Genomic DNA, 72,089 nt, shown 5'->3' on the forward strand with positions numbered 1-72,089 from the left:
AGACAACTGTTTAACATTAACTGAAGAGAGATGAAAAGAGAGGTAAGTATTCAGATTTTTTGCTTACATGTAGCTACATAAGGTCAGAACTATGCAGTTTACCTCAGCTACCTACAGAGCATCATCTCCCTGGGTTTGTAGAGGATAGAGACATCTGAACTGTGAAGAGGTTAGTGTAATATATGGCTAATTTATTTTGAAGTTTGTTCTTTAGGAAGAAAAATAGAAGGCCCCACTTCTATACAAAACAGAATGGGTTTTCATTTAAAGACCATAGGGAGTAGGCAAAATACCCAAATGTAAAGAGACAAGAGAGAAAGGTCTGGCTTTATCAGCTGGAGACACAGCAGGAAATACATTATTAAACATCACCATCTACTGGATGCCAGCAACTGTTCCTTTATAAAAGGGAACCATGAGCTTCTATGTTGAGTTTAGCTGTCAGACAAGCTGATGCTTTCAGAGACCTGGAGCCCTGCTTGTAAAGTTATTGGCAAGGCAAGGATTATGGGTCTTTTCCATACCAGGCTGGGAAAAGATTTTCAGCATTATGAAAGCTCAGAAAGTTCAGGGTGATACAATAAAGGCTATGAAATTACTAATAAAGCAGAATGAGAACCTACAAAAAAGAAGGTGGGAGTAGTCAGGCAGGAGGGCAGTAGCATCTTTTGGCTAATAAATTTATTTTCTTGTGGTATTTTTATCTAGATACACACACACAAACACACACACACGTGTACCTGATGGAGGTGAATGGTTCTCCTCCTGGGTAGTTTGTGCTGATTGCAGTTCCATAGTTTTGAATATTAACTTTTCACTCTGCTGGCTGCTGATACCATACTCATGTGATATTTATCATATTTATGTGATTTTACAGCATCAAGACTGGCTGTTCACAGAGCTTGCTGAGGCCAAAAGACACCAGTGCAGGTTGCACTCCCCTGCTAGAGCTGCTGAGCTGGACTAGCTGGGCAATGAAAGATCCTGCTTCCCTTCCCCACTGAGAGCAGAAGTCCCCAGCCCCACAATGAAGGATGCCACCTCCCTTGCCTGATGCCCTCCCTTCACTTTCACATCTTTCTCCACCTTCTTGTACAAGCACCAGAGAAGCCACAGCACAGAGTGGCAGCAGACAGTGATATAAGTATCCTCTGTGGTAGAAGAGAGAGCCAACAGAAAAGTGCTAAAATTTGAGGATCCTCCTCTTTCTTTCCCTTTGCTTTCTCTAAGGTTCCACTTGGTTGCATGCACGAAACTGTGACTTAAGACACCAGAAAGAAGCAAATTCTTTGGAGTAATTAGTTAGCAAAAATTGCTGATGTATAAAAAACTTGAGAAGGACTCAGTAAAAATCTGCAAAAACAAAAATTTCCCTTATCACTGAGTGATGTTCTCAAGTCATCATTACAGTTAATTTATCAAAAGGAATGATTCAATAATTATTGGAAACAATAAAGCTGAGATTTTGGAGGATGTTTCAATGTTTTGACCCATTAATTAATAGAGATACTTTAGTCAAAATAATTTTTTGTGATAAAAAATCTTGGATATATGCTTTCAAAATGTGTTGCCAGTTGACAGCGTCAAATGCAGAAGCTCTTAGCTCAGTGCACCAATTCTTTTTTAAACTTTCAAGACCAAAATACTCTCAAAAAATAAACACCAAGATGTGGAAATGACCAAAATAAATGGGAAAGCTATCTTGTTTGAATTGGTGATGATTAAAACTGTTTCTTGCAATGAGTCACAGAAAACCAGAAATGGAGTTTCAGAAAGAGCTAAATAGATTCATGCTATCAAAGCACAAAGAATCACAAACACTGACAATAATGACAAATGAATTTATTATATCCTTGTAGAATACTGGTATGTACCATACTTTACTTTTATTGTCCTATCAGCATATTTGGAAAGAAATAGGTGTTAGAATTTACCATATAGTCCTGGCATCAATGCCATATCAGGGCTTCTGTGTAGTTCATTTGTCTGGGGAGGATATGAGCTGAAACAGCTTCCAACACTTAAGTAAACATCATGCAGGATTACACAAGAACAGATCAATAACAAATTGTATTTCTATTGCTGCATTTATCTTACAAACATTTTGCAGTTCATAACACAGAACCCCTCAGGCAGATTGCTGTTAATGGCAAGAAACACTGATATGAATAAAGTTGAAAAATACTTGTTTTAATGTGCTGTGTTGGCAACAAAGAAAAGGAACACTGCAGCAAGATGAAACAGTGCAATACCTGAGGGCTGATATATAAGATATTTCACATGTAAGTTATAGAAACAAATAATTCTGTTGTCCTACAGAGCACACATATCTGATCATTTACTCCAAGCTATACAACAGACTGATGAATTTTGGTGAGATTACATAATACGAAATTCACCTAAAACCAAGCAAGTCTTCCCAGGCTCTCAGTATGGACCTAGAAAGAAAACAGATTTATGAGAAGATGATCTGTTTTACTGGGTAATGGGCCTGTTATGAATTTCCTCTGGGAGACACCTTTTCTCCTACATAACTCTAAAGAAAGACTGAGGTGAACAGATAGACTAAGAAAACTAAATCTGAGACAAAGTTAGGCAAGAGGTGTTGCATACTTTAAGTACCAACTATAGAACCATAGATTAGTTTGGGTTGGAAGGAACCTCTGAAGCTCATGTAGTGCAATCCTCCTGTTGGACATCTCCAGCTACATCAGGTTGCTGAGAGCCCCATCCCATCCAGTCTTACATTGAAGGTTCCCAGGAATGATGCATGCACTCACCTTGGCATTCATCCTTATGTGTATGTCTATATATTTGTATAGGTCTCTGTGTGTGTACAGGCTTTGAATAGAAAAATTCTAAAAAACCAAATATAAATGGATATATGTTTTAACTGTTTTACTTCATAATTAGATGTTATTCAGTAATAAGCAACATGGTTAGGACTATATTCTCAACAGACATACCCCAGAATGATACTAGAAATTTCTAGGCACAAGCAATGCTGTAATCTCCTTGGTACTTGTGGTTTCAGCTAGCCCAGTTCTATACCTGCCCCATCCTTTCTGTCTCCCAAAGGCTGAAATCATACAGTAGGGTGGACTGTTGACTCCAGCAAGAGGAAGCTTTAATGTGGGGAAGGACTGTCCACTTGCCATAGCTTTTGGTGTCTCTCCTTTGCTTCAGCAGGATTGCAAATCGTTGCTACAGGGTGGAAACTCGCTGATCTCTAGGGTGGACTCCTAACTCAGTTAATTCCTGATGATGATGATAATAGAATTCATTAGTGTCACTGAGGATATTCTGGCATCTTAAAAATCCTGCCCTTTAAGAACAAATAGCTACATTTAGCTCCATAATATCAAGCAGACATGTTCAATGTCCCGTGGGATTTTGATCAAGATTCAACCCAACAATATGCAGCTGAGAGGTTTTATTATACCATGGAAATACTGACCATGGTGAACCAGATTGTGAGCACCTGTGCCAAGTGCTCAGACCAGTCAAGTCAGAGGGTCAAATAAGATTTTACTACAACCTCAAACAAAACCATTGGAACCAGATGCTAAACTGTCCCAATGAGTTACAGTAAGAACTGACACAGGCACGTGTGGTCAAAACCATGTATAGCATCTCTTAATTAAGTAAGAAGGGAACATGGAAACAGGGAAGAAATGTTGAATGGAGTAACTGGTAATGAAAGAAATATATTTTACACAGTGTTAGGAAGAGGTGTAAGCAGAACAGCAGAACTTTCAGGCTAAATGCAATTTTTTATTCTGGGACCCTCTCACAAGTCTGCCTCAGGTCTGAAGCCCATCATTTATTCTTATGATGAGGTTTTGGGCCTTTCAGCAGATATGGGCACACCTGGGGTTTTGTTAAATATGGATTTGATAGGTGATAGCTGGTCTGACAATGCATCTGTGCAGGAGTGGAAGAGGTCATACTCTGCTGCTTTGTACTGATGGTGGGATCAGTGACTCGAGGTACAACAGAAGAGTTGAAGGAAAACAGCAGTTCACAAGCTTTGAGTTTGTGACAGGCAGCATTACCTGATGGCTCAAAGAATGCTTTACAATTCATCCAATACAGTATTTCAGGGCTGCTTGCTGTCACAAGTCATACTACAACTTCCAAGTCCTTATCTGGAACACGCAACACCTAACATTTTGCTTTAATGAGAATTTATTAAAACGGTGGATGTTGCAGTGATCAGACTAAATTTCCATCCTATTGACAATTTTGTTCTCTGGAAAAAGCAAGGACCACTTTCTGTGATTCTCTCCTGTCATTTCTCCATCAGCATGCTGAAATGGAGCACAGCAAGCAAAGACACGTCTGCCAGATGAACATACAAAACGAAGGTATTCTGTTCCAACACCCACCAAATTACACTGGGAATTAAGGAAATAGACAGTGCCCAGAAGGCTCCCACGACTGGCCCAGCGGCCGTCAGGAGGCAGCTGCGGAGCGCCCGTGAGGAGGGGAGAATAAGGAGAGCGCCTTCTGCCCTGACGGGGCGAGGGGACCCTGCGGCCGCCCTTGCCTGGGCCGCGGCGGGCAGGAGCTGCTCCCCGACACCAGCCGGAGCCACCGCCGCCGGGAGTTAATCATTAAATCCCGGCAGATCCGCTCCTGGCCGGCTCTCCCGAACCTCCTCGGCCTTCAGCCGTGCCCTGTCCCCTTCTGGCGTGAGCGAGCACGGCGGCGGGGGAAGCGGTGCAGGGCCGGAGACACCTCCCTGCGGGGCCAGCCGCCTGCGGGCCGCCGTGCGAGGCGCAGCCCCCTGGGCCGTCCCTGCCCGCAGGGGAGCCATGCCGCCTCCCCGGACGGCGCCGTAGGGCACACCTATCCCCCGCTGCCGCCCCCGCATCGCCTCTCCTCCCCTTCACGGCGGCGCTTGGCCTATACTGTCTCCGGCCGCGGTGCAGAGTCCCGGCCCCCCCCAAGCCGGCGCCCCCCGCGCCCTCAGGCCGCCGCCGCCGCGCCCGCCCCGTCCGCCCGCTCCCGTCCCCTGCCGCCGCCCATGGGCGCCGCCCGCGCCGCGCCGGGGCAGAGCCGGCGCCGCTGAGGAGCATGGCCAAGGGACCCGAGCAGGGGGACGCCTTCCTGCACCTCCCGGCCGCGCAGGCGGTGCCCGCCGAGGCGCAGGAGGAGCGCTACGCGGGGCTGCTGGGGCGAGGCTTGCTGCCCTGCGCCCGGGAGGCGCTGCCCGAGCCGCCGCTGTCCGCCGGCATCAAGGCAGGTAAAGGCGGCGGGCGGCGGCGTGCCCTGCCCGGCCCGCGGCGGGACCGGCGGCGGCAGCCGCTGCTCGGGCTCCGGCGGGGACGCGGCTGCCGGGCCCGTCCCTCAGCGGGCAGGGCGGCAGGCGGGAGGGGCGGCGTGTGGCGGGACGCTAACGATGCCCTTGGGTGTCTCTTCTTGTGCCCCGCGGCGCTCAGAAACACGCTTGGGAAGCGAAGCCCTCTCCTCGGAAGAAGAGGATGCGGATGCTCGCGACGGCGCGCTGACAGCCGCCGACCAAAGCCCGTCTTCGAAGAAGAGCATCGCGCAGATCATGAAGGACAAGAAGAAGCAGACGCAGCTCACCCTGCAATGGTAGGGCTCCGGAGAGCCCCCGCTGCCCGCCCTGGGGCTCCAGGACCGAGCCGGCAAAGTGTCCGTCACACTCCAAGGGACCTTTCTCTAACAGCTGAGCCGGCAAGCAGGGCGACATCTCACAGTCCTTGTAGAAAGAATTTGTCAGTTTTGGGGTGTTTCGTTAGCTGCTTTTTGTTTTCTGGTTTTGTTTTGAGGGTTTCTTTTGGATGAGCCTCATTTGCAAATAAGGACAGCCATCCCCAAGTTTCTGTGTTTTGAAATTATCAAAGGTTTGTCACTTAACAGCAGTCTCAGTCAAATTCTCACACTATGTGGCTATCAATGAAATGTGTCATCAAAATGTAGAAATGAAACATTATTTAAGAATTGCATTTGTGAATGGCTGTTTTAATTATACTTTAAGGCAGTGACAGTTAGAATTTCCTCTCTTATAATGCATTTCTTTTACATAATGCTCTCACACCCACTGGAGGCCCTGGCTTTGATTTATTTTATCTGGGGAAAAAAGTTAACCAAATAAGAGGTAAAATTCTGCAGACATTAATTGATAAATGTTTATGTTAAAGTACACTTGAAATTAGGGAGCAGTGCTTTTGAATTAAATGGGAATTTAATTATAAAATGTAGACTGTCAATAGAGATTATTTTTTCCCTTCTAACTGAAAAATTAGACTAATCCAAATAGTTCAGCTTCTTAGTCTAGTTTACATCTGACTTCTGAGTGTATATAGTTAAGGATTTAAGTCTGGGAAGTCACTGCAAAATTACTCAATATGCAGTGCATACTACACAGTATTTTCTTAAAAATTTGTATAATTTGAGAAATAAATTTATTGCACATCATCCCAGGAGCAGAGCGATGTAAAATTATAAAGAAAAAAAAAGCACAACAGGACAGAGAAACACCCAGCTATTACCAAGTGTTCTCTTGAAGTGAAGCAGTCAGATTTTTGCTTTTTTTCAAAATTTTAGTTTAATGACCATCAATCAGCACTTGTATTCTGTAAATACAAGTGGGAATGATTCCCAATGATTGGGAAGCTACATAGAAATTCACTTTCTTTAAAAAAAACCTGTTTTTTTTCACTGGAGTTTGAAGCATTTCCAGGTCCTGAGTGGAAATTAAAAAAGCAGAAGGAGGAAGAAAAGAGACATTAGCTCAAGTGTTAAAGATACAGTGGAACATAGCAGGTCCCTGCTCTTAAATCCTTTCAAAGGGCTGCTTTAAACCCAGGTCTTTCATAGTTAGTTAAGGCTCTTATTTTCAGACAGACGATGAATCTTAGCTGATGATAATTTATTTATTTAAAGCAAAAAGTCCAGACATTGAAAAAGACATTAAGAACAGGGATCTGGCTCCAGGTTTTACATATTCTGAACTAGCCTAAGCACCAAGTGTGGAGTCTGTCTATAGTGCCTGTCATGTTCAGGAGACACTCATCTGTGTGCTCTGATGGCATTCTTCAGTAAAATTAAAAAAAACAGAAGAACAACCGAAAAAAAGAGAGCAGTACCAAAAACTGGAAAATGCAGCTGGGAGAAGTGGCATGTTGCTCCTTACTCTGTCAGTTTCTTTCTCTGCACAGGCTGGAAGAAAACTATATTGTATGTGAAGGAGTCTGTTTACCAAGATGCATCCTTTATGCACATTATTTAGACTTCTGCAGAAAAGAGAAGCTGGAACCTGCCTGTGCTGCAACTTTTGGGAAGGTAATAAGTGAATGCCTTCATAATTTGTTAGATCTGTTGTTTGGAAGAATCACAGTTTAGTACACTCATGTAAAAATTATTCTGAAGTTCACGTTTTCTACTGCTAATGTACATGAAATCAGATAAGGTATAACTACACTGTCTCCTTAACATCACCTTTAGGAGATTGAAGCTGAAATTCCCTTTGATTTGTTGATGTTTAAAAAAAAAAAAAAGGCATTCTCTCTGAGTGCTTATTTTCTTTTCCTTTTTGTTCATGACATTAATAGGTTCTTTGCACAAAACCAGATCTGACATGGAAGACACTTGTAATTTTATTAAAGGCAGTGTAAAGTGAGATGTGATACAAGCAGTACTACAAGGAGAAAAGAAATTAATAGCACAGAGAGCTCCCAAATGAAAAATTGTTGATTCATTCTCTTTTCTACCCTCCCCTACAATTAATCCTGAAGTAATTTAATGAAAGAGAGATATGAACTCTCCAAATTAAATCCTGAGTATTTAGTGAAACAGGAAACCAAAAATGTTTCAAGGATCATCTTTTTTTAAGCACAACTGATCTAGTAATGGTTTGTACATAGCAAAATGCATTAATTAAATTAAATTACAATAATGGATTTAAAATCTGGTTCATAAAATGTTAATTTCCTATTTTATTCCTCTTGAAGTGGATATACTAAAATAGTGGATATCTAATTTTCATACACAGTTTCAGTATAAATGGGAAAGACAGTGGTTCCATTTGAATATTGTTTTGACAGTTATCTGTAAGACGTATCTAATAGATATTAGATCTACCTCTATTACTGAATTAATTTTTCAGATCACACTTTCAAATAAAAATATCGATTTCTATTTGTTTGTCTTTGAAAATGGAATAGCTAGAGGGCAGAGTTTCCCTTGGTTTTTTTTTTAGATCTCTGAAGCAAAAGATACAGTTGTACTTTAGGAACTTGAATATAAGAGGATTCTGGTGAAACAAGCTACATTTTAAAATATGGAAGTGAAAACGGAAAGGGAGAACAGGTGGGAAGACTGGAGATACACAGCAAAATGGACAAGGATGGAAGAAAGCCTACAATGTGAAACTAATCGTTTATGTTGTGCCATAAGTTATCAAAAATGTTAATCCATTAATTACTTTTCATATATTTACACTAGGATTTTTCTATAAACAGATTTCTAAGAAAGTTTGCCAGTGTTAGAAATTAATGCAGTTGTTTTCTCTTTAGACCATTCGCCAGAAATTCCCTCTCCTTACCACAAGGCGGCTTGGAACAAGGGGCCATTCAAAGTAAGTCGCAGTTACGTGTGTATCTGCTTATAGAGCACATTTTAGGAATCGTGTATTTCCATGTCTCCTTAATATGTACTAATTGCCAGGGGACTTTATTCAGCTGGTACACTGCAAGTGATAACTCCCATGTACACAGTGAAACTGATACTCAGACTCAAACATTTATGTTTGAAAACATTGCTGTGTAATTTTTAGAATTGAACTGATTAGGCTTCTAAATCTTGTCATTGCATTTATTGACCCATGCATACATTGCAAATATATTTCAAAATATTAGATATAAAAAGGATTTATAGTACATGTCTTTTCTTTAGCTGCTCATCTTTCTATAAATAGTGATTTTATTTCTCTTTTGCAAGACTAACAACTTTCATTGTGTTCTCTGTGTAACAATATGGGTTCACTTAAATACACCACCAGAAGAAACATTGTTTTAAATTGAAGTTAAGGTATATTTCTGCTCTTTGTTGTGAGTATCTTATAAAACTCTGGAAAGTACACAGTCTGTACTGCAGTCATTTAATAAATAATGTAACCTATTAATTTGTACATTTGATCTGTGAAATATCAGGTTATTTATCAGGTTATTTTAGGAGATAGTACACAGTCTGCAATGTATAGAGGAAAACTGGAACTGAAGTTAATTTCTCTTTTTGTAGGTGACCTGTAGATCACCTGAATAAAGGTGTTTTGAGGACAGAAACTATTAGAAGGTTATTTATTAAGGAAAAGAGGGATTTTGTGCATTCTCTGCTGTGGTGAACTTAAGCTGTGATTACAGGCATAAGATGATGTGGACATAGCTTTGCTGCTGGTGTTGTGTTTAAGATTTTAAGAGATCTGGCATTCACAATCTGTGCAGGAATATTTGGCAGCGTACTAATTCATCAATGTTATGGTAAATTCTGGGTCAGGTTCATAACCCAGCATATTTGGTGACCCACTTGGTGACAATGAACGAGATAATGCAAGGGAGAAATCTCCCACATACTCATTATATATTTGTTCTGAGATAACTAACAGATTGATAAACAGGATCCAACGAGGATCCAAACTTCCAAAACATATTCTGTGTCTGCATGATTTAAGCACAGTAAGTCAACCTTTATTAAGTAAACAAATATGTTTCAAATATGTACATAACTACAAAATTAATTGTGTTAGAATATGTGTGACTATAGTCCCCTTTTCTCAAAGACATTAAACGATATTAATATACAAGTAGCACATGCCCAACATGAGGCAGATTCCATATCCCTACTGACCTTGTTGGTATTATGTGCCATATTTTCGTATGGATTAACTGTTCTTGAACAATTTCCTCACAGAAATGAGGCATCATCAGGTTTTGTTTGAACATCTGGCATTTGTTTCTCTGTATTTTTTTCGTCAGTTTTCCTCAGAGGCTTTTCCTCTGCAATTCTCATTTCTGCTAAGATACATTTATCTTGATCTTGCTGTGCTACAAATGACCTCACAAAAGGCACAAATGACAGTATTACCAGTTCAGAGACTAAATATAGCAGCAGTAGTCATAGGGAAGTGTCAGTATAAATAATAGAATCATAGAGGCATAGAATGATAGAATGGTTGGGGTTGGAAGAGACCGTAAAGATCATCTAGTTTCAACCCGTGTGACATGGGCAGAGACACTTTCAACTAGACCAGGCTGCTCAAAGCCCCATCCAATCCAGCCTTGAACTTCCAGGGATGGGAGATCCACAGCTGCTCTGAGCAACTTTTGCCAATGCCCAAACACCTCACTTTAAAGAATTCTTTCATAATATCTAATCCAAATCTACCCTTTTTCAGTTCAACGATCTCTGATAATCAGTTTTTCTATCTGTGGTGGTGTGGGCCGTGTCCCCCTCAGAACTACAGATTCACTGAGGAGTAAATGAATTTATTTGCAAAAGTAATTCCATTAAATTAATAATAATGAAGTTAAAGGACTGTTCATAAGTTTCAATAAATTACTAGTTACTCTCTTTCTATGTTAGCATGGACTCTAAATGTTATAAGCAGTTTCTGAGTTACTGGGACTAGTAGGAGAGTTCTTACTAGCACTTAAAACATATTTTTTAAAGTACAGTAGTGTAGTGACATTGTATTATTTCTACTGCTGCTATCTTTATTACCATATAATGCTAGAGGATCATTATTCCTCACTATTCCTGGCAATGATGTTTTATATAGCAGTATTGTCCCAGAGCTCTGATCATTATTCAGGACACTATTGGAGTCAGATGCTGCAAAAGCATAAAAAGGAAGAAGACAAATCTTCTCAGGTAGAATAGTTGTTCTTAAATTTAGAGAAAAGTTAACACCCTGGGAAAGAAATGCCTTCCTGGACACTGCAAGCATGCACGGTAATCTATTGGTAGAGCCTGGCTGAAAAGAAAGCAAAGAAAATAATTTCCTTTTTCCATCATCTTCAAGGGGGCAGAAATTGTTTTTCTCCCACTCTGCAACACGCTCTTTCTGACATCCTCATGAGCATGAATTGGATTTGAGGAAAAGCTCTTGCACTAACATATGGAATACAGTTGCTGTTTTAAGGTGTGAGATACACAAATGTTAGTTTCTTCTCTGTTCCCAAACAGCATTTGTCATCTCTAGTTCAGGGCAAAGGACAAACTTAAAACTGAGTCTGATAATTCCTAGAATTCCAGTCAGAATCTCTCTTTCTCTGTGTTTACATCCAACAACCCATTTGTGTAAAGTGTCATTGCTAAAACTTAATTAAACATTTGGCCAAGAAGATCCAACACACTGGACACAATTTTGTTAACAAAATATATTAGTCTGTCGTGCCCTAATCACTCTACACAGCTGAAAGTAAGGAAAATTTTCTTTTTTCACTCTGCTGAATGAAAGAAGATACAAGCACCATAAATACTTCCAACTGCTCTCTTAGATTAGTATTTCATAAGCAACAGTTCTCTGTTCTGCATCCACCTTTTTGCAGTGGTAATTTTGAACATACTGGGGTCAATGCTGGAACTCAGCTGTAACTTTGAGAGTACACAAATCACATGAAGCAGCTATTTGGGAAAACATACAGACTGCTCAGTCCATATACGTGGAAGACTGTTTGAGCTTAAGTTACAATTTAATTTCTTTGTAGACTTTGATCAATGATGAATCTTAGCTTTTATCCATCATGTCTGAAAACTATTATCTTATTTATTAGGAGTGATTTAGTGGGTTAATAAAACTGATATGGCAGCTGGCCCTGTGATAAGAAGTTATTGCAAGTCCCTGAACAGCTTAAGCCTATCATTTCCTTATCAGCTATCATTTGTGTCACTGTATGCTAAAATCAGAGCTACAAGTTGTGTAGGAACATATGTTACAACAAACCACTGAAATTAAAAGAGAAAAGTAGTTTGGCTTGTTTTGTAAAATGTTTGTTTCAAAAATTGAGAGTAAATTCCTTGTAGTAACTGGTTACATTTTGTTTGTTACACAACAGAAATAATAAATAGAAAAATACAAATATATTGTACATATGCACAAAAATATGCACATAAAGAGATGGAAGGCATTTAAAGATGTAGGTTAAAGATGTTGTCAGTGTGTCTGGTATGGGTATACTACTCTCAGCAGGGAGCCCAAAATAAGCTATTGAACTAATGGCTTGTAAGAGAATAATAATCTTCATACCATAATACTCTATGGAGTATGCCACACAGAGTTTGAAAAGTAAAATTGTATTATTTTTAAAAATTTTTGTGCTTTGATTGGAAAGCTGTTTTTTTTAGCAGCAATAATTCAGCTGCACATTACTGAAGAAAAACAGAATGATACCTGCTGTGCCTTTAATACACACAAAACATGGACTGAAAATGTCTAGTCTCTACATAGCAAGATGTCTCAGTGATAAATTCTGAGGGCATTCCAGCAGGAACAAGTATGTTTCCTACCACTGGATACTTGAGAATCTGAATCATACAACAATTCCTGTTCCTAACCCAAATATATTAATATTGAATTTGATGTGGAATAATCTAGATATTGAACCATAGCTCTGTAAAGAAGTAATGCTTGTACTTGCTTCTGACCCACTCCAACTGAGGAATGCCAAATTTATGGCAAAAGTGTACAAGATTTTATTTTAGAATTCAAAAATTATACATGATTGAAGCATGGAAATTTAAACTGTTGGAATGAGATGTGGGTAACTGCTTGCTTACGTGGCTGATGACAAATGGGCAGATAGCATTGTTAAAAAAGCAGACACAACTGTATTATTTTTCATTCTGTTCAGTGGACACCCTTTGCAATGTAAAGACTAAGTAAATGCTGTTATTTCAATGAAATTAATGTAAATGAAAGTAAATGAAGTAATTTCAAATAATTCATACATGTATATTTTCAATACCTTTTGTGTCACTGTAAGGAAAGAGGGAAGACATTTTTGGCTTTCCTAGGGGTTGACACGTGCCACAGTGATCCAGCAGTGTTATGTAGATTCACCAGTTTCAGGGAAGAAGTAAAGGTGATGGTGCCACTTTCTCTTATGTTTCTTGGCTGTAAAATCCTGAATGCACACAACAGACTGTCCAGAAACAGAAAAAACTATTGCAGCTGAGATTGTCAAAGCTTCCTAGGTTAGGCAAGTATATCATCCTAATGACCATTTTCTTAGGCATAATTTGTATCTATTGCCTTTAACCAGCTTTGTTGCTATAAAGCACGTGAGGGCTTTGTTCTTGCCTGTGACAGTTCTGTACAAGAACAAACAAAATATTGTGATTTTTTTTTTTTTAATGCTCATCACCAGGAACAGCAGAGATGAGATGAGATAAACATTTTTGTTCATGTGTTCTATGAACTACTTGCCGAGACTTCGTGTTTTAAGAATGCATTTCTTCAAGCTTTTAGGGAGTTTCAGTGAAATCAGAGGAATGTGTTGCAAAGTGCTACTTTGAAGCAGCTCAGTTAAACCAGCTGCCATGGTACTTTTGAGCTAATATTAGTAAAAAACAAATTAACCTTTCTGTTCTATTCATAACATTCTTTGACAAATTTGGTTTAACACAATCAGTTTTTAAATCTGTTAAGTGGAATTTATAAGACAGGGCCTATCAACTTTGATAGATGAACTCAAGCAAACTTTGCTATGACCGGTAAGGAAAGAGCTGCCCCCAGCTTGCTCTCCTGCCCTTCTCTCAGAGGTCATTATTTTGTAGCAAAATCAGTGGAAAGGAGTAAGTAGCTACTGCACAGCCAGTTTTCTTAGCACTAACTCAACCTTTTTTGCATCTTTCATGTCTTTGGTAAAGGTGTTGAGTATGAGTACTGTGAAGCCTGAGTAATAAGCATGTTTCCTTTTTCAATCTGTATTTGGGAGCAGTAATCTCTGGTAGAGCAACAAGGGAGACAAATGTAGATGAGAAGTGCCTAAATGGCTTAATAATTTAGAGTTAGCCTATGACTTGACAGAAGAACGAATGAATGAATGAATGAATGAATGAATGAATGAATGAATGAATGAATGAATGAGATATTATCATTATTAGTCATAGGAGACTGAACACTAAGTTATAAGGTGCACTGGGTAACTATTTTCAACTGAGAAAGGCTCTGAGGGACTAAATGTAATGGTGGTGAGCGAGATAAAATGAACCTGGTAAATCAAACCCTTTCAAATAAATGAAGTAAAATGAAACAGAAGGTGTATTAGAGAAAAGAGATGTAACATGTTTCTGTAATTTGTGTTCTAGCTTCATTCTTCTAGTAATTGAGAAAGTATTTTAACCCTTGAATTTTGGATCAAATCATGACAATACTCTTTTCTATGAGACTAGATTTTGTTCCGTACCAGTGAAAGGAATTGTTAGGTCTTTTTTGAAAAGGTTTCAGAAAGCATTTAAAATTGGTCTGAGAGCTTGTTTTACTTTCAGTTTGGTTTGGCAGCTTGGTTTACTTGACATATCATTCATAAATGCTCCTTGGATTTTTTTTGTTGTTTTTTGGTTTTTTTTCCTTGCAGGTATCACTATTATGGAATTGGCATTAAAGAAAGCAGTGCATATTACCACTCTGTGTATTCTGGAAAGGGCTTAACCAGGTAAAATAACTTCTTAGACTTAATCAGTGAAGGTCTAACTATAACCTTCCCTTAGGAGGGTATATGCAGGACTCTGATTTCTGTTTCTTCAGAAGTAGAATTGCTGTTTAAAATCGTTAATTATTTCAATGGTTGATTGCTGTATTTTGTTAGTGTCTTCCAGTTTGACTCCACCTCAATCAGTTTAGACCTGTCAACTTTTAACAGCAGAACATTTGGTCAAGTTTGTATGAGGGAGCAAAATACCATTTCCAGAACACTTGTCTAATTTTGTTTGCCTGTGTGTCACCCTGTGAGTTCTTTCCCCAGGACATCTTTCCATTATGAAACTTCAGGAGAATGGTGTGAAGCTGGCACCTGTGGGGCAGGAGGGAGGGGTCAGTGTAGATTAATATTTACAGGTCCTTTGACTGGCTAATATCAGTTTAAACCTAACCCAGGAAGCTCTAATTATATTTATTTAAGGGACAGCTAGCAGGATCAATATGTTACGATAGCTGCCTGTTGGTTTGCCAAAGATTAATAGTTCGTAAAACAAATGTCTCTGTTCACATATGGCTTGAATGACGGCTTTCATTGTCTGTGGCAGTATACCTGGATAAGTGGGACTCTGAGAAAGGAAAGGAATAAATGAGTTTATAATCACACAGAGAAAATTCAGCTGGTGGCAGATTTAGGTTATATCCAAAGAGACCTTTTCCAAACAATAGGAAAAGTGTGAAAATTGAGGGTAATGGTGCCAATGATGTTTAAAAAGGGAGGGTTGTCTCTACAGCAGTACTTAGGTTGTAATAGATTAGAATATTCTATTTCTTTGTATGGTATGTATCCAGAGCTGTGGTACGCAGTGTGGTTTTTTTTTTCATATATAGAATTATCTTAAAGAAATTGTTCATTTTGTTGACTAAAAGACAGTTATTTTCATTTAAAGGAATATAATAATTCTTACTTCTCAGTTTTATGTCAGGTAGGTACAATATAGTAGCAATGAGTGCAAACAAGGTGGAGGTTCTGCAAAATTCCCCAAGGCTGTATTTCTGAAAGTATACACTCACATAAAGATCACATAAATACTCACTAAGATTTTCAGGACTACTCACTAGATTTACTAATTAGGAACCTTTTTTTGTGTTAGGACCTGTGCTATCCTGTATGAGATGTTGAATTTTAAGGTCCAGCAGTTTAACTTTCTCCCTATCTGAATTAATGCAGAAGCTCAGATACTCATTTTGCACAGTCTGGCCCATCACAGTAGCTGGAATTTTCTGTGTGGAGAGAAGGATGCAGTAGCCTGGGGTTAAGAAGAAGCTTCTGAATAATGAAAGAATGAGGAAGTGTAGGGATTCAAAACTGCCAGTTTCTGGTTGCTGCATATAGTGGTCCATAAATCTGTTCTTTACGTCTCTTCTAGTCATTGAGGCTCTGGAAGAGCAGTGCTAGCAGATGCTGCCTCACATTTTTGCTGAACACGCAGTGTACATTTTGCTGAACACGTGGAAATCCAGAGTCCAAAACAAATATAGCCTTGAAGTTAATTAGATCCACGTTGTAATCAGCTGAGTGATGCCTTCATTTGTACATAACTATCAGCACGCAAGGGAACTGTCTAGGTAACATATGCTGGATTATCATGTGGTGGGAACTGGGCAGGAGGAATTCCACAACTGCTTAGCCTCTGAATTTCTGAGAGCATCTCGAAGAGCAGGAAACAGCCAGAGAACATCTCAACAGCAGGAAACAATGATATTGCCACTAATAATTATGAGACTTCGTATTGCCCACAGTATCTTATCAGTTGGCAGCTAGTGGTACAGGAAATAACAATAATCAAACAACATTTATCATTATACTGATCCATTAGAATCACTGTTATTACACATTTTCTACTTTAGTATTTACAATTTTCTTTCTGGTTTCTGCACTGAAGGGTTCTCTGATATTCCAGTGACTGAATTGGGAATCTCTCACTTGGGCTTTTAATAGGACATTTACTATACTGCAGCAAATTTTTTGCTGGTTAAGGAATCTTTTATCTCAGAAATGTATTTAATTGCATCAAAATAGTACTGTAGTGAAAAAGAATGGGAAATCACTATGATTTCTTAATTTTTCCAAGAAATAATAATTTTATATATTTTTTTTCCTGCTCTGAATTTACTCAGCTCTATTAAAAATTGCATATATTTCCTTGAAAAGACATTATGGACTTGCAGCTATGCTACTCTTTCGCTGTTTGTGAAGTGGCAAAGATCCAAACAAAAAAGTGAAACTGGATTTTATATTTTAGTGTTTAGTCAGTGGTCTTAATCTTCATGTTTTATGAGATATCAGTAGGTTTCCTGTTATCCCCGGGTTTTTGAAAATCAGTGGAAGAAGTTAAGAAAAAAAACCAAACAAACCATTAAAAAACCCATAATAACCCATAATAACCCATAATTGCATTTGGGAAAGTGTGATTATTTTCCTGATAGATCATGCATGTATATAACCTCTATAAATGCTCTGCCTACGAAAAAAATAATTAAATGTGTTTTCTTTCTAAGGTTCTCTGGAAGCAAGCTAAAGAATGAGGTAAGTGCTGTAATGTGTTTTACTTCTGTTAGAATACAAAAATATGATCTGTGGTTTCCTTCACATTTATTTCTTTGAAAACTGCAACAATATTTGGCTGCATAACGTATTTTAACAAAGCTGAATATTTGCTCCTCAAAATAGTGAAAGAAATAACATTGGAGAACACCTTATGGTTCCCAATTATCTGTAACTGTATTTAAGCAAAGGATCAAGCTCTAGCTTTATTTTTTTTACATGTTACTTTTGCATAAGGGCTTTTTCAGAGTCTCATGTATGACTGGAAGCTGAAAAAAAAATTTCACAATAAACTGAAACTTGTGCCTTCTAACTTTCTCTATTTTTTGCTCTCAGTGACATTTTGTTGTTATGTCTCTCTACTACTTTTGCTTGCTGAATGGGGCAAACAGCACCTTTGAGTAACTACTTACCAGCCTTATAGCCTTCCACCATACTTGTGATTTCAACATCTTGATTTTCTTTAGAGTAAAATAAATCATAAAGTCTTGTAAATGGTTTCCAGTTCCTGTTGGATATATCCCTTCTGATGAACCCTAGAACTGGATCTGGTTTGTTGTTTTTTTTTTTTCTCCAGCCCCCCATAAGTAGTCTATATTTTTGCTACTGTGTACTATGGCATAGTCACTGTCATTCTGGTCATATTTATAATACAAAATTATGGATTATTGTGCATTAAAGGTTAAGGGTTGCTCACAATATTTTTATTTGGTACTTATTCCAACTGGCATGGAATATCCTGCATCCATATTATTAAACTCCTGAACCTACAAAAAGACATAGGGACATCTCTGCCACATTGCCACGAAGAAATGTCTGTAATGCGCAGTACGTGTTGAAATATGGCTGGAGGTGTTTGGGGTACTGCTAATTGGCATGGGCCAAAAGAATGCCAGAGGCCATTCTGAGTTAATACTGTTCCAGTATTGCCTGGGAATGTTTCCTGACACCATTTAATTTACTAGACTAAATATACCTTCTGTGCTCAACTGATACACAGCAAGCCTTTCACCTTTTTCATTTCCAGATAAGCAACTCCTAGCTGATAGCAGACATTTTTATTGGTCCCTGAGAGTGTAGTTTTGCTCTATCGATTTTCATCCCCCTTATTACCATTATCCAAGAGGTCATGTCTTTCTACATGACCTCTTGGTCTTCCTCTGATGATGATTTCATTAGCTTGTGTCAACCAATTTGATTTATGAAATATTCAGCCAGATCAGCCCCAAGTCTGATCTTCGGGAGTTTTCACTTCAATTCCTTTTGAACCCAGTAGTTTCCTTGTCTACACAATTTCTTAGCATTTCAGCTAGAGTCAGTTTCTTAAGTATTTTTACATTCTTTACTAATCCCCACTCTTACCAGCGTAACTGATCATTTCCCATGGTGACACCATGTCAGGTATTTTAGTGAGGTTCAGATAGATTAGATCTGGTTGCATTTTTCCTGTTCAGATAATCAGCTATCTTATCAAAGAAAGATAGTGCTATGCTGTGGGATGTCCCCAACATATTCATGAGCACTACTGAAGCATTCATTCATTCATTCATTCATTCATTCATTCATTCATTCATTCATTCATTCATTCAAATTTTTTGGGTTGGAGTATATCTGGTTCATTTAGCATAAATGGATAAATATTTTCTTCCATCTCTGATGTGGCATTCCCAGTCTGCCTTGGAATTGACAGTCCCACAAATCTCTCTTCTGACCCAGAATTCCTTTGTCCTCCCAGAAAAAACATTCACAGATAAGTCAGTGAAAATAAATGAGAAAGGGCACATCATTGTGAGTTCTTGATTGTCTACCTCAGTATTTTCTTAAATTATTTGGGCAAGATTTAAGAGAAAAAATGTCTTTCATGGTCAAAAGTGAGTTACAATAATCTCAGTGTACTGAAATTTTGGCATTATATTTTCATTAGTGTGAACAGGTGATAGATGTGTCCTTTTTCATTTGCTTGAAAGTGCATGCAATTAGATATTCCAAAAAGATTTAAAATGATTGCATAAGGTGTAATTCTCAGTAGGAACATAAAGACATTGAAAAGATGTTAGAGAGCTGATTGTCTAAATATACTGAGTAAATGGCATTTGAATGAACACTTATTGAGAGCCAGGGACACTGTTTACTTCTGGTATGTTTTATCACGTTTTCTAGTATTCTCTCTGTAGGGGGAGATATCAGCAAATTCTTTTATCTAAACCAGTTAGTGCACCATTAGAGTCTGCATGGTTAATTAGGCAGATAATATTACTGTCATTATCTTAATGTTAAATGGCCATTAGAAGCAGATGGCATTAAATTGAAAGGGCAAGTGGCAGCAGGTTAAAATATTAAGCCTGGAACCGAGGCACAGTCATATAAGTCCATTAGCAAGGTAAAAACATTGCAGATTATCTTCTCTTAAACCTCCCACCACCATCACTGCCTTTTTTAAAATGAACAAATCCCTTTTAATCAGAGCTTTTAATATATTTCATGGGTAATTGCATAATAAAATCATTAGGATTACTCCTGTTAAAAAATACCCTCCTTAGGCAATTATAACACTACAAAAGTATTGACATGAAGAAGTATGAATGTTTCTAAATTTCTTTTACTTAGAGCTTTATATGTGTTTGAATAGTAGATAGCACAGGCAAAATTAGTTTACACGATGTATGCTTTTGGTTTTTTGCTGCTTGTTTTGTCAGACACATCACCCTATAAAAATAGGACTATATATAGGTTGAATAAGTCAGGTACAGCTATGGTTTTCTAAATTCAGTATTTGAGAGAATTTCACTTGAAAATGGCCTCTAATTAAGGAGTCAATATTTACAGAAAAATAGTCTCATTTGGACACTTCTACACTATATGTTGCACTATATACCAACCCTTCCCACTTCAGTGAAATCTACCTGTTGGCAAAGGGTAGGAAAAGGTCACTTCAAGTTCCATTCAAATGCCTTATGAAAGATCATAAATTTCATCCTTAGTACAGAGGGAATCTTCACAGAAGTAATAAGGTTTTCCACAGGAATACACAGAAGGCCAGCTCATGGCTCTGCACACTGACTTGAGATAAGGACTGGTTAGGCTAAAATAAAACAAAATGTTTCAGCCAAATGGTCTTCTTTACATTTGGATGCAATACTATGAGAATAACTATAGTTCAGCCAGTAAGGGCAGAACCAGATTGTATTCTCTTGAGGATGAGGGTTTCACCTTAATCATAGCATTTGAAACCTTAGGAGTATTCAGTGAAGTTTATATGTAGACACATATTTGATAACTTTCCTGAGCTGGAGTCCAGATCTGGAAAAGCATCAATATTTTTGAAGAATTATGTAAATGCAAGTATTGTGGTACCTTGAGAGACTCTTTAAATGATATATATATGTGTTTAACATGAATTTTTGATTTCGGATCTAACAGTATTAGCCATTTTGATATTCCTGCTTTCCCCCTTCTGTTTCAGGGTGGTTTTACTCGTAAATATTCTCTGAGTTCCAAAACTGGAACACTCCTCCCAGAGTTTCCAAGTGCTCAACACCTTTTGCTTCAAGGGTGCATTTCTAAAGACAAGGTAAAAAGTGAGCTCCTTCTCTGTTTAAGAGATCAAAAATTTGCCACAGAATGTTCCTTCATATCTTAGCCTTTGAGGTATTGACATGAAAGAGCCAGAAATGTCCACAATCAAACAGAGGTGACTGATTTATAGAGGGGGCAAACCTTTACTAACACCGATTAACCGGCTTTCCAATGGAAAGGTGGTTGAATTATTTACCTATTAACTGACCCAGTATTTTACAAACTGATGGTATGTAAGACGGGGAGAGCAAAACAAACAACTGAGAGATGTACTCTTTACAAATGCCTTTGGATTTAAGGTAAATTTTGTTCTGATTAGAACAGAACAAATAATTCACAACAAATAGATTAATTTTACTCTCATTACTTAATTGTTTAAAAAGTGACTGAAAATCTGAACGTTTGGGTTTTTTTAAAATTACTTAAATCATTCCTAAAATCAATACTTAGTATTGCTTATCCTAAGGATAGCTCTTCAGTTGTAAGTATTTCTCATGTTTGATGTCTGACTCTTTGCCTGTGTGTTGTGTCTGTGTTGTTTCTTGTCACCTTACAAGCTGCTGCATTGTGCTAGGAATCCTTTGACAGACATTTTGAACTCTTGAATTTAGTCTTCAGTGCAAGTGATTATGGTGACTGGCTTGAGACACGTTGCTTTAAAACGTTTTAGTTTTGTTCTGAGAAAATAGTGAAGCCTAGGATTCCTGTGGGGAAAAGCTAAACAATAGGAGCCATCTTAGCTGGAAATATTACCATTCCTAAAGAAAGACCAAGAGCTGGTCAGCAGTGTGCACCACCTGCTGCTATAGTCTCCATTAGTGAAGTGATATCTTTCATATCGACAACATTCTTACTAAATTTCAATTTGACAAATGTTTGAGTTTCCTTGAAGATCCAACAGAGAAGTATAAACAAACTGATTTTTACTGCTGCAGCAATGAGAAAAACTTTTAATTCATTCTCTCTTCATTTTTGGCTCAGCAGCATTGTGCATGGCCGTCTGGGGACAGACTTACCAAGTTGTGAGGAGATTGTGGGAAAGATTAATTTCTGCTTTTCCTGCATTCTCTTTCTTGCTTGCTCTTTCCACCTTTCTTGGTCTCTTATATCCTGTTTTCTTTTCATACTGCCTTTTCCCTCCTTCAGCTTATCTGACCAAAGGTTATTGAAACTAAGACAATTAGGTACTCTATTGAAGACAGCCCATACATGAAGTTGACTCCTTCATTAAACTCTTAAGGAGTTGCTTGCAACTCAGATGTCTGGAGAATTCATAAATACAGCAGTCTGCACTAAAATAGATGGGTAATTCCTGCATTTAATGTTTTGAAGAGAACTTACCCAGCCTTTATATTTCCGTCAGCTCCTTTCAGAAACAATTCTTTAAAGTATTTTTGAGTCTCACACTTTGCTATTGCTTTTCAAGGACAGAGTAGCAGTTAGTAGTAGTTAGAGAAGCAACTCTGAAAATCAGAAAGGTCTTTCTCCAAAAAAATCTGCATCCTGAACCTATTGCAATAAGATGGCATCAGGATCACTCAAAATGTGATAGTGGTTTGCTGGAGAAGTTCATAAGCTGTGACAAACCTTCTGTAATTCAGGACCATAAGAATAGTTTTGCTAGCATTTTTCCTTACTTGAAATACTTTGCATATTTCTTGTCTTATAATTTACTACAATTTTTTAATTTTTTTTTTTTAATTAAGGGAACACTCCACTCAGATAAAATAGCCTGATGAGATGAAAGGGAATTCTGCTTTTAAAAAGTTCAGTTCATGTGAGGCAGTGATTAAACTTTGACCAAATGACTGGCAGCTATTTTCTCATTTGTCCAACTAGATGATGTTTCAGAGCACTCATAGACGCCTATAGTAGCCTAATGATTAACTTGCACCACTCTTTGGGATTAATCTTAGCTTCAGAAAGGTGAATTTACTTTACCAACTAACCGACTAATCTAGCTATTGCCTTACTTTATTATCCATATTTTCACAGTGTATACAGGTTCAGATGCTACATGTCTGACCACAGCATCAGTGCTTGACTTAAATAATGCTTGAATAATAATGACATAAAGCTGTTGATAAAACTGGAGATGAGTGACATACTTATCACTTCTGAATATACAGGCTGCCTATTTGTAAATATGCACTGCAGTACAGTTCATATCATAAACAAAGCAGAAACTTAGATCACTGGAGAAGTAAAGAGTTAAGAAACTCTATTTAACATTGCTTTCTTCCAAAACAGGTAGATACTCTTATCATGATGTACAAAACACACTGTCAGTGTGTCCTTGACAATGCAATTAATGGGAACTTTGAAGAGGTAAGGTTGTTTAAACACACACTCTTGGTGCATATGCATGGGAAGTCAAGAAAGCATGATTTATGTCTATGAATCTGACTCCTATTCCTTTAGATCCAGCATTTCCTATTACATTTTTGGCAAGGAATGCCTGACCATCTTCTTCCCCTGCTTGAAAATCCCATCATCATTGACATTTTCTGTGTCTGTGACTCAATACTGTATAAGGTAAGTGAAGCTTTTAGCTATGTGAATAATCTCACCCACAGTACACCTTCTGCATCTGTAAAAAGACAGAAAGACAGGATGCCATGACTTCTTTCTGCTGTAAGTCAGCAAGGAAGTCATTGAAATTAAGAAATAAAATGGGCACCTGTAAGAGCTGAACTCCAGTCTCAGCTCAGCTGAGCACCTGATAATGTGACCACAGGCAGCACACTTACAGTGAAACCCTGACCTACCTGTGTGAATGTAGCTAAAATAAATGCTCATGTGCTCAGTGACAAGACTGACTAAGGTAATCCTGGATGAAAACTGAAGCCTTGTTTTCACTGAAAAGATTATTTAAATTTCTACCAGAAAGCAGTCTGTGTGGCACATTGGTAAGGTGATTCCACACACCAGTCTGCTACTCACAGGTTATGTCAGGCCATGGTTTCATGTTACCAAGCTGGAACAATACTGGGTTAAGACATTCTTGCCCCTCCTGCTGGCTGCCTTTCATTTCTGTTCCCATGATGCTAGATGTACCAGCAAAACTGCTATGCTCTAAATTGGTCCGGGTTTAAAAAAAAATTAAGATATACTTGTTTTGTAGAGCTTCTGTATCATATGAGTTCTTTGATTTAAGTCATGGAATGACTACATAAGTAGTTAAAACTAAGACCCTTAAGAGTGCTGCAAGGTTCAGGAATAAGTGCTCTATAGCTTAAAATACAATAATATAATAAAATAATGCCACCAAACTTGCCTAAGTTTTCATTTGGAAAGTCAGATCAGATGATTATTTAGTAGATGCAAAGTACTTTAAGTTGCTCTGATAGGATGTGCCATAGAAACAGAAAAGGATTCTCATATAAGTGTCTCTCTGACAGATTTCACATGACATATTGATGAGAAGAAATCACTATTGGCTCAATAATAAGCACCAACCAGTCAAAGAAAAAGACTTAAACCTTTTTAGCTCTGATGCCTTATTGCAATCTGTATTTCTTTACTTTACAAAAATATGGGGGAGGAAATCCAGAAAAGATGAAAATACGTATTTCATAGAAGCATATAAAGCTGTGAAGTAAGAGTGTTTTAGTTAGCATAGTAAAGCAAAGGTAATTAGCATCAAGAATCATAATTACTACCCAGGAGATGGGTCATTAAGCCTCATTTACTTGTAGAGGTTATAATGTACCTTGAGTTTATGAGGTTTTTCCTGCTCTAAATGTGTTGTCTCAATAGATTCAATATTAACTTTATTTATGATAGATTTAATGTGACAGAAGAAGTACTAGAGGAAAATTAAATTATAAATTTAATAAGACTGAATTTCTCAAAAGTTTATAAATTTTCTACTGTGCCTCTTATTTGTCTCTCACTATTTCTTATCTATAATCATGTTGGATATTGTTGACATCACAGCTGACAGGAAGACGAAGGAATTACACTGGATTGTTATTAATGGAGAAAGGAGAATTCTGGAGTATTGTCTAACAACTTTGTCCTCCACAGTAACATTCCCTAGGGACCATGCCAGATGGTACAGTTTTTTGCCAAAACTGTTCTACACCACATTAGTTAGAGAGAACTTTATGGTTAGACTCTTAATGTCTGCAGTGCCATGTCCAGTTTGGTAGAAAGAAGAGTCAGCAGCATTCAAGGACTTGGGAGATGCTTGAGTATCTGCTTTACAGACACTTGGTGATGCTAGAAAATACAAAGTGTTTATGCATCTCACTCTGACTGATTTTCCTGCTCTAAGACGTGAGGAGTAATAGCGTGTCTTGTTTGGCTTTTTCCTCATTTTACTACTATGAAGATATACAATAAGATACACAATGGATACTTGCTAAGTATATCACTATCTCATATGTTTCTGTCTAATAGTGATTGGAAAAATCCAGGTATATAAATATCTGGACAGTAAGATGAATGGCTTTGTTCTGTGTAAATTTTCTGTACTTAACACTCTTTGCAATGACAAGACATGAATGAATGAATGAATGAGTGAAGCATGATGTCATTTTCTGTTAACTTTTTGAAGGTTCTTACAGATGTACTCATCCCTGCAACAATGCAAGAAATGCCAGAAAGGTAGGTATTTGTAAATAATAATGGTACATTCTGATTTTTAGGCATATTCCAGATAAATACCAGTAATTCTATATCCTAGAGAAATTTCCTCACAGCATTTATCTTAATTTTTAGAACAGTAGAGTATGTATGGCAAAATAGTGTCAGCTATATAGGACAGCCTTAAAGCATTAGATAGCATTTTAGTGTCCCACTTGGCCCACAATTCTTCCCAGAGGAGATATGTATCAATATGTAGTCAATATTGATCAATGGTCATTTCCTGTTTCTTTTGGTAACACCTGAGGAGGAATTTCCAGATATGTTCAAAACTCTGTTAGTCGTAGATTGAAACCCAGTTATTTAAACTAATGCCAGACAATTTTATTGGCAATTCTCTAAATGACTTTTTGTTTCCCTTATAGTTTACTGGCAGATATAAGAAGTTTTGCAAAAAACTGGGAACAGTGGGTTGCTTCCTCTTTGGAAAATCTGCCAGAAAGCCTGATAGATAAGAAATTGCCTATTGCACGAAGATTTGTTTCCTCCCTGAAACGACAGACGTCATTCCTACACCTAGCACAGGTAAACAGAATAAGATTATACATTCAGAAATGTGTCAGTTGTATTAAGTGTACCTTTCTGACTGTGAGATACAATGCATTATTTTTTCAAGGTTGACCTTCAGCTGTAGAAGACTTAAATCTTGTAGTTTTAACCATGAAATTGGAAAGGACCATAAGTAGATCTGACCAGAACTTCAAACTTTTGTACCAGAAAAAAGAGCAAAGACCATAGTTGTAATAAACTGCCATCACAGGAACTTTTTCAATAACAATCAAGTGGAATATATGTGCATTCTGCTTAGTACCAAATTGGAAAATACCAGATGATCCTTCATGCCTAGCAAAGATTCACTGACTTGTCCATATTGTTCTATTTCTATTTGAGTTTTGAGTGAAAAAAAAAAAAAAGGGAATGACAGGTAGTTGGAGACTCCAAGGCTGTGTTGTCAGGATGCAGGTATCTGCAGTTAGAAGTCACCTCCATGTGATGGTTTTGTAGATTATCCAAAAGAATAAAATTCCTTTTGAGAAACTTCCTTCTGGGCTAGCATCTTGCGCTTTGTAGTCCTCATGAATAACTGTAGACACACCACAGATTCATCTTGACTTGATTTTCTCTTTCATAAATGCAAAAGCAGCATATGGGTGATTTTGTGAAGATAATCTGATAGGATGGCACATTAGAAGAGTATCAGGAATCTAATGAAAAGGAAACATTATCTCATTTGATCTGTGGTAAACCGAGCCATGACAGTAAAATTAAACATAACAAGATTCTTCTCTGAGCAGTTTTTTGGGTAATCCCCAGGTGTGGGCCTGTACTGTTTTCGCTGGGATAGAGTTAATTTCGTTCATCATAGTGTGGGTCTATATTTTGGATTTGTACTGGCAACTGTTGATAATTCAAGGCTATTTTAGTTACTGCTGAGCAGTGTGCACACACAGCCTAAGTCTTTACTGCTTCTTAAACCACACTGCCAGCAAGTAAGTTAGAGGTGCACAAAAATTTGGCAGGAGACATAACTGACCCCAGCTGACCACAGGGATATTCCATACTGCAGACCAAAAGTAAAACTGGGGGGAAGTTTGGCAGGGAACCATGCTCAGGGACCTGGCTGGGCATTGGTCAGTTAGTGGTGAGCAGTTGTTTTAATTTCCATTGCTGGTCCTTGTTGGACTGTATTTTTCTCTGGTTGTTTTTTTTTTTGTTTTTTTTTTCTGGTTTATCTTTTAAACTTTTAAGTTATTATTGTTGTTTTCATTATTTTTATTATTTCTTTTTTAAAACTGTTAAACTGTTTTTAACCTAACTAACAAGTATTCTTATTTTTACTCTTAATTCTCTCCCCCATCCCTTTGCAGGGTAAGGAGTGAGTGACTGGCTGTGTGGTGCTTAGCTGCCAGCTGGGGCAAAACCACAACAGGGTCTCAGCATTTTACCTTGCTTTCTTTCTTGCAGATTGCTCGGCCAGCTCTTTTTGATCAGCACGTGGTGAATTCCATGGTGTCAGATATTGAGAAAGTGGATTTGAATAGTATTGGTTCTCAGGCCCTCCTTGCAGTTTCAGGGAGCACAGACTCTGATGGGGAAGTCTACAGTGAATGTAAGTCCATGGTGATACATTCATACCATCAAAAGGAATTCATTCTTTCATTCCATGTCACACCAGTCTATCTGGACTGGCTGAGACAGGGCACTCTGCATTCTCTGATCTAGGTCACCATAAACTTCCATAGGTTAAGAAAACCAATTGTTTGCCCTAATATGTCCTACAAGAACATAAGCTTGTGCTGGAAAGTCATCCCAGCTAGATGACTTTAAATGGTTGCTGAAAAATTCATTTACATGTCAGTTGCAAACCTCTTGTGAAACTTGGTCCTAATTATGTGGGGGTATTGCACACATAAGTTCTTGAAAGATTTGTCCAATATTCCATTTCATTATGGCTTAAGGTAATGGATATTTGAACTAGTTTGCTTTTTTAAAATTAATTATATTTTCTTCTGAAAGTTGAGCTTTAAAATATATGGAATTTTCTATTTAGTGTAGCAGCTATTTTCATACACAGAATAGACTGAAGTAGAAATTTTAAGGTAGTTAATTTTCATATATATAGCTGAAAAATAGATATAGCCATTTTCTCTACTAAAAAGAGAACTTTGACATAGTGGTCATGTTGGTCAGAATTTCAAGAGCTGAAAGGGATAACAATATGTTCTCCTGTAAATCTTAGTACTTTGATTATGAAAGTTCATTCTCTTTAATGATTCATAGCCCTATTCACATTTTCACTTGAGTTGCCCCTTTCTTTTTGTGTAGTTATTTTTTTATTTTATTCTTTGTCTTCTTTCACACTGGTTAAAAAAGAAAAGAAGAAGAGAAATAATTGGTCATTCAGGCACTTTTTTTAAAATGGAAATTTAAATAAACTTTATGTCCTGTTGTGAGAAAGTTGTAAAATATGAAGGAAGCATAGGATACTGCAAATCTGCCATATTACAAAGAAAGCTTTACTAGTAAATGTAGTATTAGAAGGATTTTCAGAATTGAGTCTACAAAGGAATAGAAAATGCAGTAATCTTATTTGGCTTTTATTTTCTTAAAAAATGTCATTGTTTTACAACCTATATCATTGTAATGCTTAAGTAATTAAAATACATGTGTGTGATGGGTATGTGTGCTTGCTTTGCTGGGGAATTACTTATTTCTTCACTGCTCTAATTCTTCGTTTTTCCTTTCCATGCTACAATATTGTCATATGGCTGGTGAGTGGCTTTTTCTCACGTTCAGAATAGAGTGCAATGATATGTTCTCCTTTTTACATGGTAGATGACTCTATTACAGTGTTCCAAGAACTGAAGGACCTTCTAAAGAAGAATGCCACTGTGGAATCATTTATTGAATGGTTGGATACTGTGGTTGAGCAAAGGGTTATCAAGGTACCTTTCAAATGTTCTGCCTGGCTCCAGACCAAATCCTACTCCCCTTACTTCTTACGCTGTCCCATTGATTTTCCACAAGGAATTTTCATCTCTGCTCCTATCTCCTTACTGTGGCAGGGAAGTTTGTCATTTGGTGTCAAAGATTCCAGTGATATTAGTTCAGATTTATCATGTTGAGTGGTCTTATGTGTGTGACAAACTAAAAAGTATTGTAGCTAAAACACTAAAGTCAGCACTTTCACAAACTGTACATAACAGAAACCCTCCCACCTCTTGTGTGCCTGCAGAATCACAGTGAGATTCTGAGTAAGGTGAGCAAAAGTTTCTATTTAGAGAAACAATTCTCTCTTGCACAGTGTTTGGGTAGTACTGTGTGTATGGTAGAAGTTACTGCAATAGGTGGATTCAGAAGTAGTTAGCCTCCTGAAGGATTTCTACATTTCAGGATGGAAGGCACAGTTTTGTAGCTTGTAAGGTGCTTAACACAGTAATTGATGGTTTTGATGGGATGTGCCTGCCCACCTCCAATTACCAAGATGCATTTTCATCACAAGTATTTTATATGCATGTAGTTATATAGAGATTAGCAAATTACGGCTTTAAAAGCAAAACAAACTATTTTTATTTACAGTTAAGTAAAAGATATTTACTCTATCTGTGACTCTAATTACTGCAAACTAGTAGAATAATATGTTACATATTGTTGGCAAAAAGCTGAACACTGGTCTTCTCATCAGACTTTTCTTATCTGAAAGTGCAATGTCTTAATCATCGTTTTTAGATAGGAACTTGATATTAATGGATGCAAAATGATGAGACAGTACAGTTAGCATCAACTGGCTGAGAGAAAGTGCCACTTACAGGAAAACCATAGCCATGCCCTTTTTTCTTTCTTCACTTGTTTTTTCAAATTTCAGTGGGGCAGTGGTAATTTCTTCCTTTTTAAAATACTAGGTTTCCAAACAATTGCTGGCATGTAGCAGCACAGTGACGAGCTTTGGATGACTCAGGGCAGCAGAGCCAAAGCAAGTCCTCACATACACAGAAATCTCCCTGGGCAAAAAAATCCCATCAATGTCAAGTAATCTCAATTTATTTTAGACTGGAGTGGTTGTGATCTAAATTTCTTTCCACAATTTCAGAAGACCATTCTTGATAAGCAAGTCAGGCAGAAAAGATGAAGCAATTTTCCATTCAGCATCTACTACGTGATACCATATTATTAAAGCTAACAAATGTGGTTCCTAGCATTATTTTCCTGTACTTAAGGGAAGAAGTACCAACAGGTTTTAGTACAAAGCTAGGTCGACTTGAGCAGAAGCTAATAATTTACAGAGCACGTAATCCTTCCACTGCTGTTGGCCTTCTGTTCATGCTAAAGTGTGGCTACTGTCAAACTCACACAACAGCTTCTTTCTGCCTGCTGTTTGAGAAAGTAAGAGAGCATATGTTGCCACGTGAACCAATCACTGCCAGAGCAAAGTGACTGTATGAAATGATCAGTATTTAAAGCATCACTTTGATCATCGTGATAGTAGCACACCATTCTGTAAGAGAAATTCTGACCAGTATTATACAGATTAAATTAAATTACAAGCACTAATTTCTATTCCCTGTTTTTATGGAAATAACAGTGCCAGAGGTTGGGATGGGACCTTCCTTCCTTCCTTCCTTCCTTCCTGCCTTCCTTCCTTCCTTCCTTCCTTCCTGCCTTCCTCCCCTGTACCATCAGGGCCCAAGCAGTAAGCAGTTTGCTTCATCCAGCATTGACAGACACCATTCTATGACTGCACTGGAAAGAGTGAAGGCTGCCCTGTTTTGCCAGGTTAGGTCACACAGCAAAGAGATAGTTTGAATCAGGCAGCTTGATTCACTCTGCCACATCAGCCTGACTTAAGGACTCCTTGAACTCTCAAGGATATTCAGTTCTTTTCTCCTGTTGGCAGAAAGCAGGTGAGCATACTTAACAGTATTTTACTGTTCTCTTTCAGGCAAGCAAGCAAAATGGGAGATCTTTAAAGAAGAGAGCTCAGGACTTCCTTCTGAAATGGAGCTTTTTCGGTGCTCGAGTGATGCATAACCTAACTCTAAACAACGCATCAAGTTTTGGTACCTGAGCTTTATAAAAATACTCATATATGTTAAGCACTTACCAGTTTTCCACTATTTCCTATGCTGAGGAACCCATCCTAATCTAAAAATTATTTGATCAAAGCCACAAATACTGTGTGGTGTATTTTTCAAACTAATATTTCACACTAAATGCTAGCAATATTTTGCTGGTGACCTGTTTTTAAAAGGTATTTTTCTTTTGAATTGCTGTTTTGATACTGCTGACATTTAAGTGCTAGAAGCTTTGTTTGTTTGAATATGGCAATGACTGCATATCTCAGTATAAGAGACAAAAGATTTAAATTACTGATTTAGCCTATGGATCAGGTTTGGTAAAAACTACTGTTGTATGTAAGTTCTTGTGCATGGTATGTTTTAATAAAAGCAAAAGGAATTTGACAGTCACTGCACATTTAATTCTGGGATCAGCAGATGATGAGTTTAACAGTGTTTATGGCTTTTAAAAATTCAGGCTCAAACATGCATCTTCAGGAATGTTTACATTTTTGGCAACGCTCAGAAAGAACCTTATTTAAGAGAAAAGATGGCAGAACAAGTGTAACAAACTCTAGTATGTAATTTCATATGTTTAGCAATAGATACATTGTTATCTAAAATTCAGGGGGTATTTGAAATTCCTGTAGGGACACATACATTTTTTAATGTGATACATCCTTGAAATAAGGTCTAAGACTTTACCAGTTATTGTCTGGTTAATTTAGCACAAGGCAAACAGAAATAGAGCAGAGGCATTCTAGCAGACTTCAGCCTTATCTAGTTCCACTGTGTGCTCTCTTCAAGTATAAAGCATGTCTCACTTTCATCACTATTTTTCTTTGATGTAATTAGTGGTCAAATAGCCTACAGGACAGTAAACAATTGAGCTAGGTGGGCCAGGTCAAAGAGAGATTAGAGCTAGAAGTTAGGCACTATTCCTTGTTGGTCTTGCCAGGTCATTTAAAGTCCACAATTATTTGTTTGTTTCACTGGCTTCTTGTGGAGTGGTGAGAGATGGTCACAAAGATAACTCAGCTACTCTCTCTGTTTCTCCTCCAAAAGGTTCTTTTCATTTGATCCGAATGTTACTAGATGAGTACATCCTGCTTGCCATGGAGACACAGTTCAACAATGACAAAGAACAAGAACTCCAGAATCTATTGGATAAATACATGAAGAATTTAGGTAACTAGAGCTTGGTTCTTTTGCATGTACTCCAGTATGTTTAGAAATTGGTGTGTTTTTTTAAGCAGAAGCAAGTTAATTGTGTTCTTCTTAAGGTGTGGTTATGTGCAACATTGTCAAATTCACCTGAGAAGTTTGTGACCATTCACTCAGCAATTCATTCCCCCTTCCTACTACAGTTCATTTCATAACATTCTGTTGGAATGTCAATACTAAAGATCACTGAAATTATCTTGGATGCAGCAAAGACATGTAGACATCTGAAGAGCCATGAATTTAAGTGTGAAAAGAGATATAAGTGGCAGAAAGGGCAGGAATTCATAATCTGGTTTTTCCCCAAAATTAGATATGTAATTACACCTTGAACAAGGAATCTATTAAATGTTACCCAAATGCAAATATCCCTTCAACATTGGAATGCACATTTGGAGCCCTATTAAACATGTGGTTGAAGTATTACTATATGGAAGAGAAATAAAATTATTGGAAAACTGTATCCTTAGCATTTTACATCTACTGGACTTCTTCAAAGTTAGACAGTTTGAAATTGCATGTTCCAGGTCCTTTGCTATAAAAAAAATGAAGATTGATTTGGATCAAGCTTTGATCCAAGTTAATCCTTAAAAATCCAGTGAAACTTCAGAAACTTGCTGAATTATTTTTTATTAGCATTAGTACTGGCAGTCAGTCCTTAACTTTTTGTTGTTGTTTCTCTAAATCTGCACTTTGCTGCAGGAAGCGTTCATAGAATTTGTCTGACAGTAGATGCTGCACTTTTTTCAATTCCTTCCTTTCAGCCTCCAGGAGAAAAACTTGGCCTGTGTGACAGTTGCTTTATCCTTGTGTGTTTAGGTGAAGTACTTGAAGAACAGCAAAACTTACTTTATCAATAGTCTGCAAAAAGCTGAAGAACTCTTGAATATAACAAATGCTTTTCTCTAGGTATCAGTATGAGGAGAGAATTGAAGCATTCTAAAGTTGCCATTGTTAATTCTTTAGGGTGAAATGTTGATCTTGATTCACTCCTAATGCAATTTACTTGATTTCATTGTTGACATTTATTTCAAGGAAATAAATCTGATTCATACCTTCACTGTGACAGCTTCAGTAAGGAGTTGATACTGTGTAGTGTAGATCTGTGGTCAGGGAAAACAATACAAACAGAATTTATGTGCAGTGGGGATACGTAAGAGCCAACAAGGGTGTTCATTTACCCTTCCAGATGCCAGCAAAGCCACCTTCACTGCATCACCAAGCTCCTGCTTCCTAGCAAATCGCAACAAAGCTGCTCCTCTGCCCAGTGACACTTCAGTCAAAAACGAGTGCCTAGGAGAGCAAACCTATGTGTCCTTGTCAGCTGGCCAGCCCAGCAGTGCACCTTCTGGTCTGACCCCCTTCACCACAGGAGATGGGGAGAGTATGCAGCTGACAGGTGTGTATCAACTCCTCCAGCTTCTCCTTCCCTAATTTGCCTGTTAGTCTTTCTGTTTGTGGTAACACATTGCTGTAGGAGGAGCGATGACCACATGCATTTATGAAGACCTCTAGTAAACAATATTTCATGAGCTGTGGTGATTTACGGAACTCAGCAATTGTAATTATTCTGCCAGTAATAGTTCCTCTTGGAAAACAGGTAAAACTGTCTTAGAACTGTTGGCTTGGTGAAGTTCTTGTGAGAAAAGAATGAGTAGTAAACCTGGAGCACATAAAGATTGTAACTGTTGGAAATTCCCACTGAATGTGGCACCTCGAAGCTGAAGATTGAAAGGGGGGAGTTTTATAGCCTGAAGCCATGAAATAAAAGCTGTGAATTATATAGGTGGCAACCAATGCATATCTTATGTAAAGGTTTCAAATGGTTGTCTGCATCTCATTGCAGAGTTTGTGTCTTAACCACAGCACTGAGGTATGGACACTAATCATGGTTAATACCTGTTTTTTCCAGATCAAATGGAGCTGTCTCAAAGCACTGGTCACCTCATGACTCCACCCATTTCACCAGCCATGGTCAGCCGAGGAAGTGTTATCAACCAGGGGCCGATGGCTGTGAGACCTCCCAGTGCAGGTCCCATGTTATCAACACATTCACAGTGCTCTTCCTACTCTGAGCCACTTTATCAGACTTTGTCACAGACTAATCAGAATTACTATGGAAACAATTCCAATTACCAGGCTATGTTCAGAACGCAGGCCCATTCCACTTCAGGAGTTTACGACCACAGAGCAGAGCCTGGCCGATTCAGTGCCTTGAGTGATCAGCAGTTCTCCAGAGATTACTTCAGCAACAGCTGTGCTGTGTCTCCTTACAATGCCAGATCTCCTTCCAGCTATGGTCCCTCCAGCATGTCTCAGGACACACACAACATGCAGTTTCTGAATACCGGGAGTTTCAATTTCTTGAACAACTCAGTATCTACATGTCCCGGAGCAGCTTATCCTGCTAATGCTTCCAATGGTATTAATACATATTTTCTTTTTCCCTTTGTTTCTCTTTCATTGCTGGAGTAAAACACTTTATCTCTGCCTTTTTTCTATGGAAGACATGTTTCAGCTTTTATTTATGCATTCTTGTTTTCCACTTCTCTGATAACACACAGAGATTGTAAAGCAGCTTAATAAGCTACTTAAGGGTTTATTTTCCTCTGGTGAATCCTCAGTTGACCTCAAATGCATCTGCTGCCCTATGCTAATCTTCCTTTGGTTATCATCACCATATCTTGCACAAAGGAAGCAAAACCAGAATGACCTTGTGGTTTAACAGTCTCTCAAAAAGCTCCCAGAATATTTACTATGAAATTTTAACAGACACATGCTGGCTTACCTCTGGGGTCAGCATAATGGACTGTTCTAGTTACAGGGTGAAAAATATAAAAATGTGCATTAGCAACAGTTTGGGACTTTGTCCCTCTCATTTCTCATACTTCAGATGTAAAATTACTGCTTCAGAGGTATAGTCAGCAAAACACCTCCATCTTCTGGAGGAGAGACACAGTGGAAATGTTACTTTTATATGGATTTGTCTATGCAGTGAGTACATGCTACCCTGTAGATTTTCTTTCTGTGCATGCTTTCCTTGGTTGTAAGCTTCAGATGGAAGCACTGGACTGTGAATAGGACTCCCCACGGTGTCTCTAAAGGCCACTGATTGCAGGCTATGTTTGATTTTGAGCTTGAAAGACAATTTTCTGTACTGAAGGCATGACTGAACCCTTACCATCTTTCAGTTTCCTTGTTACCACCTCTCTTTTGGGTCAGTCCTTGCATATGCTGCTTATTTTCCTGGGCTGTGTGTGTACATAAATAATCTCAGTATCTTCATCCAGTAACAAGTACTGTTTTTACAAGGTTATCACAGGCTCATGCACTACCCAGTAGTTTCATTCGTCTTTTTTTTAAATCTTCAATTAGGATATTATGGAAACAGCATGAATTATTCAGAATCTCACAGACTTGGAACAATGGTGGACCAGCATGTTTCTGTAATCAGCAGTGTCAGCAGCATTCGGCCACTGCCATCCTACAGTGATATACATGATCCCCTGAATATCTTGGATGACAGCAGAAGAAAACAAACAGGCTCATTCTACACAGAGTCCTCACCTTCAATTGTCTGCCGGACCCCTATGTGTAAGTACAGCCAACAGCTGAGGAGCAGCTGTGAACTTCTTAGCATCCTAATGAATGCTGAGTATTCAATTGTAGCTCACATACACATGAAATGCAACATAGAGATGAAACAGCTCGGTACTTAGGGTGTATTCTAAGATTAAAACTGGGTTTAATAAATTTGCTTCCGTGAGAAAGTCTGTGATCCATTGTCCATGAGGAGTAGAATGATTGGCCTGAGTTGCATAAAAACATGTATTAAGAAGCACTTTCTAATTGTTAAGTAAGCTAATGATAGACTTTCCTACGATTTCTTGGAGATCCTCACTGTCAAACAGATCAAATGAATCCTGGATCAGGGGTGTCTCAGTATGTACTTCCTGTGCTCTGGTCCACTATCCTATGCTTCAACAGCTGTGTGCATTAGGCAAAGCTCCCACTGGCAGTGAGTTTTACACAGAAATACTCAATCCTGAAGGGTTTGTTCTGGTATATGCCTTAAATTGCAGCTGAGTTTGGTCTCCTATTTCAAAAAGGGTTGCATGGAAGATATAAACTAGGGCACTTCATTTCTACACAAGATTACATCTTCCTACTACTTAATCTTGTACAGAAGATCAGACATTTCTGTCCTTCAGATGATATGATAGCAGATAAGAATTTCCATCAAACAAAACTGGATTGTGATTTCTGTTAAATTCAATGAGTTGTAAACTTGCAGTGATGGTAACCTTTTTTCCCCACAGCTTCAAACTTGCAAACCACATCTTCTTCACAGTGTATGTATGGAACATCTGGTCAGTTCCCTTCCCAGGAAAATCTGGAGGTCCATGCCCCACCAAGCAGAGATATGGTACCATCTTTACCACCAATCAACACTGTCTTCATGGGAGCAGCTGCTGGAGGAACCTAACTGGGAGAGATGTGTCTGTGCCCTAAGCTTACTTTCCAACCCCAGACATTAAGGCTATGATGATGATCCCCTTCCAAGGTGGTGGAAAATGAAAGTATTACATATAGGTGTTAAAGGAGCCATTTTAGCAATGTTATCACCCCTCCATACAAAAGATAGCTATATTTAGATTGGGTCCTGCTTGTGAATCTCTCAGGATTGTTCTCACCATTACAGCTTTTCAGTCAGAAATTCAGGGTAAGCAGAAATAGACAGTGATTCTTGCACGCAAGAATAAGTTGTAAAGAAATTATTACATCTATTCCTAATTTATTAAAAATGCTATTTTAGCCTTTCTCATTTATATGTATATATATATAAAATGTTTATTTAATACCTGTGTTGCTCGTTATTTATTAGGATCACAGAGTAACTGTTTACTTTCTCATATTTGACAGATTGTCAAATGTTTGTATCCTACCTCCTATGGAAATGTTTACAAGGTCAATTTTTACTGTTTTAAATGAAACTAAGCCAAACCCTTAAGTTTTTTACTGTTGTGCTCTAGAAAGTCAATTTCAACTGTTTAGTGCCTACTTGTGTTTAAGTGAAAGTTCTCAGGAAATAAATAAAACATATTATGGAGATTTTATTTCTCTTCCTCTTTAAATAAAACCAACAAAACATGCAAATATCATAAGGTAACTAGCTGCAGTAGCCTACTACTGCAGCTGGATAACTGAAGGAAATGAAACTATGCCACTAAATGTCATGGGATTTCAGAATTACTTCTGATATGAACTCAGAATTTCTTCTGATGGAAATCCACATAAATACATTAATCAACTTTCATTGGTTTTTAGCAACTGTGTAAACTGAGACCAAATATAATAAAGATTATTTTAAAAATATTCCACCCCTTCAGATAGAGGTTTTAATTTCAAAAAGTTTTTTACAAGTGCCATGACAATCTGCACACAAACACACATTTATTTATGTTTCTGGAGAAGCCAAGAATATTCGCTAGTAGTGTTACAGAGGATGGAGAAGAGAACACACTTAGAAACAAACTTCTTGCTATGCATTCATGGAATAGCAGGTGTTATTTTATAATCAGATTGTCCCAACACTGGATTCAGGTTTGTATTTAAATCCTCTCCCATTCAGTCCATTAAATATATGCTGAATATTTTGAAATTGAAGAAAAAGTGCGTTTTTTGGTGGAGGAAAATGGATGATACCAGGATGAAGCTTTTCTTTCTAATTCTGTAAAACTTCCTTTAGTATCTCTCTATTGTGAGAAGTCTGACTGCAGAAAAGCAATCAAAAGCATTGGCTGGACTAGGTCATGAATAATTATGGATATGAAACACAGTATGTAGTAAAAAAACATGACAGTTCTGAAATTGAGAACTGGAAGACTTCAGCTCAAAATTCCTTTGTAATTCAGGATTAAGACTTACGCTGTGACCAAAAAGTACCATAATGGTTCAATAATGCTTTGGTTTCTGTACAAATTCACAATGAGGTGCAAGGGTAACACAGATTGTTCAATATTTATTGGACAAAGCTTTGTAGCAAATGAAGTAAGTACTGGAAAGGAGTTCTTTCTTCATGACTGTTCAGGATATATTTTGTCCTAAAATTAGTCCTCTAAAAGTCAGGTTCCTTCCCTGTGTATGCAGGTCATCTCTATGGTCAGTGACAGGAGAGGAGATACCTCTTGTTCCAAGGAGTGAAGATGAGGAGTATGAAGGTAAGGGACATGCCACTAGAGCATATGGGATATGTCACTATCCTGAAATCCTTGGCTCCCTCAGCTAACAAATGACTTCGCACAAATAATTAATTTAAGACCAAGACTTCCAGATTGTTGAATGTATGTGAGGGGAATATATAGAATTTAGAGAAAGTAGGCAACAACTAGCAGATAGGGTCTTAGTCCATTAGGCTCTGCATAAAAAAAAAAATCTGTGTGCATAATTTCGCATAGGGGATATGGGATTGATATGCACCATTTCTAGTAATTTTCTTGTTAAGTGAATTATTTTGCACTGGGGTTTGTTGGGCTGTTTTGGTTTTTTTCCCCCCCATAAATTACTGTATCTGCACATTACCTGAGATATGATCATATGTCATCAAATGTGCAGATTCTCCAGAAGGCTGCCAAACACAAAGTGGAATGAAGTATCACACTGTTGGAAATTGCAGTTCATTGTCAAGAGAAAAGAGCAATAAAAACATTCTAATATTCAAATAGCCAATTGAGAGAATTGTCTCAGTTTTGCAGAACAAAGCAAACCCATCGTAATTGTAATTAGCAAAGCCAAATGAGACATTTTATGACCCATTAGTTCAATCAAATAATGATTTAATGAATTCAGTATGTTTTGTCTGTATAAAATAAAATAACTTACAGCTTTTGTGAATAGCCCATGGGAAGATTTTTATCTTTTGTGTTGTAACAGTATTACAGCAAATTATATGAAGAATTAATGAAGTCGTTATTTGGTAGTTTTGTATAAGTTCAGTCCCATTTCTGTGGATGCATTAATGCATTGGTTTTAATATATACATGCCTGAAAATCTGTGTTAAAAATTGTACTTATTGAATACAGCTGGTATCAAATTAATAATGCCTAAAGGAAAAAACAAAGCCTTTTCAGAGAAAGAAACATGAAAAATTAATCTTTTTGATCTACTTGTCAGTATTGATTACTCTGAACTAGTGCTAGGAAAGGCAAAAGAGGTGGGTGAGTGAGTCAAATTTGCTTCCACTTCTAAAGTAAAAGTGATTCTAATACAAATGATATCAACTAAGTTGAAGCAGTATTGGAGAAGAACCAATTGTCTTGTGTACCATGAGCCTATGCTTAGCTGTGCAGAATTTGTACTGGAAGAGGGGTGCAGTTCTTTGAACCTGGAGGTAATTAGGACCATGGGAATATTGCTCCAAACTCAAAATTAGCAAGAAATATGGCCTTTACTTTTAAATGTGTAGTGATAGCACTTGTTAGAAATAAAGCTGTGTATTGCTATGTCATACCACATGCCAAATCACTGGTCAGATCAGCATCCTGTCTCCATCTTGTATATGAGTGATTGTTGGTCACTGAGAGGAAGGGAGTCTTCAGTGCAGAGCCATTTAGCAGAATCTCATACCTGGTGCAGGCTATCAGAAGGTCACAGATACACAGGAGTAGGAACAGGTGTTCTGTATGATGCCGCACAGTATTTTTTTCCCTCACTATGGAGTCAGGACTGAGTGGATTTCAGGCTTATGGAGCAAGAAACGGTGGTACAAAAAAATTCCCACTGATAGAGCACTTGGAGAAAACCTGTAGAGATGTTATCAGTCTTAGAAAAGCAGATATTTGACACTGAAACAATACAGGTCACACCTCTGTGGACAGAGATGTACTGCTACAGGCTGGCCATCCCCCAGCAACTAACATTGCAGTGCTAAAAGTAAAACCAGCCATCAAGCTGAACTTAAAATGACTGAGGCTGCCTGATAGTGATTCAATCAGCATAATTCAGGAGGCTGAACCTGCTTTTGAAAACTGAGGATGGATGAGAATTACTTTCAGGTTCCATATGCTCCAGGCTGTAACCAACAGGCTTTCATATGAATAGTTTTGGACTGTGGCTTAACTGGAATCACTCATCTAACTTTAAAGTTTGGATTAAATTTGATATTAGCCAAGGGATGTAGTCTGGGCACGGATGGGCTGGTTGGTATGGGCCTTAGGGCTGTTGCAAAAAAGGCTGGTAAAATAGGCTAAATTGCCTGTGTGAAACAGGTTGCAGGTGTAGTTTTCATGATGAACTCTGTTTATAGGATTTGGGAATACTAAGTTGCTGCTTAGAGGGACACACAAACTATGCTTAGTTCTAGAAAAAAAACAGAATGTAGAGAGAACAATATAGATTACTACTATACTCAGAACTACAATTATTATTTACTTAGAACAGATAGAAGACAGGTGTTTCAGCATGTTTAGCAGGGGCTGTTGAGCTTACACAAAGCTTACTGTCAGACCAGATGATCTAGTTATAATTCCTTCAAGGTCTAGCTTTAAGACTAGACTCAGAACTGATTTGAAATTTGCATTTGGAAAGAAGATAAGCCATTTAGGATGAAGCCTGATCTAGAAGAAGTGAGACTGATTTTGAGGGTTTTGTAATGGAGGTCACATTATCAATCATCCGAGCTTATCATTGTGAAATCTGAAGTTATGGTTGGGGTTCAGGCCAACATGAAGCAATGAATCTGAGCTAATTAAGGACCTTAATAGATTTGTGGTTATTATTGACATTAATAAGAGTCATTAGTTCTAGATAAGAGCTGAAGTAAAAGTCTAAGACTAGGTCAGTTACTGTGTAATGTAAGATCAATGTATGTCTAAGTAGTCATTAGCTGAAACTTCTTTGATGGAAAGAAGATGCACCTTTCACAGCTTAAAATGAGATGGTATCTTTAATAGGACTGTAGATGCTGCAGCATTACAATGGTCAGACCTCAAGTAACCAACACTATCTTGATGGTGAAAGATCAGCAAAGCAGGAGATCCTACCACAAACTATGCTGATTCCATGGTCATCAGACATTTGCAGCAAATACAAGTCTCAGCAAAATCCCTTCTTACAAGAACCTGAGGCCTTATGCAATGAAGGCACAAGCAGGCAAAAGAAGAGGAAGGCAGGGCTGGGATCTGAAATATCGTGCCCATTACATAATGAGAGTGACATCAAATACTATTTCTCTACATTTGGATTCTTTCCTATTTGCACAGTTTTTTTCCCATTTAACAATGGCTGCATGTTACAATGCTGCATGGGGCAATGGTTACACAACTGGGAACATGTAAAAGATTATATTAGCAGCTGAACTAGGAAAATCTACTTCTCTTCCTTTTGGCTTAGTTGATTATTATCCCTGATCAAATAAAGGACCACATGTTCATACTGCCCTTGTGCCCTGGTTGCTAGAGTAAAAAGAGACATACAGTGAAATTGTACTATATGCCTTTTTTATTTCTGTCAAGTTTAATTTTCCCATATAATTCAGTTTTGTTCAGACTTTATGGATTAGTCACCTGTTTTGCATCAAAATACATAGAGACCACTCTATAAGTTTAACTAAAATGACACGTTTTTGAAAATCTCCATTGCAATAAAAATACCAACTGTGTGTAATACAGTAATAGGCCTTCCTCTCTTTCAGTTATGGTTTTTAACAAGCTTCATCTTCAAAGTATGATCAGCCTTCAAACACTAGGCCAGATGTATGTAATCCTCTAACAGCATAATTCCCTTGTCTCTAAGTATTTTTTCCCATGTAGGTGTGCCATCCAATGACTGACCTATTGGATCTGTGCTCATCCACACCCCATCCACAACAGCTGTGATTCTCTGACAGTCCCCAGCTTTCAGTTCTTGGTGAGCACACTTGCATTTTAGAGGTCACGTGGACCATCTCCAGGCATGCTTCAGAAAGCAGTTACCCAACTTCTGGCTTGTGGTGAAACACTTTCAGTGCCCTGGATGTAACAGTTCTCTTTCAATTCCACTCCTAAAACTACCAAAATATTTGCCATTGTATGATTGATAGCATTGGCAATGTCTAAGGAATTTTTTAAGAGAATATAAAAAAGTTTCCTACTACTAAGTTCCTTCTAGAATTGAAAAGTGAGTTTCATTCTAAGTAAAAAGGTATGTGGAAAATTTTGGGAAATCAGTTTTTGAAAGAGTGAAATATTGAGGATGAAACAGAAATGGACTCAGTCCATAGTACTGGGGAGATAACACTTCACTTAAATAAATAAATACTAACTAAACCATAGATTAAGTCTGATATTGAGCTATTCCAGCTGATCATGGTGTCTGCTCATTTGGAAGAAAATCCAATCTCTAATCCTGCTCCAAAGTAGTGGAAAGGTGCTATCAGAAGAAACTAAAACCCTATCTATATAGTCAGCATGGTTTTCTCTTCCCTTTATCTTCTGACTGTACAGTAAGTCCTGTACAGTATACTCAGGCTTCAGCCTTTAGCCAAGCTGTTCCCTTTGAGAAAAATAGTGAAAAAAGCAATATTTTGTCCACTGAATGTCTGCATCTGCTCTAGATCATCAATGTGATCTCCATCCCTTCAGTCTTTCAAGAGTCTCCCAGGTCTCCTGCTCCATCCAAAGAGCTGGGAAAGGTGTTCACACTACTTCTGCTAGCAGTCAAGACAGGATCTATCACTGATAAATGATGTGCCCCTGAAGACTATTCAGATGCAAGCAAAACTGTACTATTTAGGTCTAGAACTTTGTCCCTTTCTCATCTATCTCCAGGCAAAATAGTGTTTAGCAGCTGGCTGTCCCTAATGAATGCTTTAGCTCAGCAAATGCCTTTCCTTAGCCCTTGCTGCTCTTAGAGATTCTTAGAATTGTGGGTCACATGATTTCCATGCGCCTCTCCATGTATCCTGTGGGAATCTTACATGCCTCAGCTGAGACTGAGGTGTCTGGTTGGCAACAGGTCATGTAATTGCCATGCAATTAGTACTGACAAGCTTTAAGCTCCTTCATGGCTGGCTTTCTGTGTCCCACTGGAGACTGAAAGTGTCCCTGGAGTCTGCAGCATCAGGGTGAGATGTTTGTCCACTTGCTTGGACTATTTGGTGAGCCCCAGCCAAGGCAACAATGCAAATGTAAGAGCTAACTCTGACCTCCAAGAAATGCTGGTCACATGGCAGACCAGACTGAACTGGACATCACACAGCCTGTAGGGTGAAACCAGATGTTTCAGAGAGTGTGCAGTGGAAAAGATTTGTTTAAACATCTGGCTAGGTGCTGTATGTCCTTGTGGGTAAGCTGAGAGGGGAGCAGGGAGATAAGCTAACATGTACTTGGGCATTTTTGGGAGGCATTTGGAGTTCATCTTTGTTAACACTGATGGGTGCAGAAAGGTTTTGATACATATGAGGAATCCAGTCCTTAATTCTGTAAGTAATAGAAAATATCTTCTAAAAATATCCAGATATCTAATTTATAGATGTCTTGCTTCTATAGCAAAATTTTTCTGTCTTTAAAGAAACTAATTTTCACCTTTCCAGTGCTAAGCAGAAAAACACATGAAAACATGTAAAGCCCCCCCCCCGAGACTGCTGGTCTCATATTTGAAAATGCTATCCTCTGTTCTTTCATCTTCTGGACAATTCTAAAGGTAAGGCAAGGCTTCCACATCTGCATTCAGTTTCTCAAGTAAGCAAACAGTTCTTCAGAAGTGTTGCACACTCAGCAGTTCCTGCTGGCTGGCATTAATGAAATGGCTTTACCAGGAAAGTGCATGCTGGAGATAAAAACATAACTCACAAAGTGGGGATGGGTGGGGGTGAGCACTGCTCTCACTTCATGTCACTGGCCTACAGCAGCACTGGGTCAAATGCTACACTTTTCCACAACTACAGCAAGGCACAATGGTCCTGGTTTAGGAAAAGATATAATTACAGTGGGATTGAAATTAGTGAAACCCAGTGTAATTGATAACAATAGTTGCTGCTATCAGATGGGGTTGAATTAAATGGAATTTCTCAGCTATCTACAATCACACTGCATTGACCAGTTTTCTGTCAGCCTTCAGGAATTTTGGTGAATTAGTAATTTCCCTGTGAGAGGTTGATGAAGCAAGTTCAGTGGGAGAGGGAGTTTGAGACACACCAAAGGGTGGCCATCCCCCTATCAGCTTCAGGAGTCCTGGAGTGCTGACACTACTTAAAGAGCAAAATCTGCCTCTCTCAAGCTCTGTTTCATCTCTGTCCCTGAAGAAGAGCTTCAAAAGCTGTAGTACCAAACAAAATTAGGCTAAGATCAAAGCATGGGTCTGTGCAACTAGTATAATGGACATGATGTGTGGGAGAATATTTGGATCAGAGATTTAGGTATATTGGGCATTTGTCATCTGATTTAGCACTTTGATCTGTCCTGAAAGAAAATTATTCTTTGGTAAACCACAACAAGAAGAAAAAAAATGTGAATTTTGATGAGTACAACTGAGAAGATCCCCTGCCAATTGTCTCTCTCTTCTTTTTTCAATAACTCATGTTGATGCAATAAATGTGAGAGTGCATTTGCCTCTCTCACATGTTGGTCAAAACAGCTCTGCCAAACTGACTGCCAGTAAAAAAATGCAGGTGAATCCACAAAACTGGGGCAAGATTAAACAAAACTAAAAGACACATTTAACCAAGGGATGCACAAGCAGGAATCCAACAAAAGCCCTACTTCTCAGCATGTATTCAGCATGCATTTGGATCTGCTGAAACTGCAGAACAAAACAACTCATGGAAACAAAACAAAAGAATGCCACACAGTTGGAAGAATGGAAATTGTTATACCAAGAAAGACATCCCAGGTTTTAATATCTGTCATTATTACTATTGTAACTATTTCAGCTAAGATCATCTTCTTTGCAATGACTCAATTACTCTGGTAAAGGCCCAGAATTCAGGGTTGCCAAGTACTGATGCTTATTTTGATGGGAATGCCAGATCATTTTACCCTAGAACAATTTGCTATGGCTTACTCCATACTAATTAATGCTACTTGCAGGACTAGGCAAATCCTGAGGGATTTGTGCAAAATTATACTGTGCTGTGTGTTTGAGCAGCATTGGGAACTTCAGCTACAAGGTGTTGGATTTCCTGGTCAGCAGGGGACATACTCAAGTAGGCCAACAGACACAAAGGGCTTCTCTAAATCTGCTTCTCCCTCTTCTGCCTTAACCTTTTCTTCTTTTTTCTTTCCCTAAGCACAAAGATTTCGGTGGTTGTCCACCTCTGCTGCCAGGCTCTACCCTGGCTGACCTGGGGCTCCATCCCCTTTTCTCACTTCTCCCAGTGGAAGTTCCTGGCGAGGGCTGAGCTGTCAGCCAGCAAAGGGAGGTGTCCTCTCCAAAGCCCTCTGCTTTGCTCTGGGGACAGGAGGAGCCAGGGGTGGAACTCCTATGTGCACCTCCACTCTCAAGGAGAGCAAGTTCCATGCACTTCTGCAAGTTGTCTTAGAAAAAGGAAATTATCCTCATTTCCCCCCTCTATCCCCATCCTAAGGGGGGCTTTGCAATTAAAAGCATGATGGCTTTTGTACCCAGAGAGGAGGGGTGGACTGGGGGGGTGGGGAAATTGCCCATGTACCATAACAGATGGTTTAAGTGCGGTGATTACAAAATCCTGAAGTTAAAATAGTTTAATTACAAAGTCAATACTGCCTCCAACCTCTGCTAAGCCCCTAGTGTAAAAACAACAGACGGTATAGTGCAAACGGTGGGACAATATTTAACCAGAACTTTGCATTAGCTACTGCAGTACAGCTCTCCATCAGGCCTTCAGCAAACGGAAGATCAACTGATTTTCCCAGCCTATATTTGTTAACCATCTCTGCCTCAGTATCAATGGGCAGCTCTGAGAGAGACACAAACAACCTGAAGGAAATAAACTGCAATACTATACTGCACACGGAGGCTCAGCAGAGTTGTATGTAAAGTCCAGTATTTCAAGGGTACCTGAGAGAATTATTAGCACCTTGTCAAGAATGAATGCAGAGGTAAAAAAGATGAGCAGGTAGACATATTTATACATAAAATGAAAATAAAAGTGAGTGATATAAGTATTTTATACACTGGATTTTATAGGAAAAAAAAAAACAAACAGTACATGGGAAGGCACAGGGAAAGAAAAAGCTGGGGATGATCTCAAGTAGTCCAGATTTATTCTTTCACATGCAGGGAAAGCAGCAGCTCTATAGAGCAAGTTGTAGGGAAATCTCACTAAGCTGTGCTCTTGCAGCTGAGAGCCTTGGTGCTGGTCTCAGCTCAGTGTGTACATATGCTGCATATTCTTTAATGACAAACCCTCCCTCTGTTGGCCTGTGTCCCTTATAAACACCCAGGCACACATGGAGCCAGGGGAGTCAGAGGAGGTCTGGCTCTACTTTGTTAGCAATATGCTAAAACCCAGTCCCATCTGCCTCCATCATGACACAGCATGAGGTGTCCACCACCCCACTGCACCTGAAGCACTGTGAGGCACTGCTCACCCCTGTCTGGTGGGTGAATCTGAGACTGGGCAAGCTGGTAGCGAGAGACAGGGACAAGTGGTGGATCCTCTTCAATACTTTTTCTTATCACTGACCCCTGAGCAAAATCAAAAAGTAAAGCAAGAATAAAAATGGGCTCCAAAAGTGATGCTACAATATGGAGGAGATTTCATAACTGTGATCGCCCTTTATAATTTTTATTGCTATGTTTGAGAGTTGAAGTCTGACTTGGGGTGTTTGGGATCATAACTGTGAAGTCAAATAATAATTTCTAGTGGCTGATCTGATTTGTTTCCCTGGAGCTCCTCATATGTAACAGCATTTGAGTCAGAGAGCTGCACTGGCTAAAATGAGGGGAAAGGACACACTGCTGTATCCAAGGGAAGATCCTCTTTAATGATTAAGAGGAAAGAGGAAACATTCCTAGGACCTGACCCTTCAGGTTGCTGTACATTCCAGGCCAGCTTTTAGTAAGTTACCTTTACATATATGAGTAGATTCATTGACTTTCAATTAAGACTAAGTGCATGTTGAAGTGCTTCATTTCATTAGAGTGGAAACAATCCTCTCTAATAACAGAAAGAAGCCCCATAAACTAAGGTTCTGGTGGAAATCACAGCATGAATAGCACAGCACTGACAACACAAAACCAACTTGAATTATTTTTGTATGTGAATAGAAAATACTTGTATCTTTTTCCTAGGTTGGGATAACTAATGGTTTTGATATGATTTGGACATGATATGGAATGGATATATGGATATATATGATGGATATATACAAAATTGATAAGGTAACAAATAGCACTTTAAAGTATATTGTAGAGGACTTGAGAATACAAAGTAATTTCTTTAATTCTCAGGCTTACCTCCTTTTTTTACCCTAAGCAGGTACTTGTAATAAGGAAATCAAACCAAATAAACAAGGCATGATCACAGCCTTATTTTAAAGATTAAAAAAAATCTTAGCCCATGAATTTGTATCAGATCTCAGCCTCTACCCACAGTGTGTGATGGACACAGTTGCCATGATTTCTCTCAGGATAATTCTGTGCTTAAGCCAGTATCTCTTCAGTGACTGCTCTCACCCAGAAAAACAGGGAATGATGCTCAGAGCCCAGTTCTGGGAGCAGGACTCTTCTCTATCAGGAGATAAAATACATTTTGGGCACCCTTTCCTGAACATATTCCTTGAAGGAAAAGCTGGAAGTGAAAGCATCTCCTCTATTTGCTCCTGAACCCCAAGAGAAGCTACGGATGGTGGCTGCCTTCTGTGAGGAGCTGATTCCTACATGTGTACATTATGGGGACTCCATAGATAAAAATACATAGGAGCTGGAAGTCCAAGCTGGGTTTGGTACCTAAGAGCTCCTCATCTCCCCTGCACTGGCATTTTACATCTGACACTTGTTTCTTTGTCCCAGTATCACACCAAACATCCAATTTTTGGAAAAGGTCTTGTATCCTGAGGAGGGCACAAGAAAATAGGTAATTTTGAGTGATTTCAGCTCAGGTACTGCTGATCAGAGGCATGCTATGAATACTGCAGTTCAGCTGGGAATTTTGGCTGTCATCATTGCTAGACAAGCACAGTCCCAGGGAAAGCAGGCCAACACCACATTTATGATGTGTTTCAAGAAACACAACTCTTTGGGATAAAGTGTGTCTGGGGATGGACTATAACAGTGCTACTAAGCCAGGCTGTCCAATGGTAGCTGCTTCACACAATGCACATACAGGATAGGCCACATTAAATGCTGGTTTCAGTAGGAATTTCAGAAGTAAATCAGGCAGAATTCAGTGCTAATGACTGGAGTCTTGACTTCACACACTCACAGGAGACTACTCCTGCAGATTTGCATTCTTTGTGGGATCTCTGCACTCCAAAGACAGCTGATTTCTCTCCGAATTCTTTGGCAGGACTTTGGATACAAGGGCTGTGTGTCAGTGCTGTGTCGCTGCTATCGGCGTGACGCTGCTGGGGATTACAGCCCTGCTGCTCTGGCAGCACCCGGGGCACAGCGACCGAGAGGAGCAGGAGAGAGACAAGTTGTCACCACCCAAAGCTCGCCCTCTGAAAGTCTGGAGGTGAAATGGCAGTGCCTGGAGAGAGAAATCTATCTGTGCAGTACATAGAGGAAGATAGATTTTTAAAAACTAGGTAGGAGGAATCCTGTTGTTGTAGACAGACCTTTTTTCCTCCCAACAAACATTTACCCAGGGTTGTCTCATGACTGGTCGACTTTTGTAATCCATTAGAAGGTGATGCTGTTGCATGACATGATCAAACACCAAACACAGCAGAAAAGCCATAACTATATCTAAAAAGCCTTTGCTTTGTCAAAGCCTTTCACTAATGTTAGCAACAAAATTATTGAGATCTGTAATGACCTGATCTCTTGTCAAATAAGCCTTCTTATGAGAGTGTTAAGCTTTATATCTGCTTTCAAATTAAACACTTTGGATTTATTAATGTTTCCTTTCCTCTCCAAATTTCTTTGTTGAGAAGAGGTGCCAGAGGAAATGTACTGGCAACAGTAGGATGTGAAGTATAGTTTAAAATACATTAAACATATGTTGATGGGGCCATTAGCAGAGTTTATAGATACCACCACCTGTCTCTTATTCCACTTGCCATTACTTTAGTGACAGAAATCATACTGTAAGACAGGCAGTGTGCTGCCATTAAATCTTTACTCCTGTGTCAGAAGGAACATAGCAGCAAATTCATGCCTTATTGCTAAAAAGCATTTGCAATAACGGTTCACTTATTGAGCCATATACTTTTATTTATAAATAAACCTGAATAAATGAGTACAGCAGTGGCTAAAGAATAAATACCACTCTGAGTCTCTGAATATCTGAGAGGGAAACCCTTTGCCATCATAAATGTTTGGCAGGTACTTAAATGTTCATTTGCTCCTTTCAAGCCAGCAAGCTCTACCCTTAGACCATCACTGCCAGGGGCACTCTGGACCCACCACATGAAGGGTTTATTGCCGTTGGTTAAAACAAAAAAGGGAAATAATAAAAAAACCCCAATCAAACCCACTAAAAATTAAATAAAATAAAATAAAAAAGAGAAAAGTAATAAAATATGAATATGATAACGTAAAGTAAAATGAATGAAAGTAAGGGAAGGTAAATGAGAGCTGACCTCGGCCCTGGGGTGCCCCCTGGCGGGCGCGGCGCGGCGCTGCCAGCCCTCGCACGGCGCGGAGCGGGAGGGATGTGCGGGGCCGGGGGAGGGGATGTGCGGGGATGTGCGGGGATGTGCGGGGATGTGCGAGGCCGCGGAGATGTGCGGGGCTGTGCAGGGCCGGGGGGATGTGCGGGAACGGGGAGATGTGCGGGGGAGATGTATGGGCCGCTGCCAAGCAGGCCTGGGGGCAGCGCGGTGCGCGGAGAGCGGGGCGAGTGCGGTGTGCGCACGGTGCGGAGCGCGGTCCTGAGCGCGGGGCAGGCGCGGTGCCTGCTTGGGGCGGGATGCGGTGCGGAGCGGGGAGCAGGAGCGGTGCGGAGCACAGTGCGGGGCGTGCTGCAGGATGCGCTGTGCACTGAGAGAAGGTGCGGGATGCGGTGAGCAGTGAGAGAAGGGTGCGGTGTGCGGGAGGAGCGCGGCCGTCATTCCTGAGGAGGTTCGGAGCGCGGCTCACCGCCGGCAGCACTGTTTCTAAAGCCATGGAGAGGACCGTGCCCCACCTACCGGGGAGCGTCAATTGCCCCCGGGTGCCCGCGTCTGCCGTCTGCCCGAGGGGAGCACGCACTGTTTGTGCGGCAGGGAAAACCCCAAAAGTGCCCTTGGTCTCGTGGTTAAAAGGGACGCAGCAAGGCAGTCGCCCCACAGGAAGAAAAGAGGAGCACGAGTGGCAGGATGGAAGGAGGCTGGCACAGTATTATGCAGCTTCAGAGAAAACAGAACGATGCCAAGTCTCAATACTAAGGTGGGGAGAGGGGAAGAGATTGAGCAAAGACCTGTAGGTCTTGAGGTTGTGTCATGGACGTGGGCAAGTAGTAAGTGCATCATAAAAGGTGGGATTTGGCATTTCTTGGGGAGAAAAAAAAAAATCAAGATTGATTTTCTTTTTCTAAAAAACTAATATTCAAAAAATAGGCCTTTTCCCAGCCTCTCCTCTGCCTGCTAGGCAGGCTGAGTAGAACCCTTCTCAAGAGCAGTCCTGGCAGCTCTGGTCCTCTCCTCAGCCCCACTGCCCATGGGTGTCCTCTGCACAAGCAGTCGTGGCAAACAGAGCAGGTGTGAGGAAAGGGATGGGGTTCCTTGCAGAGCACAAGTCCTACACAGAGCGGCCGAGGGACCTGGGGTTATTTACCCTAGAGAAAAAAGTCTTGAGGTGACCTTATGTCCTAGGTGTTGGTGTCTTCCCCCAAGTAACAAATTAGTGGTTTAGTGGTGAACCCGGTGATTCTGTGTTCAGAGCTGGACTCAGTGACCTTACAAGTTTTTTCTAACCTAAATGATGCTCTGATTCTACTGTCCTTTCTGGAAAGAGAAGGGATAATGTTGCTGGCCTTTGTCCCGGCAGGTTTTAATTACGGGAAGCCTCACGTTTGATCGGGAGATGGCAGCACAGTTCTGGAAAGCTCAAAAACTCCCCCACCAACTCCCCCTGTTAGCAAACCCTCAGGACGCGCAGGGAAGCAAATCACCCTTCTGCTCACTGAATAAGAATTTAAAGGGGAAACCCATGCATATGCTAAGTATCAGAACTGAACTGCTAAGGACCCAGTTAAAGATCTAAAATCTGAAAAATCTAAAGATCTGAAATTGATGCTGTGGGTCAGAGTCTTTAAGCATGATAAGGCACACATCTCACTCCAAAATGCTGCAAATTTCACAAGAGAAAATAAAAAACATAGCATCCCTTGAGATGAGTGGCAAAAATACCACTGAATACTTCATTGTTTCAGACCTTTTAAGAATTTATATGGAAGTGTCTATGTGTCACCAACACCAACAAGATAAAACTGTGAAATGCCTCTGTCCTGTTTTCCAGCCTAAGCCTTAAATGGGTAAAAGAGATGATTTAAAAATTTGTTAGTAATAAGCAGGGCTTTGTGTCAGACCCACAAAGAAACTGCAGCTTGATGCAGATCCAGAAACAAACCTGTAAAAAACATGAAGTCCCTGTAAAGTCAAACAAACCTGAGCAAAACTAAAATTGCTGCAAGTGAACTGTTTCTGACTTACTCCTAGATGAGCTTTCATTCAGAAGGTACAGGCAAAGGTATTAATATCAAATCACGTGTTGTGCTTCTCTCTTGCCCCAGACTTGCTCTAGGCTTGCTCAATCTGTGATTGAGGAATTCCCACAGACCTGCAGGTATTGCCAGGAAAAAAATTTGCAATTCATTAGGTGGTGCTGAAAGTCTTTGCTGGAAGTGCCATCATGTTGACTGTGTCAGCATTTTCTAGAGCTGCTCTACCTGAGGCCTTAGGAGGGGAGATGCTATTGAAAAAGCTGTTTGGAGTTAGTTTGGCACCATCTCTTTCACCCTTGCCAGATTCAAGACCTTCTGGTATTCACTGAATATACAAATCAGTGCATGCAACCCCTCTTTCTGCACTCCAATATAGTCGTGAATCCATCTAATTTTTGACATTTTATTTAGTATTGGAAACATTCAAAGAACGTAACAAATGGAAATTTAAGGTTTAGCCAGATTGTATCAACTGTTGGTATTGGAACATCAGTGAAGCTCAAACAAGTTTCACTTGGCAGGACAGTTATACAAAAGCATTTGATGTTGAATCACAAGCTATTTTCAAGGTTCATACACACAAAAGGGTTGAAATATAAGCAAATTAAAGTTCCAGTATTAATGAAAAATGTTCTCCTTTACTTCCCACTTGCCAACTATTTAACCTGGTCAGGAGACAAATTCATGGGGGATTAATTCTATGGAGCCAACCTTGGGTTCCTCATGAGTTTCCTTGAAATGAGCTATCCTTTGCTTCCTATCCTGCACAGTTTGGTAATGCAGCTGCACATTGTTGAAAATTTGCCACAATTCATGGCGGGATGGCTGAGTTTCAGCAATGAGAGAAGTTATTTGGAATACATATGTCTATGTTTGCATGCTTGTGAAGCTTGCATGTCTGGCTTGTTAAGCTCCAGGAAGCTTCCTGATGGACAACACCATGATATACAGTGGATGGCAATCAAGCCATGAACCTGAGTAAAAAGAGGCTGATCTTCAGCTCTGTGAACTCCAAAGAAACTTCAGGATACTTTTGTCATTCAAAAGGCTAAAATGTCCCGTAGAGTGGAAAACCATGTAGAAGATGAAGCAGAAGAAGTGAAAATTCCTCTTCACAGCCAGTGACCCCTTGTGTGCCCTGTGGTGTGGGGATCAAGCCTTAGAGCCTGGTGATCTCAGGGTGTTCCTGCCTTTGCACAGGGCACCAGCAAGAGCTGTGACCATGAGGAGCTGGCCAGAGGCAGCTCCTGCCACCACTCCTGCTCTGTGTCCCTGGCTGTGCCCTGGCCAGGCTGGGCACTGGTGAGCACAGGGGACAGGATGCCCCACAGCTGTTACAGGCATTCTTCTGAGGTTTCAGACTCACTTGCCTCCTGCTTTCTCCTGCCATGTGATAAGGGGGAGTGCTTGGCCTGGCAAAACAAACACCTTCTGTTTTGGTGTAAGATCAGAAATGGGAGGGAAAAGCAGAGATTTTGGCTGTAGTCTCAGTGCTTCAGTCTTTCTTGGGAATGCAGGCACATCCCTGCAAAGGTATAACACAGGAAAGCAGAGGGCTCAATAGGGCCTGAATGGCACTGCTGTACATAAAAATGTGATGTCTGGGACAGGGAAGAGCTGGTGCTCATTCAGATCCATATTGAATTAACTAAACCTGTACACACCAAACTCACCACTTATGTAGGCTACAGCCCAGGAACATGATCGGCACATTTGCCCAGCAGCCATCTAATTGCAAACTGGAAAAAAATCTCTCCTTACAATGTGTGGTGGCTGGCATTGGCACAGAAAGTGTTTGTCTGTGCTTGTTTCATTTGGCCCTGAAAGAAATGTGTCTGCCTCCCAGGTGCATCCATTCTGTGAGCACTCTTGGTGCCCTTATGCACCAAGGCCATGAAAATATCATGCAGCAAAAACCTGCTCTTTCTCCATCTTTTTATTTAAGCACCAATGATGGGTCCAGGAGCATTTTTAAACCAATATGATGAAGGCCTCTTGCAAGAGGCCAGATGAAGGTGGTCACAAAAGTTCTGACAATGCTCCTGATCATAAATCCTCCCCACAAAGCTGGATTTGTCCCCAGTGCAGCAGAGGGGCTGCATAGCACCGCTAGCCATCGGCACGGAAGCTGGGAATGGAAAACAATTTTGACATTGGCAGCCTGGAGTCCTGCCCTTCTCAAACACATTTGATGTTCATACATGGTCTTTTGGCTGCTGCTGCTGGGGACCATCTGTTGGGATGGCTTCGTGCCTGATCAAATGGTGGTATGCCAGTTTCACTGGGACATGAAATACATGCCAAACAAAACGCGTCTGGTTTTACTTCTATTACTCTGAATTCAAAGCACATGCTAATACTAATCCCCATTTTAACACCATTGTGGTGCCAGTTAAACCTTCATTTTTTTCCCAGTGTCTGCCAGGTTTCTACCACATACTTAGGAACTTAACAAAATCCAGCAGAAATTGTCACTGCTGATTTCACATGAACAAGGCACTGTTTGCAGGAGTTTGTGAGAGGTGTTAGCCCTAACAGCAGAGGTGAATGCATGAGTTCCCTATGCATATAATACAGGATTCTTTAAGGAGTTGAACTAGCACATTTCTTTGAAAATTCCCTCTGAAACCCCACCCAACTATCATAAAATTTTCTGCCCACTAGAAATGTGACTTATCAATTTAAAAGTGTTCCTGCAAACAAAACATAGTTAAAAAAAAAAGCCTCTGACAACTGTGTGAAGGCTGTGAGCTGTATGTGAGTACTGAGATACTCTAAGCACATTTTCTTTTCAGTGTGCTAGGAGTTCAGTGTAGCTCCAGCCCTGACACACAGTAAAATCTTCCGTGCTGCAGCTGGCCTTGCTGTCTGGGTTTATGTGACTAACTCCCTGTGAATGTTCCACTTTCAGAGAAGTGTGTTCCTGACCTCAGCCAAGATGAATATTATTGTCAAAGCTGCCATCACTGCTGCTACTGTGGGTTTTCAGATTCTTCCGGTGTTTGTGGGGAAAATCCATCTGCTACAGATGTTCTCTTGGATGATGGCTTTTCTCCTCTACTCCCATAATGGGTCAGGAAAACCTAACGGGACATCCCCTGATGGGATTCCCTTTGCTCCTCATCCTCCTTCTGCAGTGCAATGCTCAGAGGCTGGAGACCTTGGACACATTCTTCCCCATCCTTTTCCTCTGTCTGCCCCTACAGGGGGAGATGATAAAGACTCAGTGCTGGCCTCCTCAGACCAGATCCCACTCTGTGCAGGACTCAGATGTGCCAACTGAGGTTCCCAGTTTTAGGAAGTGTTGGGACTCAGTCAAGAGTTTATTTCCTCCCTTCCTAGATTCATTATGATTTAAAGCACTTAATTATGTTAATAAAGTAACAAATTTCTGAGTTATTGTAATTTAATGACCTTAATTAACTTCTTAACCACCTTCCTTACATAGTCTACCTGTGTATGCCTGAAATTAAAAGTTACTATAGAAATGTGAAAAAAATTGCCATAAACAGTTAAGGAAAGTTGGAGAATGTGCAAGTTGATGAATGTCATTTAGCATTGTACTACCAGAAACAAAAAGAAAAGTATTTTTTGAAACTCTCAAGCAATATGGCAGGGCCAGGAGTATAGGCCAACAAGTGGCATGTGGACTGGCCATAAAATTAAAAATAAACTTAAGAGTAAATGTGCAGCTAAATGCAGACTGTGAGGATAGGATGTGAACTTCAGCTATTTCCTGGAGCTAGTGTGGTTCCAAAGTTTAACAGCTTTAGCCTTTGGAGACCTGGAGGCGTGCATACTTGTGTTCAGTTTCTCCTCCTTTCATCTCCCCCACTCGGAGCCCTACCCACCCAGCTGTGCTGGACACTCCTCTTGTCCTCTGACCAACATCCCACGTGGCTCTTGGCACTGAGCATCCCTGGGCAGCAGCAGGGCCTCCCTTTCCCTCCTTGTGTCCTTCAGCCCATTTGCCCTCAGGGCCTGCTGCACTGCAAGGGGTTCACTGCTACCTGTGAGGACAGCCCAGGGATGGCAGCAGGTGGCTGGCCCAGCAGAGCCAGCTGCTCTCAGGGCATGCTGGCTAAACAGCTTTTAATTCTGTGCAACTGTGATGTTTGGGTGCTCCTTCATGCAGCAATTGTTATCAAAGTGATGTTTTCCCTGAACAAATGCTTCTCTGTCTCAAAACTTTGGTGCTATGTAATTGTAATTTATTGAAAATATATTGGCCATTGCAAAAGGCTAAGTTCTGGGAAGCAACAAGCTCCCAGGGATGAGACCTCAGTGGATGCATTTCTTTTTTTCTCTTTACATGAAAAAAGAGGCAAACTTAATCTTAATATGCTCTTGGGCCACTATTTTCCTTCACCATAGAGCCTTAAGGTATTGTTAAGAATGGAGATGATATAGGAATTTTTTTTCTGCTTTATGTGCTGTACAACCCACTTTTACACTGATTTTCTCAACACACTATCCTCCAATATTATCTATTATCTGTTATCTAAACATACTCTACCTCCAAATGTGGCGAATAGCATAATGTTGCATATAAAATAAAAAAAACCCAGAAAAACCAGAAAAAAAGCCAAAAAACAAAACCAAAAAACCAAACAAGATGAATATGCAGTATTTGTAAACATTTTTAAGAATTTTACTTGTATGAAGAATCTTCAAGTTCCCCAAAAACATTTTCCTCTTGGTGCTGTAAGTCAGAAAAGGCAGAGAAATTCGAGGGTCACATAAGGTACCTGAGAGAGGGAATTACCAGATTTTGGGCTCTCCCTTCCTTTTTATCTGGCAATGAAGACTTAATTACAAATTATTTTTTTCTGTGTAAAGCCTTAATTGTGGATCTTTATCATGCAGGTACTGCTACCACTGACCCCTTCAGACTTCAGCACTGCTTTTGGCATACAAAACTATCAATCCTGCAAAAGATCTACTGAACTGACACCTCTGGGGGGAAAATCCCACTAGTGCTTAAGGCCATGTGGTAATAAGTGAAGCAGCTCTCTAAACAAAGGGGCAAGATGTTATCCTGTACTTGGACTACTGATTGGAGTTTGATCACTTGGAGTAACTCTTCATCTGTATGTTCAGTCCTCAAGTGTTTTAACAACTGGGGCTAGCTATCACTTCCAGAACATTATCACCTGTGAAGGAAATGGGACATCTGGGGACAACTTCACCAGCAATTTAGGGAGAGCTTTCTACCTGGAACTGAAGGGTGGGGGGAGGAAAATCAGAGACAGTTCTTTTGAACTATATGATTCAGTGAGCCAAATCTTGAAGAAAAAAAGTATTTTGCAGGTAAATTGTTTGAGGAAGTGTTTTGTAAGTGAATTGTTCCTCTGATGTGACCTTTTCTTTTACAGTGCCTTTGTGAAATGCTCATGGAAATAGCAGCTTTGCTGAGCATGTTAATAATACCAGTTTGTACCCTGCAAACCATTTCACCAGCTAAGATGGAGTTCATTTAAAGATAATTTAAGTTCTTCTGCAGTCTAAGCAATACTGGGAGAAATCCAAGGAAAGCAAATTACTTCATGTTATCAATTAAAACAAAACTGCCTTAGCAATCTTAACTCTGCTTTGTTGTGCATACACATTGTGGCATAGCCTTGAAGTACTGCTCTATGTGCTGCTTCAACCCACCCCAGCAGGGTTCTCAGCTGATTCTGATGGGATGGTGAAGAGGCATTTAAAATACTCAGTTTTGTACATAGCCTTCATTTAATGGTGTTTTTCATAGTACACTGTAAACTACAGTTCTCCAGCACAGGATTAATCTCATTAACTTTAAAAGTCATAAATTCTAATTGTGCATCCTCTGTATGCATTCTGTACTCCTTTCTCTAGAGGGTGATTCATCTGACCTATTTTAGACAGTCACTCAGGGTGAGATGTGTCTCTTGACTTAGACAGTTTTGTTTCTTGTTAAGTGATTGAGCCCTCAGCTTCAGATCAAACACTAACATGATCTAGGATGATCAAACTTTTTTAAAAAAATTTTAATTTTCCAGACAAAATCTCCTGAAAACTAGTGAGAGTTTAAGACAACCTATAAAGTTATTAGGTTAATCAAAAGTGGGTGTAAAGAAGATATCAGGCTTTAAAAAGAGAGATGATGAAGTGATGCAGAGACGTTTTCTGAACACTACTTCATGCTGTCATTTTTCAAACCTGGAGCACTTGCCATAGCTTTCTTCAGTTAAAAAATGCTCAGTTCTTTTCAGCCAACAGACTTGTCCCCAAGGTTTATCCCAGCCTGCAGCAGACTGACTGCCCTTTTTAGAACACCCCTCTCAAACTGTGCATGACTCAGTTGCCTGTCTATATGAGTATGGATCCTACCCTTTCAATTAGCCTGGAAGTTCACAGTTGCAAAGACTTTCTTTTACGGTCAGTTTTATTCTTTGCATGTGTAACAGGTCTGTTCTTCATACATCTGTTTTATAGTATGTGTCAGTTTTGCATTATACAGAGTTATCAACATTGTTATCAACATAGTTGTCTGTTAGCACAGGCATCAAAATACTTGTGTAATGTTTTGCCATTTCTCACTTATCTTTTACACACAGAAGTAAATAGCATCACTTTATTTCACATATTCATCCTCCACCTAATATATTTATCAAGCAATACGGGCTAAAAACTGGATTCAGTAGACAAAATGTATTTTGATCTATATGTTGGCTGGTGTATCCTAAACCTTATCTCCAGCACATGCCTCCCAACCTGAGCAGGGCTGTGGGTGCTGGAGTGGTGTAAGGCAACTCCACCATTAGGCATTACAGGCGTTTCTTTCATTGGTGGGAAATATCTGGAAAATCTCTCTGCATTTTTGGCACTGTAAATCTTATGCTTAGCCATAACTTAGAGATAAATTATGGTTCACTCAGCTGCCATTAATTTTGAATTATCAGTGTCATTTATGTTTCTCTTTTTTCTTTTTTTTTTTTTTTTTTTTTTTTTTTTTTACTTTTTTTTCTTTTTTAAGATAAATATCAGTAAAGCTACAGATTCCAAAAGTTAGGATATATATGAACAGAGTGTGCTCAGTAATCCCAGGAAGATCATGTCTCCTGTTCCACAGGATTTAGGCTTGTATCCGATTTAAACACATTTGTGATGTGAAATGCTAAACAGTGCTGCTGGTGACTAGTTTTTCACAAAGGCCAGTGCTGGTACCTCATTTTTCTTGCCCTCACACACTCTCCATTGCACTGGAAACTGCAAAAAAATTGCACTGGAAACAAAACAAGTGAAAAAAGCCGCTGTGTTTTCTTCCATGGTTAGATGCCAGTAGCTGGCAAAATAAAAGCCTGGACTGAGAACTGAAGGCTTTTTCCATTCTCACTCCTTGCCACACCAAGGGGGACTCATGACCAGCAGCATGCATGGGTGGGTTCAGGTGTAACCCAGCTCCTTGTGTCCTTGCCCCTGAGCTGCTGTCAGCCTGTGACACTGGGCTACAGCAGAGCCAGGGACAGGATGCTGACATTGCCTTCTGGGGGCCACTGCCTAAAACCATTTAATTTATATGCTTTGCTATATGTGTGCAGCAAGCTCCTTTGGCCCTGTCAAGAGTCTGGCAGGGAGAGCCAAGTCATGTCCCTTGGCTTGGCTCATCTTTGGCAATTGTCCAAGCTTTCATCTTGCCTTGGAGTAGATGACATTCACTTGCAGCAATCCTTTGTAAGTGTTCACCCCTCAGAAGGCAGTGAGTGGTCTCTGCTAATTTATATGGGTCCAGTTTGAAACTGCTAAGTTTGAGGCCTGAGCACTTTGCATCCTTTTAGAAAGTATTGTGGGATAAATGGGGAGGTCTATGGGTTCTGCAGAGCATCAGATTGAATGGAAATCTTTTTCCATTATAAGAGTATTTCTGAATTACTTGTTTATTTTCCTAAAAATGAGAGACACAACCTTATGTTTTGAAAGAGAATTAATAATGTTGTTTTGTGCTGGGAAAAATCCTCCTTCAAGGTATAAACAATCAGACTTTGAGAATAATTCATCTCAGAGACCAAGCCTGCCAGATAAAGACAGCAGACATACCCCTGTTGGTGCCAAGCTGAGACTGAGGCAACAGATGCTACCTCTCAACAGAGCTTATTAGACCATGCCCAAGAGCATATTGACATAGCTAAACGATATCCCAACTTCTTCTGGCCTGCAACAGCTTAGCTTGTTGCAAAAGCAAAGGATGAGGCAAACACACAAGACCTGGCAGACACACCTACACTCCAGGACTCTGGGTTTGTGGAACACTTTTAAAAGCATCAGGGTGAGCTGAAAGCTCTGCTGTCCTTTGCACTTTGGAAAAGTCTTCCCCTTGACTGGCACACCAATTTCCCAGGCTGTGGCTCTCTGCATAGCAGGCCATTTATTTGTACTGCAGATGGGCTGCTGCTGTTGCACATATGCACTGACCATGGACCAGCCATGTGCACTGGACACCAGGATATCCCTTACAGAGAGGGGCAGTGATACCATTCTGCTACCAGGAGTCAGTTGAATGAAAACTGCAGTTTTAACCCCTTTGTCCCCCCTGCTCCCCCATCCGTGTCCCAGATTTGTGTGCCACTTTATGTTGATGCTTATACTGATGCTGCACTTCCTATGAGACATTTCTTGTGACTTGCAATGTACCAATGATAAATTATTGCTTAACTTTTTAATCCCAAATATTTTTTAACATTTATTATTGTAGCCAAGTCTCATCTTACAGCAGTTGCTACCCAAAGATCTGTCATGTATCAAACTATTCAATAACATTATGACACAAAAAATCTAAAACTAAAATAAGGGTGTTATGCATGTTTTACTGGTAATGATTGATAATTTAAACTAATTTTTTTAGCATTTTATGGAAGGGCATTTAAATAATACAGAGAAGATTATCCCAACACTCTTTTGGAGATTTAATCATATTAAACAATTTACACATAAAAAGTCTAGATTTTATAAATTCAGAAAAAAATTCTAAGCACATATCAGTCCTGCTTTGTTTAAAATTACAGCCAGCAAGCCAAAAATACAAGTTCCAAGTGACTAGTCTTATGGGAAACTGAGATCCATTGTAATGGTGACTGCCATTCCAACTACCTCAGGTGGCTCTGCCTATAAGCAGGGCTAGACAAGTTGAAAACAAAATGATTTATCTTCTTCCAGCCATTTCTGTTCTTGACCAGTGACTGGTTCTGTTTGAAATACACCCTTTGCAGAATCTGCCTGTCAAGACTGTTCCAGAGACTAACAGATGCACTTTTCCATGCAGATTATTTTTTCCAGCCTAGTTTTCCCCCTGTATTAATTTTTTTTTTGTCACTTCAAGGTTCTAGTAACCTGCCAGAGAAAATAACAGCAGAAGTTCTGCAAGATGGAGAATGGAGAACTAGTGAAAAAGACAGAGAGAGAGCTACTGCTTGTAGCAAAACCAGGTAAAGGAAAGATTTTTTTGGCGAAAACAGTAGTCAAGTGTGCCCTACTTATCATTCTGTCACCTTTCCTCTGTGAGTCACAAATTGTTTTCTTTCTAGAGCTTCACTTCATTTAGCTCAATGGTGAGAACAAGCAGAAGGCCTGGGATAGTTTGACTCACAGAGCCATGAGATAGTTTCATACAAGAGTTTTCCTGTGTAAGGAAATCAACACCCAGCTGCAGTTGGCTACCAAGTCAAGTTTTTGGACAAAAATTACCACTCTTCTCTACCAGGGACAAGTAGCCAATAATTGGACCTCATTGTGACTTGCTTTCCTGAACACAAGTCCCAGAAATCAGTTTATTATATCTCCAACTCATTATTTCAAAGTTCATATGTTTCCAAGGTTCATGTACTTTAAAAATATTTTGTTCATTTTTGAGTCATTGAACTTTTACAAGACTAATACAGTAGTGTGAGGAAAGGCACGAAAAGGGCTGGTTTGCATATTGCAAAATCACAAACCACCTGGATGAACTTGATGCAGAACAAGATACAGTTGCTCTTACTGGTCATTTAAAGGCACATCTTTACTGGCCCAGTGTTTGATACACTTTTTGTTTGATACACTTTTATGACACATATAATGACTTCCAAAATGAGCAGTCAGGGTGGAAATGTAGCTGCTGAGAGAGTGAATGTAGCATTCATCCCTCAAAGCGCTATGAAAGCATAGCGTCTAAAGGCAGATGAAATGACAGTAACAGGAAGCTGGCCTCCCTTGTAAATCTGGCAGGGGCTGAGGGTGATGGTGATGGAAGCTTGTGAGCTGTATTCAAAGCCATGAAATATAGTCCTGCCCTGAATAAGCTGGAAGACATATTTCAGTCTGCAGCAAGTCAGAGCTCAAGCATCAGTGGCCTTCAGAACGTCTGTTCAGATCTTGTTCTGATCCAAATGCAGAAGGTTTGGAGTGATCTTTTTACTCTGCAGTTAAATTTCACTGGTATCTATGTCTCCCTTCTGTTCAGCTGCGGGCTTTCCCCAACACAGTCACTAACATTCATATTTCCCTCGTGGAAAATGGAAATGAGAGAGTAAACCCTTGCATTAACTTTGGCCCTTTCCTAGTAGTCTGGAGGAGAGTGCTCAAGAATCCAAACGTTGGCAATTCTTTTTTCTTTGCCTTAGAATATGCAAGGTTTTGTGAAATCTTCAAAATGGCTAGCAAAAGGTAAAAGACAATCACAAGGAAAAGCAAAGAAATGTGTCAAGTAAAACCAGAGTCATATAAGAAAGCATTTACTTGAACTTGGTAATGCGATTTATTCCATTAGAGAAGCAAGAAGAAAATGAGTGCTTTGTATGGAAAAATTGCATGCCCTGATGCTTTACAGGGCATGAGCATTTCAGAGATTCACAGATGTCTGCATCCAGCTCAGTCCCAATGGCAGCAGAAAGGGAATTAATCTCCCTTTGCCCAGTACCTGGTACCCACTTCCTTAATGGAGAACGACTTTCTGGAGGGATCACCAAGGGAGACAGTGTGCAGTACTTAGGTCATAGTACAGAGCTCTGGTCCTTTCCATAAGCAGTATGATTGCCATATTAAAAGTTGTGTCTAAAGAAGCTTGATGGCAAAAATGCTACAAGACAAAATCAGTCTAGCTGGCAGATTGAGTAAGAAGATATCCACTAAAATTAACAATTCCTGTAATTGAACCATTATGTGAATTTCTGGCTGCCTTCAGACATGTCACGAGCATCAAAATACATGGATCCATGATATGCTGAGGCCAGCCTAGGTGCTGGCTCTCCCCTAGAAGGACACTTCATCCATCAACTGCTTTGCTCTTCCTCTCTGCCAGCTTTCAGCCCAAGCAGCCAGCAGAGGTGGCTCAGCCTGGCCATGCAGCAGCTGGGTACCAGGAACCTGAGAGAGGACACATAACCTGGACAAGAGAGGAGGAGAGCTGGACTCTTTCTTCATCTGTGGCTCACAGTGTTATTTGGTAGTGAAACTGCGCCCCAGAAATACCTGTTGAAAAGTGATATAGGGAGCTGGTGAGTCTGTATGTGGAAATAGAAGACTTCTCATGCAGCTGTGCTGCTGCTCACAGCAGGGGTGTTTGTGCCAAGGTCTTCTAAAATTGCAAGTAATCATTGATTTTGGTCTCAATTAGAGGATTGCTGGTACTCAGTATCCTAGTTAAAAATCTTTTTTACTTTGGTGGGCCTGCCCTGGATCCTCAGTCTTTTGAGAATAGTCCATAAGGATTTTAGAGTTCAAGCTCAGTTTAATCATGCCCTGATTGTTCACAGTAGAAGGGCAATGGCACTAGCAAATAGGTTTCATAGTCTTTCCCACTTCACAGCTTAAGTCCTAGGGGTGTTTGTGCTGTAAGTGTGGGGCAGTAAATGAGTTATATAACACCACAGGGAAAAAAAAAACACCCAAAAAAGAACACCGTTATCCTTCTACATAAGGAGTATTTCTAGTCTTGCTTCTTGGATCATATAGCTTTGCTTAGAGGGGAGGACAGAGATTTCTTCACTGTCAGTTCCAAAGATTTCTGCCATGGTCATTGGTAGGAAGTCACATAGCCCTCCAAGATCCTGGTGCCAAAACTGAAAAGCTTGTTTTCTTCTCCTGTTTATGGGCAGCAGGATAAATTTGGACAGAGAATGAATTTGCTGTTCTCAGCAAAATTAACACAGGACCATGGTAGAAACTGCTTTCCTTCAGCAGCTGAGTGCTTTTGGCAGGTGCTTGCTGGTGGCACAGCTGGAGGTGGGTGCTGCAGGCACACCCAAGAGGTCAGGCTGAGACAGGCTGGCTGACTGTGCCTTCTGAAGGCATTCTCAACAGCACTGCTGTATCCCCACGTTTGCATTTGAAAGACCTTGTACACACTCTTATTTTAAGCATAACCACAGTCAGTGCATTAATGTATGAGAGATTTACAGACCACACTTGAAATTCTAGGCTACTCATTTTTTAAAAAGCATATACTAAAAAAAAAAAACCTTTTTGTGATGTGTGAGCAGACATGGAATTACATGCAATTTCTGTCTGATTGTGTTTTGATGTAGAGCCCACAGGTTGAACTTTCAGCCTTCTATTTGCAATCTTTCCTAACAGTCATCTGAAAATTATAAAAGCATTGTAACCAGCCACCTTTGAACCACCAATGCTATTGTGGTGATTCAGGTTCTCCTTTGAAAATGCTGAAAGAAGATCATACTCCAGCAGGAGAAAGATGAGACCCAGTATTTTTCCTGTAGGTCTTTGCAAGACTCACATATTTGTTGAATCACATATTGGTAGTGATTCATATCACAAATGCCTTTGTCCATTTCTCTCTTTCTGCTACAATAGCCCAAGTAATTAACTAAGTGAAGAGGCTGTCAATTAAACATTGATACTAATCTTGGCATAAAAGCTCCCTTAAGAAACACTGAGTTGGAACATATTTTACAGTGACACCACTGCCTTCATTCAGCTCACTTCTCAGACAATTAAGTGCTCCAAATGTTTGTGTGTCATCCAGGCAACATTAGTAGCATGAATGACCCCTGCTATAGATACAGTCCTGCAAAGAATCCCTGGAAATACAATGCCTATTGTGACAGCAAGGCTGATTTTATCAGCCAAGAGACATTATATAGTTAATTAATGCCAAGATCTTTAATGATAAGATTGTCAAGGACAATTAAGAAGATTATTATAAGTGTCCTTGGTAACTAGAATGCAATACTGATTTTAGCTTACTTTCACTAAGTGTGGCTTAAAGGTCAGTTTCTCTGAAGTGTGAATACTTAAGCATTCTTTGGATAGATGTCATTATACATTAATCTCAGGAGGAAAACACATTTTTCTAATGTAGCTGTGCAGCACATGAATATTAATGTGAAACTCTTGCTAAAAAATTAAGGTAAAATATTTCAACGAGGAACTTCTAGCCAGCAACACAACCTCAGCAACAGCTCTGGGTCCATGTTCTGAGATCAAGTCAATGGAACAACTTTCTCCAACTTCAGCCCACGTGGTTCAGAACCATGACCATGCAGTCAATAAATGGACAGACCCTCCTCAGTGAGCCTTCTTGTGCTCAGTAAGCTTCTCTTGTTCTTCATCTGCCCAACTTTGGATCATCAGAACAAACTTTACTGTGTCTCACTCATACACCACACCAAAGCTTAAAGGGCACTTGGCATAATATCCCTCTGTGAACTGCATAAGCTCATAGGAGAAAAGTGATACTGGTAGCACAGATTGCACCCTGGATGTTGAAATTAAGAAAAAAATTTGTCTTGTCTGTTAGAACTGAGGAAAGGTGCACTGTGAGAGGGCATTCCAGCTTCTTACAATGACATTGTAAATGCAGGGCACTTTGTGATTTAAGGTTTTAAGTGATTACATGTAAGATGGAAGAGGTTTTCTTACCACACCATCCCTTACATCTTAATTCAGTATTTGGCCTCTGTCTGATGGCCAGAAATCATTGACTCAAAAATAAAGAAAACACATTTGGCAAGGTGAGAATTTTGTGATCTATTGTTCAGCATGGGGACAGACACAGCACAGACCATCATACCTGGACCTTGAATCTTCAAAAAGCTTTTAGTGGTTCCTAATAAAAATCAGAAATCAGTTTTAAGTATGAGTTTGAGGAATGGGTGACTCCTCATGCATATGAGGATATGAAAGAAATAATTGCTTAGAAAATTTTTTCCTAGTTAAAAAAAAAAAGAAAAATTGATACAATCATTATAAGGAGGGAAGAAAGGGAAATCTTTCAGCTGTAAAAAGCAGTATACAGTTTTCTTTCAGAGACATTAAAGGAATATCCAAAGTATCAGTAGCCACTTAATTAAAACTAAATATAAGGCATTAAAAAATGCAATAGATAAATCCATGTCAGGCATCAGGTTAATATAGAAACAGATATTATAATTATAAATGGGATTCAGTTAAAATTGAGAGATTTAGAAGAAGCTGCTGTGTTACCTTCAAAACAAATTATTTTATAGTAGTTAAAAATGTAAACAATGAAATCAAAACCATAAAAGTCTACTCAAGACTACCAAGAAATAATTATGTTCAAGATGACCAAGACTAAAACACTACAAGCTACAAAAATATGGTTGAAGGTAATCAGCATGTTTTCTGGCACGGTGATCTTCTTAAGCATAAAAAGCACTACTGTCACACTAATTTGGTCAATAAATGCAACTATTTTCTGATAGTATAACTTAGATTTATCCCAGGCATCTGATACAGCACCAAATGCCTCACTAATTTTAAAGCCCAGTTCACTCTGAACCAGGGACCCGCTCTGTTTGCCAGTGCCTGGTTGGGAAGCCTGATCACCACCATAATGCAAACCAGGAGTTAACATATATGGCCTTGAAAGCTGCTTACAGGCAACCTTGCTCACTCACCCCTGAGAAGGTACAGTCTTTTTTTGCAAGCATTTTCCAGAAGAATAAGGATCTGGTCCTTCCTTTTAACACAAAATGCATTTCTCACAGTGTAGAATGCCTCAATTCTGCAGCATCATCAGAGCACAGAAAATATATTTTCATTTATTTCATAATTAATTATCTCCAGCTGAGACAACTGCTTTCCAGATATGAGTCCCACCAGCATAAAAACTTTTATTGGGCATGACTGTCATTCTCTAAGCTGCTGCCAGCTGTGATGCTGTTTCTGCACCTCTTTGTTTTGGAGAGGTGAGGCCCAGTCATGCACTAGAATGTCGGGCAGCTGAGAGCTCACCTCACTCCCCCCAGGCATTTACCAAACACAGGGCCACACTCACTCCAACAGCTGCATCCCACCATCAGAAGATTGCTGCTTTGCATGAGGATGTGAAAAGCTGGAAACCACCAAAGGGCTCTGTACACAAGCTTGCCATATCACCCATTTGAGTCTCCTTTCCCCTTTCCTTCCTTTCATTCTCTCACTCTGCAGATTCACTTCATGTCTTTCTGTCAGGTCGCAGGCTGATATAAAAATATGGTTTAGGTGAACCAAGGCTCCAGACCTGGGGGAAGAAACAGCACTAGGACATGTTGAAAGTCAAAACTGAGAGTCTGATAAATACCCATAAATGTTGATATTTATCCATTACAGTTTCCTCTACTTCTCCTTTCCTTCTTTCCCATACCCAGACATTATTTTAATTTGCTTCTGATCTTTCCATGGCTGATCCCCACTTAGAATTCTCTGAAGACTGCTTACGGCTTTCTGTAAAGAGTTGATTCATGATCTAGTTTTTAAGGGGTCAAATGTTTGTTTCACTGCATGTACTCCCACAACTGTCATTGAGCATCCCTTTTGCATCAGTATCTTCAAGTGCATCACTGAGAAGAGACTCACAGAGAGAAAATAAATAATATTGCAGCTCTCTGGCCATTAAGAATCACCACCACAGGGACCAAGTTCTCTGCTTCCACGCTTGAGGATGTTTCTGAGTAAAGGTGGGACTCGGGGAGCAAAAGGCTGAGCCTGGAAGCACAGCCACTTGCTGTCTGCTCACCAGAAGCTGTTGTGTCTATCAGCAATTTCAGAGCCCACACTTCATTTTACTCCCCACACTTGGAAAACTGAGAGGTTTGGTTGCCTGTGAGAGATACAGAGAAATTTTGAACACCAGTAGTAGAAAAAATATTGCACAGATGTCTTTTTACTGCACAGAAATAAATCTGTTTGCAGGAAGGTGGGAGAAGAATAGTGAATAAAGGTAAAAGTGCTGTGTTTTTGCACAGCACTTCATGTTCAGCATCAAAGCTATTTTCCCATCAAGGATATACTTACATAAGCAGCAGCTGCTGCTCAGCAAGTCTGTTTTTCTTAACTACTCTATAATTGCTTTATTATTAATTCATCACATTGCAGTTAAATGTCGAAGAAATTGCAGTTCTGATTGTCCATTCACACACAACAGTTTTATTCAGCAGGCTGCTTCCTGACAAACCAGTGGATTGCTTCTGCTGGCTCACAATCTTGAACACACAGCCTTTCTGATGCTGACAGATTCCATCTGCTCCCCCTTAATTAACATCTAATATGTAAACCATCTAATACATGTAACACTGCATAACAAGGGATTAAGAAATAGAAGGTAGCTCTTCATCATAAAGCTCTGTCATCTCGTAGGATCTCATTACTAACAGTAAATGGTACCAAAATGTAATGGGAACTGCACACTAGTAGAAACAGCACATGTGGGTAGTCTCATTGAAACAAGTACAAGCACACATGAGCACCGAGACGAAATAAAGTGGAAGGTGCAGCAGCTTTCATCGATGGATTCACATTGGTACTGCTCCAGCTCAGACATCAGCTGATTTAATGCAATTATAAGGAAGAATGGGATCTACTCATTTGTGTTCCCAATTATTGCTAGCTAGATAAGAAGCATTGTTTCTATAAGACTCTGGTGCAATCCATTAAACCCATTAAAAGTGCTAATTAGCTCATGTTCTACAAATGAAAGTGTCCAGGCAGCACTTTGTTGTCTAATGCCTTCCAGCAGGCAAAAGCTGGGGATGAAAATATACAAAGAATAGCTCCTAGGAAAGCCCTGCAGCCAAATTAAGATGTCAAAAGTAAGGGAGATAAAATGCTCTTCTGCATAACAGCAGCTGATGAACAGGCATGAAATTTATGTGGCTGGGGGACAGGGCTTGCCACCATTCATGGCTGGCTAAGTTATGTGAAAGGTCAAGGCTGCAATGTTTTCATGATAACATCTAAACAGAACACAAGCATTTGGAGAGTCTCATCCACACATCTATCTAGTGAATTACATTAAACTCATACAGAACAGCTGCAACAAGGCTTGCAATTCTCAACAAAGGGCAGGAAGATTAGACACCTCGATAATAAGACATGAAAGACCCTAATGGCAAGAGGAGAAGGGGAACTGTGCTCACTAACCTGCACCAGTGACAGAATCATTATCTGAAGCCTCTGAGAAACTGAAAGAGGGGGGAGGGATGAACGGAGGGGACAGTGTGAGATCAGCACCTCCTGGCAGGTTTGGCCTTTGGTTTTCTGCAGTGGGCTACAATCTTGTGGTTCAAGCTCTTGAGCCAATGGTATTATTCTAAGTTGAGCCAATTGTTCTCCATTTGCCCAGAATGGATCTGAAGGCCAGTCTCTGTGCTCATGTGAAACTGCTCTGTGCTGTGGGCTGTGCAGGTCTTGGAGAGAAGAGAGGAAAGAACTGCTCACATGTCTTTAAGTTCATATATATTTATTTGCATTTCCCTCTTTCCTGCTCCCAGTTTTGGGAGACATGTAAACAAACACATTGCTCCAGCCTATAAAAGACAGCACAGGAGCCCATCATTCACAGCATCTTCAGTGGGGGCTGGTCAAAGCTTGAGGTGAGGAAGAGGATTTGCTGGGTTCTGTCCCATCTGGGACTGATTGTTCAGCCACCGAAGTGGGAAAAAAAGGATTTGCATTGGAGTCAGTGAGAATGCACGAAGCCATTTCAACATGTGCCTCACATCTCTCTTAGAGCCTGGGTACCTGATAGTTTGTATATTTAAGAATCAATGAAAATAAATACAGTTTGAGAAGACTGCAGGCAGATGATAATGAAGCACCTCACCAGACCCATGACAATGCTACCAACTACCCCAAAATGCAGAGATCCAAACTTACAGCTAACAAATGCCACTGGTCATATTCGCTTTGTTTTCTGTCCATTTATTTCAATTTTCTGTTTACACCACTGTTGTTTTTCAATGCTGAAAAGATGTGTTTTTGGTCAGATGATGCAGATGATCTGTCTGTTTTTGCCTGCCACACTCATCCTGTCCTCTTCACTCTGGTTAATGGTCATGTTTCCACTGTTGCAAAGGCAGTGTCTGAACATTCCTAAATAAAGCACATCAATATTGTGACAAGACACAGGTTTCACTTGCCTGAACTATATGTTGTTATCAGCCATTACTTAACTCCGTGCTTATCTGTAATTTAGTACTGTCTTGAGAAAATACTTAAAGGGTAAGCAAAAGTAAAAGCCCTAGTCCAGGTCTTTATTTAGTACTTCCTGAAATAGGTTTTTAGTTATTTTGTTAATGTGCTAAACATAAATTGCTTTCCAATTCTATTGTTTTCCCTGAATGTTTTGGGAGAGAATGAACCTGTACTCATTTATTTTACTGATATTTGCTTCCTAGTAGCTTTAACACCAGTCCTGGATTTCTTAACCCTTTTCTTTTCCCTTTTTTCCTGCCACAGGCTAAACCCATTAGATAGCTACACAACCATTTAGGAGCCATTAAATCTCACTTTTGAGAAGAGGCCCTCTAGTTAGAGTTTCACTCTTATCTTGTTTCCCATCGGAGGAGGAAGTGCTGTCACAGGATCCTGCCTTGAAGACTTCCACCGGCATCACGCTCTGCAGGAGAGCACCCATCCTCCTCTCCACACCCCTGTGCCATCCAAAAACCCTGCTCAAGCAAGCACAGGTTATCTATCTGCCTGATCTCCGCGTTTGCTCCCTTGGCAGTGGTCAGCTTGCAGCTAGCAAGCTGAAATCCAGATTTGCTGCAGCAGACCCTTGCTCCAAGCAATATCCCAGCCCAGCACAGGACAATTTCTGGGTTTGAAGCCATGCTCCTAAGGGGAGGAACCTTGCACTGGCTAATGGATACTTACACTTTGGTAAGGCAGGGCAGTAGAAGTTAAAGGAGGGCTTTCAGAGTTAGATAGATGCCATAGATGCCATTTTCTTAAGACAGCAGTTCCAATATCATGGCAGCCTCTGTTCTTCATTCAGATGTTTTTGAAATGGACTGTAGCAAGCAAAGAGCCACATACACTGACTTGGCAGTTTGCTTTACAGAAATCCTGCTTTTTAGCAAAACAGGTTGCACTTGAAATCTAGAAAGTTCCATGAAAGGCTGGAATATAACTTTGGGGAAATGTTTCAATCCTAAATTTGGACTACTTAACTGCTTATTTTCATATTGATTTAACTATCTTTTTTTTTTTTTTTTTTTTTTTTTTTTTTAATTAAGCTTGTTCCTTGAGGCAATTGAACTCAATTTTACACCTCTGTAATATTAAGCCAGTGGAAGGGAAAATGCTGTGGTCCTCTGTCAAAAGAGTTTTACAAATTGTTAAAACAAACTAAGAGAACTTTTCCAGGTTATTAATTGTTTTTTATTTTTCTTGTATTTAAAAAATCCAACCTTTGCATTTGAGCAAAGAGTATAAGCAAAATGAACTTGCACAGAGCAAGTAGCAGAGAAGTTGTCAGCCTGTGTTTCAGGCAGGATCACCAGTGGATTTCAGGCATTTCTATCTTATTTAATCACCATTCACTGGAGCCTGGAATGCTGACACAATGTGCAGTGAAAGCAAAGAGTGTAAATTGGGCATGATACAGGTCTCTCAATGCAGGAAGGAAGTAACATAACACTGAACACAGCTCAAGTTGCACTGTGAGAACAGAGCGAATGAGCAAACCAGGTCTCTGTCACAAGACAGCAGAAGGAAAAAAATAGATAATTAAAAAGAGGTGAAGGAAAGGAGTAACAAAATATCTCCCTTTTACTTACTAAACTGATCTTTTGAAATGGAAGAAG

General features: G+C 39.7%; 1 protein-coding gene across 1 annotated transcript; it reads left to right on the top strand.

Annotated features, from left to right (window-relative positions):
* Positions 1–4,978: 4,978 nt before the first annotated feature.
* On the top strand, positions 4,979–37,271 carry RFX6 (regulatory factor X6). Its single transcript, XM_079298689.1, has 19 exons — positions 4,979–5,248; positions 5,445–5,601; positions 7,191–7,314; positions 8,547–8,608; positions 14,610–14,687; positions 17,231–17,258; positions 20,740–20,847; positions 23,103–23,180; positions 23,274–23,387; positions 25,414–25,463; positions 25,868–26,027; positions 27,468–27,612; positions 28,839–28,948; positions 30,943–31,060; positions 32,123–32,245; positions 33,468–33,677; positions 34,191–34,700; positions 35,654–35,872; positions 36,598–37,271. Exons 1-19 carry the CDS (start codon positions 5,080–5,082, stop codon positions 36,762–36,764), a joined length of 2,730 nt encoding a protein of 909 aa, XP_079154815.1. The 5' UTR covers positions 4,979–5,079; the 3' UTR covers positions 36,765–37,271.
* The last annotated feature ends 34,818 nt before the right edge of the window (positions 37,272–72,089 follow it).

This window comes from Erithacus rubecula, assembly GCF_903797595.1.
Source record: "Erithacus rubecula genome assembly, chromosome: 2".
Classification (NCBI taxonomy): Eukaryota; Metazoa; Chordata; class Aves; order Passeriformes; family Muscicapidae; genus Erithacus; species Erithacus rubecula.

What these genes read in the sequence shown, in the direction of transcription:
- RFX6 (XM_079298689.1), top strand. Translation starts at nt 5,080, where the DNA reads ATGGCCAAGGGACCCGAGCAGGGGGACGCCTTCCTGCACCTCCCGGCC. An exon ending in ACGCAGCTCACCCTGCAATG is followed by an intron (nt 5,602 to 7,190) that starts GTAGGGCTCCGG and finishes TTCTCTGCACAG; the next exon opens with GCTGGAAGAAAACTATATTG. An exon ending in GGAGAGTATGCAGCTGACAG is followed by an intron (nt 33,678 to 34,190) that starts GTGTGTATCAAC and finishes TGTTTTTTCCAG; the next exon opens with ATCAAATGGAGCTGTCTCAA.